Source organism: Arachis ipaensis, chromosome B2, assembly GCF_059453495.1.
Source record: "Arachis ipaensis isolate K30076 ecotype BB chromosome B2, ASM5945349v1, whole genome shotgun sequence".
In the NCBI taxonomy this organism is placed as follows: domain Eukaryota; kingdom Viridiplantae; phylum Streptophyta; class Magnoliopsida; order Fabales; family Fabaceae; genus Arachis; species Arachis ipaensis.
Genome location: NC_142437.1, coordinates 38,055,770 through 38,127,858, shown reverse-complemented (window position 1 = coordinate 38,127,858; position 72,089 = coordinate 38,055,770). Strand labels below are relative to the sequence as shown.

Here is a 72,089-nt window from a genome sequence, read left to right as displayed (position 1 = left end):
TCAAAAACAGCAGAAGAAAATCACACCCTGGAGGAGCATCTGTCTGGCATTCAGCGCCAGAACAGAGCATGGTTCTGGCGCTGAACGCCCAAAATGGGCAGCTTCTGGGCGCTGAACGCCAGAACAGGCATGGTTCTGGCGTTCAACGCCAGAAATGGCACACATATGGGCGCTGAACGCCCAAAATGGCCACCAACCTGGCGCTGAACGCCCAGAGTTGGGTACAAAGGCATTTTTACATGCCTAATGGGTGCAGGGATGTAAATCCTTGAACAACTCAGGATCTGTGGACCCCACAGGATCCACTCAGGATCTGTGGACCCCACAGGATCCCCACCTACCTCCACTCACTTCTTCTCACCACTCTCTTTCACACAACCCAATAAACACTCTTCCCCAAAAACCCTTCACCAATCACCTCAATCTCTCTTCCCCATCACCTCTTCACCACTCACATCCATCCACTCTTCCCCATAAACCTACCTCATAAACTCCACCTACCTTCAAAATTCAAAACCAATTTCCCACCCAAACCCACCCATATGGCCGAACCTTAACCCCCCTCCCTTCCCTATATAAAGACCTCCATTCTTCATCAAATTCACACAACACACCCCTCTACACTCCTCTTGGCCGAAACCACATCTCCCTCTCCCTCTCCATATTTCTTCTTCTTCTTCTTCTATTCTTTTGTTTATTGCTCGAGGGCGAGCAATATTCTAAGTTTGGTGTGGTAAAAGCATAGCTTTTTTGTTTTTCCATTACCATTGATGGCATCTAAGACCGGAGAATCCTCTAGAAGAGGAAAAGGGAAGACAAAAGCTTCCACATCCGAGTCATGGGAGATGGAAAGGTTCATCTCCAAAGCCCATCAAGACCACTTCTATGATGTTGTGGCCAAGAAGAAGGTGATCCCTGAGGTCCCTTTTAAACTCAAAAGAAATGAGTATCCGGAGATCCGACATGAAATTCAAAGAAGAGGTTGGAAAGTTCTAACAAATCCCATCCAACAAGTCGGCATCCTAATGGTTCAAGAATTCTATGCCAATGCATGGATCACCAAGAACCATGATCAAAGTAAGAACCCGGATCCAAAGAACTATGTTACAATGGTTCGGGGGAAATACTTAGATTTTAGTCCGGAAAATGTGAGGTTGGCGTTCAACTTGCCATACATGGAAGAGAACGCACGCCCCTACACAAGGAGAGTCAACTTTGATCAAAGGTTGGACCAAGTCCTTATGGACATATGTGTAGAAGGAGCTCAATGGAAGATTGACTCCAAAGGCAAGCCGGTTCAACTAAGAAGATTGGACCTCAAGCCTGTGGCTAGAGGATGGTTGGAGTTTATTCAATGCTCAATCATTCCCACTAGCAACCGGTCTGAAGTTACTATAGACCGGGCCATCATGATCCATAGCATTATGATTGGAGAAGAGGTGGAAGTTCATGAGATTATACCTCAAGAACTCTACAAGGTGGCTGACAAGTCCTCCACCATGGCAAGATTAGCCTTTCCTCACCTCATTTGCCACCTATGCAATTCAGCTGGGATTGACATAGAGGGAGATATCCTCATTAAAGAGGTCAAGCCCATCATTAAGAAAAAGATGGAGCAAGCAAGAGAGCCCAATCATGGAGCTCAAGAGGCGCAAGAAGCTCATTTCCATGAGATCCCGGAGATGCCTCAAATGCACTTTCCTCCACAAAATTATTGGGAGCAAATCAACACCTCCCTAGGAGAATTGAGTTCCAATATGGGACAACTAAGGGTGGAACATCAAGAACACTCCATCATGCTTCATGAAATAAGAGAAGATCAAAAAGCAATGAGGAAGGAGCAACAAAGACAAGGAAGAGACATAGAAGAGCTCAAGGACATCATGGGTTCCTCAAGAAGGAAACGCCACCATCACTAAGGTGGATTCATTCCTTGTTCTTCTTTCTTCTGTTTTTCGTTTTCTATGTTATGTGCCTATCTATGTTTGTGTCTTCACTACATGATCATTAGTAGTTAGTAACTTTGTCTTAAAGATATGAATGTCCTATGAATCCATCACCTCTCTTAAATGAAAAATGTTTTAATTCAAAAGAACAAGAAGTACATGAGTTTCGAATTTATCCTTGAACTTAGCTTAATTATATTGATGTGGTGACAATGCTTCTTGTTTTCTGAATGTATGCTTGAACAGTGCATATGTCTTTTGAAGTTGTTGTTTAAGAATGTTAAATATGTTGGCTCTTGAAAGAATGATGACTAGGAGACATGTTATTTGATAATCTGAAAAATCATAAAAATGATTTTTGAAGCAAGAAAAAGCAGCAAAAAAAAAAAAAACAAAGCTTGCAGAAAAAAAAAGAGAGAGAAAAAAAATAGGCGAAAAAAAATTTAGAAAGAAAAAGAAAAAGCAAGCAGAAAAAGCCAATAACCCTTAAAACCAAAAGGCAAGGGCAAATAAAAAGGATCCCAAGGCTTTGAGCATTAGTGGATAGGAGGGCCTAAAGGAATAAAATCCTGGTCTAAGCGGCTAAACCAAGCTGTCCCTAACCATGTGCTTGTGGCGTGTAGGTGTCAAGTGAAAACTTGAGACTGAGTGGTTAAAGTCAAGGTCCAAAAGCAAAAAAAGAGTGTGCTTAAGAACCCTGGACACCTCTAATTGGGGACTTTAGCAAAGCTGAGTCACAATCTGAAAAGGTTCACCCAATTATGTGTCTATGGCATTTATGTATCCGGTGGTAATACTGGAAAACAAAGTGCTGAGGGCCACGGCCAAGACTCATAAAGAAGCTGTGTTCAAGAATCATCATACTGAACTAGGAGAGTCAATAACACTATTCAAAATCTGAAGTTCCTATAGATGCCAATCATTCTGAACCTCAATGGATAAAGTGAGATGCCAAAACTATTCAAGAGGCAAAAAGCTATAAGTCCCGCTCATTTGATTGGAGCTATGTTTCATTGATAGTTTGGAATTTATAGTATATTCTCTTCTTTTTATCCTATTTGATTTTTAGTTGCTTGGGGACAAGCAACAATTTAAGTTTGGTGTTGTAATGAGCGGATAATTTATACGCTTTTTGGCATTGTTTTTAGTATGTTTTTAGTAGGATCTAGTTACTTTTAGGGATGTTTTCATTAGTTTTTATGTTAAATTCACATTTCTGGACTTTACTATGAGTTTCTGTGTTTTTCTGTGATTTCAGGTATTTTCTGGCTGAAATTGAGGGACTTGAGCAGAAATCATATTCAGAGGTTGAAAAAGGACTGCTGATGCTGTTGGATTCTGACCTCCCTGCACTCAAAGTGGATTTTCTGGAGCTACAGAACTCGAAATGGCGCGCTTCCAATTGCTTTGGAAAGTAGACATCCAGGGCTTTCCAGAAATATATAATAGTCCATACTTTGGCCAAGAATAGACGACGTAAACTGGCATTCAACGCCAGCTTTCTACCCAAATCTGGCGTCCAGCGCCAGAAAAGGAGCCAAAACCAGAGTTGAACGCCCAAACTGGCATAAAAGCTGGCGTTCAACTCCACAAATGGCCTCTGCACGTGCAACACTTAAGCTCAGCCCAAACACACACCAAGTGGGCCCCGGAAGTGGATTTATGCATCAATTACTTACTCATGTAAACCCTAGTGACTAGTTTATTATAAATAGGACCTTTTACTAGTCTTTTTGACCATCTTTGGTCTCAGTTTTAATCCATTGTTCATCTTAGGAGACTATTGATCACATTTTAGGGGGCTGGCCATCTCGGCCATGCCTGGCCCTTCACTTATGTATTTTCAACGGTAGAGTTTCTACACTCCATAGATTAAGGTGTGGAGCTCTGCTGTTCCTCAAAGATTAATGCAAGTACTACTGTTTTCTATTCAATTCATCTTATTTCGCTTCTAAGATATCCATTCGCACCCAAGAACGTGATGAAGGTGATGATTATGTGTGACGCTCATCACCATCTCCCCTATGAACACGTGCCTGACAAACACTTCCGTTCTACATGAAATAAGCTAGAATGAATATCTCTTAGATCTCTTAACCAGAATCTTCGTGGCGTAAGCTAGAATGATGGCGGCATTCAAGAGAATCCGAAAAGTCTAAACCTTGTCTGTGGTATTCCGAGTAGGATTCAATGATTGAATGACTGTGACGAGCTCCTAACTCGCGATTGCAGGGCGTTAGTGACAGACGCAAAAGGATAGTAAATCCTATTCCAGCATGATCGAGAACCGACAGATGAATAGCCGTGCCGTGACAGGGTGCGTGAGCATATTATTCACTGAGAGGATAAGATGAAGCCATTGGCAAGGGTGATGCCTCCAGACGATTAGCCATGCCGTGACAGGGCATTGGATCATTTTCCCGAGAGATGACCGAAAGTAGCCATTGACAGTGGTGATGTATCACATAAAGCCAGCCATGGAAAGGAGTGAGACTGATTGGATGAAGATAGCAGGAAAGCAGAGGTTCAGAGGAACGAAAAGCATCTCCATTCGCTTATCTGAAATTCCTACCAATGATTTACATAAGTATCTCTATCCCTATTTTATTATATAATATTCGAAAACACCATTATCACTTTATATCTGCCTGACTGAGATTTACAAGGTGACCATAGCTTGCTTCATACCAACAATCTCCGTGGGATTCGACCCTTACTCACGTAAGGTATTACTTGGACGACCCAGTGCACTTGCTGGTTAGTTGTATCGAAGTTGTGACAAATTATGAATGTGACATCACAATTTCGTGCACCAGTCGTCCAAGTAATAAACCTTACGTGAGTAAGGGTCGATCCCACGGAGATTGTCGGCTTGAAGCAAGCTATGGTCATCTTGTAAATCTCAGTCAGGCAGATTCAGATGGTGATGAAGAATTGATAATTAAAAGATGAATAAAACATAAAATAAAGATAGAGATACTTATGTAATTCATTGGTGGATTTCAGATAAGCATATGAAGATGCTTTGTTCCCCTTGAACCTCTGCTTTCCTATTGCCTTCTTCCAATCATTCATACTCCTTTCCATGGCAAGCTTTATGTTGGGCATCACCGTTGTCAATGGCTACATCCCGTCCTCTCAATGAAAATGGTCCTGATGCTCTGTCACAACATCGGATAATCAGCTGTCGGTTCTCGATCATGTCGGAATAGGATCCATTGATCCTTTTGCGTCTGTCACACGCCCCACAATCGCGAGTTTGAAGCTCGTTACAGTCATCCCTTCCCAGATCCTACTCGGAATACCACAGACAAGGTTTAGACTTTCCGGATCTCAGGAATGGCTGCCAATAATTCTAGCCTATACCACGAAGGTTCCAATCTTAGATTAGAAACCCAAGAGATACACATTCAAGCCATTGCTAGTAGAACAGAGGTGGTTGTCAGTCACATGTTCATAGGTGAGAATGATGATGAGTGTCACGGATCATCACATTCATCAAGTTGAAGAACGAATGAATATCTTGGAGAAGAAATAGACTTGAGTTGAATAGAAAAACAATAGTACTTCGTATTAATTCATGAAGAACAGCAGAGCTCCACACCGTAATCTATGGTGTGTAGAAACTCCACCGTTGAAAATACATAAGAACAAGGTTCAGGCATGGCCATGAGGCCAGCCCCCAAACGTGAAAAGATCTATGAAAGTATATGAAAAGTGTGTAAAAGTGATCTCAAAATACAATAGCAAAAGGTCCTATTTATAGAAAACTAGTAGCTTAGGGTTACAGAAATAGGTAATTAATGCAGAAATCTTCTTTCGGGCCCACTTGGTGTGTGCTTGGGCTGAGCATTGAAGCATTTTCGTGTAGAGACTTTTCTTGGAGTTAAACGCCAGCTTTTGTGCCAGTTTGGGCGTTTAACTCCAGCTTTTGTGCCAGTTTCGAAGTTAAACGCCAGAATTCTTGAGCTGACTTGGAACGCCTGTTTGGGCCATCAAATCTCGCGCAAAGTATAGACTATTATATATTGCTGGAAAGCCCAGGATGTCTACTTTCCAACGCAATTGAGAGAGCGCCAATTGGGCTTCTGTAGCTCCATAAAATCCACTTTGAGTGCAGAGAGGTCAGAATCCAACAGCATCTGCAGTCCTTTTTCAGCCTCTGAATCAGATTTTTGCTCAGGTCCCTCAATTTCAGCCAGAAAATACCTGAAATCACAGAAAAATACACAAACTCATAGTAAAGTCCAGAAGAGTGATTTTTATTTAAAAACTAATAAAAATATAATAAAAACTAATTAAAATATACTAAAAACATACTAAAAATAATGCCAAAAAGCGTATAAATTATCCGCTCATCACAACACCAAACTTAAATTGTTGCTTGTCCCCAAGCAACTGAAAATCAAATAGGATAAAAAAGAAGAGAATGTACAATGAATTCCAAAAACATCTATGAAGATCAGCATTAATTAGATGAGCGGGGCTTTTAGCTTTTTGCTTCTGAACAGTTTTGGCATCTCACTTTATCCCTTGAAGTTCAGAATGACTTTATCTTTGTTCCTGCTCATATGAAAGAGAAGAGAACAAGAAAGTAGGGAATCCTCTATGTCACAGTATAGAGATTCCTTGAGGTGTCAGAGGAAAAGAAGAATAGAAGGAGGAGGTGGAGAAGAGGGAATTCGAACTTATCAAGAGGGACAGAGTTCGAATTGCACCAAGGAGTCTTAGTCCTTTAAATAGAAGGATGTAAAAAGAGGGGAAGAATTTTCGAAAATAAATTAAAATATTTTTAAAAAAATTTGAAAATTTGATTGAGATTTTTGAAAACTAAGATTGGGAAAGAAATAAAGTGATTTTTGAAAAAGATTTTGAAATTAGAAAAAAGATATGATTGAAAAAAATTAATTTTGAAAAAGATGTGATTGAAAAGATATGTTTGAAAAGATATGATTGAAAATCAATTTAGAAAAAGAAAATTTTTAAAATTAAAGTTGATTACTTGACTATCAAGAAATTAAAAGATATGATTTTAAAATTTAAAGTTTGATCCTTTCTTAATAGGCAAGTAACAACTTGAAAATTTTGAAGTAAATCTTTAATTGAAGCAAGGATTTTTGAAAATAGCAAAAATAAATATAACATGGGAAGAAATTGATTTTGAAAGAGATATGATTGAAAAGATATGATTTGAAAAAGATTTGATTTTGAAAAAAAATGAAAACTTGAAAAAATGTGAATTAAAAACAAAATCTTCCCTCTAGTGTCATCCTGGCGTTAAACGCCCAGAATGGTGCCCATTCTGGCGTTTAACGCCCAAAACTCTACCTTTTTGGGCGTTAAACACCCAGCCAAGTACCCTGGCTGGCGTTTAAATGCCAGTTTTCCTTCTTCACTGGGCGTTTTGAACGCCCAGCTTTTTCTGTTTGATTCCTCTGCTGAATGTTCTGAATCTTCAATTCTCTGTATTATTGACTTGAAAAGACACAATTTTGAAAATATTTTTGAATTTTTAATGATGAGAAACAATAAGAATGCAACTAAGATAAAATAAACAATGCATGCAGGACACCAAACTTAAAAATTTTCATATAAAAGATACTAACAAATTGAGAATGCATATGAGAAACAACAAAACACACAAAACAAGAGAATTTAAAGATCAGAGCAATGAAATCATCAAGAACAACTTGAAGATCAATGAAGAACATGCATGAATTCGAAAAATACAAGAAGAATAGAAACATGTAATTGACACCAAACTTAAAAGTAGACAATAGACTCAAACAAGAAACATAAAATATTTTTTATTTTTATGGTTTTATAATTTTTTTTTTGTGATTTTCGAAACTTATATGGAAAAGAAAATAAAGAGAATCAAAACTTTTAATAAGAATTCCAGGAATCATTGCAATGCTAGTCTAAGACTCTGGTCCAGGAATTAGACATGGCTTACTAGCCAGCCAAGCTTTCAATGAAAGCTCCGGTTCAAAACACTAGACATGGCCAATGGTCAGCCAAGCTTTAGCAGATCATTGCTTTCGACAGCAAAATTGATAGAAATCAACAAGCTCTTGTGATGATAAGTTGAAACCTCGGTCCAAAAGATTAGACATGGCTTCTCAGCCAGCCAGACTTCAACAAATCATCATGAAACTCTAGAATTCATTCTTAAAAACTCTGAAGAACAAAATAGAAAATATTTTTGTATTTTTGAAAAAAAATTTCAAAAATTAAAGAGGAAAAGTACCTAATCTAAGCAACAAGATGAACCGTCAGTTGTCCAAACTCGAACAATCCCCGGCAACGGCGCCAAAAACTTGGTGCACGAAATTGTGATCATCAACAACGGCGCCAAAGACTTGGTGCTCTCAAATGTGAATCACACTTTGTCACAATTCCGCACAACTAAGCAGCAAGTGCACTGGGTCGTCCAAGTAATAAACCTTACGTGAGTAAGGGTCGATCCCACGGAGATTGTCGGCTTGAAGCAAGCTATGGTCATCTTGTAAATATCAGTCAGGCAGATTCAGATGGTGATGAAGAATTGATAATTAAAAGATGAATAAAACATAAAATAAAGATAGAGATACTTATGTAATTCATTGGTGGATTTCAGATAAGCGTATGAAGATGCTTTGTTCCCCTTGAATCTCTGCTTTCCTATTGCCTTCTTCCAATCATTCATACTCCTTTCCATGGCAAACTTTATGTTGGGCATCACCGTTGTCAATGGCTACATCCCGTCCTCTCAGTGAAAATGGTCCTGATGCTCTGTCACAACATCGGCTAATCAGCTGTCTGTTCTCGATCATGTCGGAATAGGATCCATTGATCCTTTTGCATCTGTCACACGCCCCACAATCGCGAGTTTGAAGCTCGTCACAGTCATCCCTTCCCAGATCCTACTCGGAATACCACAGACAAGGTTTAGACTTTGCGAATCTCAGGAATGGCCGCCAATAATTCTAGCCTATACCACGAAGGTTCCAATCTTAGATTAGAAACCCAAGAGATACGCATTCAAGCCATTGCTAGTAGAACAAAGGTGGTTGTCAGTCACATGTTCATAGGTGAGAATGATGATGAGTGTCACGGATCATCACATTCATCAAGTTGAAGAACGAATGAATATCTTGGAAAAGAAATAGATTTGAGTTGAATTGAAAAACAATAGTACTTTGTATTAATTCATGAAGAACAGCAGAGCTCCACACCTTAATCTATGGTGTGTAGAAACTCCACCATTGAAAATAGATAAGAACAAGGTTCAGGCATGGCCGTGAGGCCAGCCCCCAAACGTGAAAAGATCTATGAAAGTATATGAAAAGTGTGTAAAAGTGATCTCAAAATACAATAGCAAAAGGTCCTATTTATAGAAAACTAGTAGCTTAGGGTTACAGAAATAGGTAATTAATGCAGAAATCTTCTTCCGGGCCCACTTGGTGTGTGCTTGGACTGAGCATTGAAGCATTTTCGTGTAGAGACTTTTCTTGGAGTTAAACGCCAGCTTTTGTGCCAGTTTGGGCGTTTAACTCCAGCTTTTGTGCCAGTTTCGGAGTTAAACGCCAGAATTCTTGAGCTGACTTGGAACGCCTGTTTGGGCCATCAAATCTTGGGCAAAGTATGGACTATTATATATTGCTGGAAATCCCAGGATGTCTACTTTCCAACGCAATTAAGAGCGTGCCAATTGGACTTCTTTAGCTCCAGAAAATCTACTTTGAGTGCAGGGAGGTCAGAATCCAACAACATCTGCAGTCCTTTTTCAGCATTCATATCTATTTTTCACATCTTAATATTTTCAAGATTAAATGCCTTGGTGTCAACCATCAGCGGCTTGACTTTAGGATTATACATCCTGCATTCCACATGCATCTCATCATAGTAACAGGTACTATTGTCAGCAAGAACTTCTTCCACTCCTCCATCTTCATTCCAGAAAATCAACTTTTGATGTAGAGTAGATGGAATAACACCCATTCCATGAATCTAATCACGTCCCAAAAGCAAGTTAAAACCAGCTTTAGATGAAACAACAACAAACAGAGTTGGCCTATTGACAGAACCAACCTCAATTGATAGCAGAACCACACCTTTAACAAAAGAAGTCCTTCCATTAAAATCTGTCACCCTAATGCTACTTTTGATCAAATATTTTTCATTCTTTCCAAGTCTTTCCATCATTCTTTCAGGCATGAGATTGACAGCAACTCCCCTATCAACTAAAATCTCATGACTATCCTTCCATCAACACGAGCATTGATATGCAGTGAACGCAAATGCTCCTTGTCATTTTCAGTAGGTTTCTTAAACAATCCTCTACCACACATATTGTCATCTAGCAATAAGCATTCTCTTTCAGGAAAGACATCATAACAATCATCTTTTAATGATTATACTCTTTGGACTTGACTATACTCCTCAGGTAGTATTGACACTACAACTATAGGTTACTTAAGCTTCTAAGCTGTCATCAAAACCAGTGTCAAAATTATCAGTAATTAAATCTTCATATTTTTCTCCCTTGTGTTCAATTATTACCTTCTTTCTAGCTAGACTCTTCTTTACATTTTTATTACATTTAGGGTGACTAGAAGAATTGCCTGTTTTTGCAGATTTAGCCATGGTTGACAAAGGAGAAAAATCTTCATCATGCCCCTTGTATGGATCTAAAGGAACATACTTAGGTATATTCTCTTTTTGCTCAAAAGTCGTAAAAGGAGAATAGTTTGGAATATTTTGACAATTTGGCCAAGGAGAATAATTAGAAATCTGCTGCATATTAGGATTATGACAAGAATAAATTGGCTTTGAGGGAATAGGTATATTTTTTGGAATATATACACTACCTCAATCTTGTGCATGATTCAGGTTCCATAACTAGGACTCGTAGTACCTGGGCTTAAAAGGTATAGGCCTCACCCATTTGTTTTTTTCTCTTGAAAAAGCAGTAGGTTGATTCTGTACCTTTTTTACATTTTGGATCCATTTATTGTTTGAAATTTTGGTGGTAGGAACTCTTGTCTTTTGAGAAAAACCATCAAGTTTTCCATTAATCATGACCACAGTCTTCATCTTCTAGTTGACGGGTTGTATCCCAGTGTTATTGACACACTTGTTCAACTCAGTCTTTTCCTTCTCTTCAACTCTGTACTTTTCAAATTCTTTTGCAGCTTTCTTGTCAAAAATAGCACTGCACCTTGGGCACATAGCGATGGTACGGTGCTGTCAGATTCTTTAATTCTCAGCAAAAAATCTAACATATCCTCACCAGGACGAGGATAAACTGGCTTCTGGTCTTGCTTAAAAGCCCTCAGGTCTTTATTTTCATCATGAGCACTAGCCATTGTGGCATCAATTTCTATCATGTTAACTGACAAATTGAATGGCTCAACATAATTTGAATCAGCAGCAAATAGTTTAGTGTCCACCTTCAAAGTAGTTTTATCCTTAAACTTCAACCTTCCCTCCTCAATGGCTTTTTGTAATAAATTCCTGAAACGGATGCAATTATTAGTGGTGTGTGAAAATACCTAATGAAACTTACAAAATTTTTCATTCTTTATTTCATCAACTGAAGGCATCTTTTTTCCTTCTAGAAAAATAAGCTGCTTATCTTTTAATAAAACCTCAAATATTTGACCTCCCTTAGAAATATCAAAAGAATAAGTCTTATTTTCAATTTTGGAATATGAAAAAACTTTTTCTTTTCCTTTAACATGCTTCAAATATTTGCATACATAAGGAGGACTTGATAAACTACTATTTTATGGTTTATCTTGTGCTCAATTGAGTGGTTTTAATCAAGTCTTTGCATACTTATTCATACAATTGCATGATTTTACAATTCCTTTCTAATTTTGTTCTATAATTGAAAACTTGCTTTCCAAGCCTTTAAATTGTATATTTTTAATCCTCCTTTATACCATTCGATGACGTGATCTGTGTGTTAAGTGTTTTCAGGCTTTATAGGGCAGGAATGACTTAAAGGATGGAAAGGAAGCTTGCAAAAATGGAAGGAGCACAAGAAATAAAGGAGACAACCAGCGAGGAGTGACGCACACGCATGGCTCACGCGTGCGCGTGCCTGACGCATACGCGTGACAAGGAAAATCTCCAAACGACGCGTACACGTGACTGACGTGTACGCGTGACATGCGCTACCTGCAGAAATCGCAGAAAATGCTGGGGGCAATTTTGGGCCGAGTTTGGACCCAGTTTTCGGCCCAGAAACACAGACTAGAGCCAGGGGACGAGCAGAGACTCAACACACATTCTCATTCGCATAGTTTTAGATTTTAGATTAGAATCTTAGAAAGAAATCACTCTCCCTCTAGGTTTCTTCACATTCATAGTTTTAGAGTTTTATGCTTTTGCTTTGGATATTGAGAAGAGATACTACCTCCGTTGAAGTTGCTATTATTCTAGTTTGCTTTCTTATTCCTTTACTCTTTTGATTACTTATTAACCCTGTTCAGATACGTATGTTGCAATTTGGGATTTATTAATGCATAAAATTATTTTTACCATTAATTAATTTTCAGTTCCTATTTTATTTAATTTATAACGTCTTCTTCTTATATTTCTGTGAACGTTATATTCATGTCAATAGAGTAGACTCCCAACTTGACTTGGGGGTTGATTAAAAGGAGACCCTTGAGTTGGAATACTCAAGTGATTAGTTAAATTGGAAGTTGTTAGCTAATTCTCTATTAACTAACGCTAATCCTTCCCAAGGGAGAGGATTAGGACTTGCAAATAAGAGTTAGCTCAATCACTTGACTTTCCTTTATTTAGTAAGGGTTAACTAAGTGAAAATAACAACCTCTTGATACTATACTTGGGAAAATCTAACAAGGATAGAACTTCCAATTAATCTTCCCCGGTCAAGGCTTTTTATTTGATTATATAAATCTCTTTTAATTTACATTGCTTTAATTCACAATCCTTTATTTTTTTTGTTCTCGAACTCTCAAATTTCTCAGAAAATTCCTGACTGATAAAATAGCACCCTTTTGTCAACTCGTTGGGAGACGACCTGCGATTTCTACTCCTAGTATTTTTATTCTAAATTTGTGACAACCCTTCTAAATTGATAAGCGGATTTTTTGTCGATTAAGAACTGTACTTGCAACGCTGTTCTTATTATAAATTCTTAATTGGCTAATTTCCGCTCGCATCAATTTTTGGCGCCGTTGCCGGGGAGTTGCAATTGTGTGCTAAATTATTAGTTAGTGTACATATTTTTAATTTTTGCATATTTTATTTTATTTTATTAACATGAACTGTATGTTTCTTTCATTGAATGACGCGTTCACCGCCTGACCCGAGCTTAGCCGCGTTTGCTCCTGAAATTGAAAGAACTATTTCACGTATTAGGCAAGCTCGGCGTAGGTTAGCCTCTGAGGGTGGTGAAGTGGTTCTTACCAATTCACCAGTCTTATCTGAGGGCGAATATGAAGCGCCATCTGAGGAAGAAACAAGCTCCTCTTCTACTGATACTGTTGATTTACGTGCAGGTAATGTGGCGGAGCCCAGAAGGATTACTCTCCAGGAAGAGAGAGCTCCAGACTTTACATTACAATCGTATCTAGCACGTCACCCAAATCTGGCTGCAGAGTTTGAACTGAAGACTGCGCTAATCAATCTAATACCTAAGTTTCATGGCTTACCTACTTAGGAGCCTATCAAGCACCTCAGGGATTTTCAGACAGCCTGCTCAACTGCTAGGCCTCACGGTGCAGATAAAACTACTATTTTGCTATCTGCCTTCCCGTTTTCCTCTTGAGGAAAAGGCAAAGGAGTGGTTATACACTTAGCCTGAAGTAGTCGTTACCAACAGGGATCTGCTCAGAAGGAGTTCCTGAAAAAATACTTTCCAGCTGAAGTTACAGATAGACTGAGGAAGGAGATTTCCTGCATTATCCAAGGCAAGTCAGAGACCCTTTACGAATATTGGGAATGTGATGAGCGGATAATTTATACGCTTTTTGGCATTGTTTTTAGTATGTTTTTAGTAGAATCTAGTTACTTTTAGGGATGTTTTCATTAGTTTTTATGTTAAATTCACATTTCTGGACTTTACTATGAGTTTGTGTGTTTTTCTGTGATTTCAGGTATTTTCTGGTTGAAATTGAGGGACTTGAGCAAAAATCAGATTCAGAGGTTGAAGAAGGACTGCTGATGTTGTTGGATTCTGACCTCCCTACACTCAAAGTGGATTTTCTGGAGCTACAGAACTCGAAATGGCGCGCTTCTAATTGCGTTAGAAAGTAGACATCCAGGGCTTTCCAGCAATGTATAATAGTCCATACTTTGCCCAAATTTAGATGACGCAAACTGGCGTTCAACGCCAGCTCTCTGCCCAATTCTGGAGTTCAGCGCCAGAAAGGGATCAAAAACCAGAGTTGAACGCCAGAAATGGATCAAAACCTGGCGTTCAACTCCACAAATAGCCTCTGCATGTGAAAAGTTAAAGCTCAGCCCAAGCACACACCAAGTGGGCCCCGGAAGTGGATTTATGCATCAATTACTTACTTCTGTAAACCCTAGTAGCTAGTTTATTATAAATAGGACATTTCACTATTGTATTTGACATCTTTTGATCATTTTTAGATCTTTAGACCTCCATGGGAGGCTGGCCATTCGGCCATGCTTACCCTCTATTCACTTATGTATTTTCAACGGTAGAGTTTCTACACTCCATAGATTAAGGTGTGGAGCTCTGCTATTCCTCAAAGATTAATGCAAAGTACTACTGTTCTCTATTCAACTCATCTTATTTCGCTTCTAAGATATTCATTCGCACTTCAACCTGAATGTGATGAACGTGACAATCATCATCATTCCCTATGAACGCGTGCCTGACAACCACTTCCGTTCTACATTAGATTGAATGAGTATCTCTTAGATCTCTTAATCAGAATCTTCGTGGTGTAAGCTAGAATGATGGCGACATTCAAGAGAATCCGGAAAGTCTAAACCTTGTCTATGGTATTCCGAGTAGGATTCAATGATTGAATGACTGTGACGAGCTTCAAACTCGCAATTTCCGGGCGTGGTGACAGACGCAAAAGGATAGTAAATCCTTTTCCAGCAAGATCGAGAACCGACAGATGAATAGCCGTGCCGTGACAGGGTGCGTTGACCATTTTCACTGAGAGGATAAGATGAAACCATTGACAAGGGTGATGCCTCCAGACGATTAGCCGTGCCGTGACAGGGCATTTGGATCATTTTCCCGAGAGAAGACCGAAAGTAGCCATTGACAATGGTGATGTATCACATAAAGCCAGCCATAGAAAGGAGTAAGACTGATTGGATGAGGATAGCAGGAAAGCAGAGGTTCAGAGGAACGAAAGCATCTCTATTTGCTTATCTGAAATTCTCCCCAATAAATTACATAAGTATTTCTATCCCTATTTTATTAATTAATTTTCGAAAAATCCATTACTATTTTATATCCGCCTGACTGAGATTTACAAGGTGACCATAGCTTGCTTCATACCAACAATCTCCGTGGGATTCGACCCTTACTCACGTAAGGTATTACTTGGACGACCCAGTGCACTTGCTGGTTAGTTGTGCGAAGTTGTGAACCATGGTATTGGCATCATATTTTTGGCGCCATCACCAGGGAAAGAAAGAGCAATGAATTTCACATAATCAAAGTGTAATCACAATTTCTGCGCACCAAGTTTTTGGCGCCGTTGCCGGGAATTGTTCGAGTTTGAACAACTGACGGTTCATCTTGTTGCTCAGATTAGGTAATTTTCTTTTTATTTTCTTTTCAAAAATTTTTCAAAAATCTTTCAAAATTTTCTCCTTTGTTTTCGAAAAAATTTTAAAAATGAAAAATGTTTTCAAAAATTTTATAATTTTATTCAAAATTTTTAAGAATGAATTCTAGTGTTTCACAAAGCATGTGAAGCCTGGCTGGCTGTAAAGCCATGTCTAAATTCCTTTGGACTGAGGCTTCCAATTTGTTATCAAGAGCAAGCTAGTTGGTGCTAATCCACCTACTACTGTTCATGATCTACCTGTTACATGCTAAAGCTTGGCTGGCTATTATGCCATGCCTGACCCTTTGATTGGAGCTTTAAACTAAAAGAGCATAAGATTCCTGGAATTCATATTAAAAATTTTGAAATCCTTATTTTTTTTGTTTTTCAAATAATTTTCGAAAAAAAAAATACAAAAAATTTAGAAAATCATAAAAATCAAAAATATTTTTTGTGTTTCTTGTTTAAGTCTTGAGTCATGTTATAAGTTTGGTGTCAATTGCATACCCATCTTGCATTTTTCGAAAATTTTCATGCATTCATAGTGTTCTTCATGATCTTCAAGTTGTTCTTGGTAAGTCTTCTTGTTTGATCTTTGCATTTGCATGTTTTGTGTCTTTTCTTGTTTTTCATATGCATTCTTGAATTCTTAGTGTCTAAGCATTAAAGAATTCTAAGTTTGGTGTCTTGCATGTTTTCCTTGCATTAAAAATTTTTCAAAAATATGTTCTTGGTGTTCATCTTGACATTCAAAGTGTTCTTGGTGTTCATCTTGACATTCATAGCATTCTTGCATGCATCACATGTTTTGATCCATAACTTTCATGCACTGCATCATTTTTCTTGTTTTTCTCTCTCATCATAAAAATTCAAAAATCAAAAAAATATCTTTCCCTTTTTCTCTCTTAAAATTTCAAAAATTAGATTTGACTTTTTCAAAATTTTTAAAATCTAGTTGTTTTTATGAGTCAAATCAAATTTTCAATTTAAAAATCTTATCTTTTTCAAAATCTTTTTCAAAAATCAAATCTTTTTCATTTTTCTTAGTTATTTTCGAAATTTTTAAAAATATTTTTCAAAAATCTTTTTTTTATTTTTATATCAAATTTTCGAAAATAACAATAACAACTAATGTTTTGATTCAAAAAATTTCAAGTTTGTTACTTACTTGTTAAGAAAGATTCAAACTTTAAGTTCTAGAATCATATCTTATGATTTCTTGTGAATCAAGTCATTAATTGTGATTTTAAAATTCAAATCTTTTTCAAAAACTAATTTCTATCATATCTTTTCAAAAATATCTTCTTATCTTATCTTTTTTAAAAATTTGATTTCAAAATATCTTTTCTAACTTCCTAACTTCTTATCTTTTCAAAATTTGTTTCAACTAACTAACTAACTTTTTGTTTGTTTCTTATCTTTTTCAAAACTACCTAACTAACTCTCTCTCTCTCCAATTTTCGAAAATATCTCCCTCTTTTTCAAAATTTCTTTTTAATTAACTAATTATTTCAATTTTTAAATCTTAATTTTCGAAAACTACTAACCTTTTTCAAAAACTATTTTCAAAAATCACTAACTCTTTTTCAAAAATTATTTTCGAAATTTTCCCTCTCTCATCTTATTCTATTTATTTATTCATCTACTAACATCTCTCCCTCACCCACCAAAAATCCGAACTCTCTCCCTCTCTCTTTCTAAGTTCAGATTTTTCTCTTCTTCTTTTCTTCTACTAACAATAAGGAACCTCTTTACTGTGACATAGAGGATTCCTCTTCTTTTCTTGATTTCTTCTCTTTCTTATGAGCAGGAACAAGGAAAAAGGCATTCTTGTTGAAGCTGATCCAGAACCTGAAAGGACTCTGAAGAGGAAACTAAGAGAAGCTAAATTACAACAATCCAGAGACAACTTGATTGAAAATTTCGAACAAGTAAAGGAGATGGCAGCCGAACCCAACAACAATGCAAGGAGAATGCTTGGTGACTTTACTGCACCAAATTCCAATTTACATGGAAGAAGCATCTCCACTCCTGCCATTGGAGCAAACAATTTTGAGCTGAAACCTCAGCTAGTTTCTCTGATGCAGCAGAACTACAAGTTTCATGGACTTCCATATGAAGATCCTTTTCAGTTCTTAACTGAATTCTTGCAGATCTGTGATACTGTTAAGACTAATGGAGTAGATCCTGAAGTCTACAAGCTCATGCTTTTCCCTTTTGCTGTAAGAGACAGAGCTAGAATATGGTTGGACTCTCAACCCAAAGACAGCCTGAACTCTTGGGATAAGCTGGTCACGGATTTCTTAGCCAAGTTCTTTCCTCCTCAAAAGTTGAGCAAGCTTAGAGTGGATGTTCAAACCTTCAAACAAAAAGATGGTGAATCCCTCTATGAAGCTTGGGAAAGATACAAACAGTTGACCAAAAAGTGTCCTTCTGACGTGCTTTCAGAATGGACCATCCTGGATATATTCTATGATGGTTTATCTGAGTTATCAAAGATGTCATTGGATACTTCTGCAGGTGGATCCATTCACCTAAAGAAAACACCTGCAGAAGCTCAAGAACTCATTGACATGGTTGCTAATAACCAGTTCATGTACACTTCTGAGAGGAATCCTGTGAGTAATGGGATGCCTATGAAGAAGGGAGTTCTTGAAGTTGATACTCTGAATGCCATATTGGCTCAGAACAAAATATTGACTCAGCAAGTCAATATGATTTCTCAGAGTCTGAATGGAATGCAAGCTGCATCCAACAGTACTCAAGAGGCTTCTTATGTAGAAGAAGCTTATGATCCTGAAAACCCTGCAATAGCAGAGGTGAATTACTTAGGTGAACCTTATGGAAATACCTATAACCCATCATGGAGAAATCATCCAAATTTCTCATGGAAGGATCAAAAGCCTCAACAAGGCTTTAATAATGGTGGAAGAAATAGGTTTAGCAATAGCAAGCCTTTTCCATCATCCACTCAGCAACAGACAGAGAATTCTGAGCAGAATCTATCTTGCTTAACAAATTTAGTCTCTGATCTATCTAAGGCCACTGTGAGTTTCATGAATGAAACAAGGTCTTCCATTAGAAATTTGGAAGCACAAGTGGGCCAGCTGAGTAAAAGGATCACTGAAATCCCTTCTAGTACTCTCCCAAGCAATACAGAAGAGAATCCAAAAGGAGAGTGCAAGGCCATTGACATAAGTACCATGGCCGAACCTGTAAGGGAAGGAGAGGACGTGAATCCCAAGGGGGAAGACCTCCTGGGACGCCCAGTGATCAATAAGGAGTTTCCCTCTGAGGAACCAAAGGACTCTGAGGCTCATATAGAGACCATAGAGATTCCATTGAACCTCCTTATGCCATTCATGAGCTCTGATGAGTATTCCTCTTCTGAAGAGAATGAGGATGTTACTGAAGAGCAAGCTGCCAAGTTCCTTGGTGCAATCATGAAGCTGAATGCCAAATTATTTGGTATTGATACTTGGGAAGATGAACCTCCCTTGTTCATCAATGAACTAAGTGATCTGGATCAACTGACATTGCCTCAGAAGAGACAGGATCCTGGAAAGTTCATAATACCTTGTACCATAGGCACCATGATCTTTAAGGCTCTGTGTGACCTTGGTTCAGGGATAAACCTCATGCCCCTCTCTGTAATAGAGAAACTGGGAATCTATGGGGTGCAAGCTGCTAAAATCTCATTAGAGATAGCAGATAATTCAAGAAAACAGGCTTATGGACAAGTAGAGGACGTGTTAGTAAAGGTTGAAGGCCTTTACATCCCTGCTGATTTCATAGTCTTAGATACTGGAAAGGAAGAGGATGAATCCATCATCCTAGGAAGACCTTTCCTAGCCACAGCAAGAGCTGTGATTGATGTGGACAGAGGAGAATTGAGCCTTCAATTGAATAAGGACAACCTTGTGTTTACAACTCAAGGATCTCTCTGCATCCATGGAGAGGAAGCAGAAAAAGCTTCTCTCAAAACAGAGTCAACCAGAGCCCCCATAGTCAAACTCTAAGTTTGGTGTTGGGAGGCCACAACCAAACTCTAAGTTTGGTGTTGAACTCCCATATCAAAACTCTAAGTTTGGTGTTAGAGAGTCTCAACAATGCTCTGAACATCTGTGAGGCTCCATGAGAGCCCACTGTCAAGCTATTGACATTAAAGAAGCGCTTGTTGGGAGGCAACCCAATTTTTATTTATCTAACTATATTTTTCTTAGTTATATGTCTTTATAGGTTCAGGATCATGTGGAGTCACAAAATAAATATAAAAATTGAAAACGGAATCAAAAACAGCAGAAGAAAAATCACACCCTGGAGGAAGCATCTGCCTGGCGTTCAACACCAGAACAGAGCATGGTTCTGGCGCTGAACGTCCAAAATGGGCAGTGTCTGGGCGTTGAACACCCAAAATGGGCATCATCTAGACGCTGAACGCCAGAATGGCACCCTGGAGAGGGGCTGGCGCTGAACGCCCAGAACAAGCATGATTCTGGCGTTCAACGCCAGAAATGGGCAGCATATGGGCGTTGAACGCCCAAAATGGGCAGCATATGGGCGTTGAACGCCCAAAATGGGCACCAACCTGGCGATGAACGCCCAGAGTTGTGTGCAAGAGCATTTTACATGCCTAATTTGGTGCAAGGTTGTAATTCCTTGAACACCTCAGGATCTGTGGACCCCACAGGATCATCTCAGGATCTGTGGACCCCACAGGATCCCCACCTACCTCATCATCTCTCTTTCCATTCATGATCATCCCTTCTGTTTTCCATTCACCACTCATATCCATACACCCACCTACCTTCAAAATTCAACATCTCTCTCCCACCCAATCCCACCCATATGGCCGAATACACACATCCCTCCATCTCCTCCATATCTTCTTCTTCTTCTTCTTCTTCTATTCTTTCTTCTTTTGCTCGAGGGCGAGCAACATTCTAAGTTTGGTGTGGTAAAAGCATAGCTTTTTTCTTTTTCCATAACCATTAATGGCACCTAAGGCCAGAGAAACCTCAAGAAAGAGAAAAGGGAAGACAATTGCTTCCACCTCTGAGCCATGGGAGATGGAAAGATCCATCTCACAAGCCCATCACTAAGAAAAGGGTGGAGCAAACAAGAGAGCACATTCATGGATCTCAACAGGCACGTGAAGAAGCTCATCATCAAGAAATCCCTGAGATACCTCAGGGGATACAGTTTCCTCCACAGAATTTTTGGGAGCAAATCAACACCTCCCAAGGAGAATTAAGTTCCAACATGGGACAACTAAGGGTGGAACATCAAGAGCACTCCATCATCCTTCATGAAATTAGAGAAGATCAAAAAGCAATGAGGGAGGAGCAACAAAGACAAGGAAGAGACATAGAAGAGCTCAAGGACATCATTGGTTTCTCAAGAAGGAAACGCCACCATCACTAAGGTGGATTCATTCCTTGTTCTTATTTCTTCTGTTTTTTGTTTTCTCTATGTTAAGTGCTTATCTATGTTTGTGTCTTCATTACATGATCATTAGTAGTTAGTAACTTTGTCTTAAAGTTATGAATGTCCTATGAATCCATCACCTCTCTTAAATGAAAAATGTTTTAATTTAAAAGAATAAGAAGTACATGAGTTTTGAATTTATCCTTGAACTTAGTTTAATTAAATTGATGTGGTGACAATGCTTCTTGTTTTCTGAATGTATGCTTGAACAGTGCATATGTCTTTTGAAGTTATTGTTTAAAAATGTTAAATATGTTGGCTCTTGAAAGAATGATGACTAGGAGACATGTTATTTGATAATCTGAAAAATCATAAAAATGATTCTTGAAGCAAGAAAAAGCAGCAAAGAACAAAGCTTGCAGAAAAAAAAAATAATAATAGGCGAAAAAAAAATAGAAAAAGCAAGCAGAAAAAGCCAAAAGCTCTTAAAACCAAGAGGCAAGAGCAAAAAGCCAATAACCCTTAAAACCAAAAGGCAAGGGCAAATAAAAAGGATCCCAAGGCTTTGAGCATCAGTGGATAGGAGGGCCTAAAGGAATAAAATCCTGGCCTAAGCGGCTAAACCAAGCTGTCCCTAACCATGTGCTTGTGGCGTGTAGGTGTCAAGTGAAAACTTGAGACTGAGCGGTTAAAGTCAAGGTCCAAAGCAAAAAAAGAGTGTGCTTATGAACCCTGGACACCTCTAATTGGGGACTTTAGCAAAGCTGAGTCACAATCTGAAAAGGTTCACCCAATTATGTGTCTGTGGCATTTATGTATCCGGTGGTAATACTAGAAAACAAAGTGCTTAGGGCCACGGCCAAGACTCATAAAATAGCTGTGTTCAAGAATCATCATACTGAACTAGGAGAATCAATAACACTATCTGAACTCTGAGTTCCTATAGATGCCAATCATTCTGAACCTCAATGGATAAAGTGAGATGCCAAAACTATTCAAGAGGCAAAAAGCTATAAGTCCCGCTCATATGATTGAAGCTATGTTTCATTGATAGTTTGGAATTTATAGTATATTCTCTTCTTTTTATCCTATTTGATTTTCAGTTGCTTGGGGACAAGCAACAATTTAAGTTTGGTGTTGTAATGAGCGGATAATTTATACGCTTTTTGGCATTGTTTTTAGTATGTTTTTAGTAGAATCTAGTTACTTTTAGGGATGTTTTCATTAGTTTTTATGTTAAATTCACATTTCTGGACTTTACTATGAGTTTGTGTGTTTTTCTGTGATTTCAGGTATTTTCTGGTTGAAATTGAGGGACTTGAGCAAAAATCAGATTCAGAGGTTGAAGAAGGACTGCTGATGCTGTTGGATTCTGACCTCCCTGCACTCAAAGTGGATTTTCTAGAGCTACCGAACTCGAAATGGCGCGCTTCCAATTGAGTTGGAAAGTAGACATCCAGGGCTTTCCAGCAATATATAATAGTCTATACTTTGCCCAATTTTAGACGACGCAAACTGGCGTTCAACGCCAGCTCTCTGCCCAATTCTGGAGTTCAGCGCCAGAAAGGGATCAAAAACCAGAGTTGAACGCCAGAAATGGATCAAAACCTGGCGTTCAACTCCACAAATAGCCTCTGCACATGGAAAGTTAAAGCTCAGCCCAAGCACACACCAAGTGGGCCCCGGAAGTGGATTTATGCATCAATTACTTACTTCTGTAAACCCTAGTAGCTAGTTTATTATAAATAGGACATTTCACTATTGTATTTGACATCTTTTGATCATTTTTAGATCTCTAGACCTCCATGGGAGGCTGGCCATTCGGCCATGCTTACCCTCTATTCACTTATGTATTTTCAACGGTAGAGTTTCTACACTCCATAGATTAAGGTGTGGAGCTCTGCTGTTCCTCAAAGATTAATGCAAAGTACTATTGTTCTCTATTCAACTCATCTTATTTCGCTTCTAAGATATTCATTCGCACTTCAACCTGAATGTGATGAACGTGACAATCATCATCATTCCCTATGAACGCGTGCCTGACAACCACTTCCGTTCTACATTAGATTGAATGAGTATCTCTTAGATCTCTTAATCAGAATCTTCGTGGTGTAAGCTAGAATGATGGCGGCATTCAAGAGAATCCGGAAAGTCTAAACCTTGTCTGTGGTATTCTGAGTAGGATTCAATGATTGAATGACTGTGACGAGCTTCAAACTCGCGATTGCCGGGCGTGGTGACAGACGCAAAAGGATAGTAAATCCTTTTCCAGCAAGATCGAGAACCGACAGATGAATAGCCATGCCGTGACAGGGTGCGTTGACCATTTTCACTGAGAGGATAAGATGAAACCATTGACAAGGGTGATGCCTCCAGACGATTAGCCGTGCCGTGACAGGGCATTTGGATCATTTTCCCGAGAGAAGACCGAAAGTAGCCATTGACAATGGTGATGTATCACATAAAGCCAGCCATGGAAAGGAGTAAGACTGATTGGATGAAGATAGCAGGAAAGCAGAGGTTCAGAGGAACGAAAGCATCTCTATTCGCTTATCTGAAATTCTCCCCAATAAATTACATAAGTATTTCTATCCCTATTTTATTAATTAATTTTCGAAAAATCCATTACTATTTTATATCCGCCTGACTGAGATTTACAAGGTGACCATAGCTTGCTTCATACCAACAATCTCTGTGGGATTCGACCCTTACTCACGTAAGGTATTACTTGGACGACCCAGTGCACTTGCTGGTTAGTTGTGCGAAGTTGTGAACCATGGTATTGGCATCATATTTTTGGCGCCATCACCAGGGAAAGAAAGAGCAATGAATTTCACATAATCAAAGTGTAATCACAATTCCTGCGCACCAGAACGCTTCAGGAATCTCCTAGACTCGTTCCCCCACCACAAGATTGACCAAATGGTGTTGATCAGCTACTTTACACAAGGCTTGAAGCCTCAGGATAAGACTACATTAGATGCTGCAAGTAATGGCTCTATGAAGAAGTATAAGATGGCGACAGAAGCATGGCAACTGATCATCGATCTAGGTGAATCTACCCGAAATGTCTGGCACAGGAAAAACCATCCCAAGGCTGTTACGGAGGTTTCCTCTAGCAGTGAGACTACTGCTCTCACTCAGACTCTGGGAGAGATGACCAACATACTGAAGCAGCTATAGCTGAATCAACAACAACCTCAACTTCCCCCATTACAACACAGTCAATAGTTGGTTCCTCAGAGAGTATGTGGAATATGTGCTGATTATACTCATTACACTGATGAGTGTCCGCAACTCCAACAAGAAGACAACACCTTGGCAGCCACTCATAACTTCTATGACCGCCCGAATCAAGGATACTATCAACAAGGCGGCAATTATAACCAAGGTGGGAACCATAACCAAGGTTGGCAAGACAACTCCAACCAGGGGTGGAAGTAGCAGGCCCCTCAAATCACTTACCCCCTTCTTCTTCTAATGATGAGATGCTTCGCACTATGACGCAAGGACACCAAGACATTCATAATACACTTACCTCTACCATGAACGGTCTAAATGATACTTTACAAGCTCTCGTCTCCTGGATGGATTCACTAATTTCCTCTAACAATCAACCTTCAAGCTCCGGTGCCATTCCTTCTCAACCTTTACCCAACCCCAAGGGTGGCATCAATGCCATCACTTTGAGGTCCGGAACCATACTGCAAGAGAGAAATCATGAGGAGCCAAGCTCAAAGGAGAACATTCAAGTTGAAGATGTTGTTGAGGTAGAAGATGCTGAAGAAGAGGATGAAGTACAAGACATGGCTGAAGAAGAAGCAGCTCAACCAGAGAATAGCGCACCAATGGAAGCTGAAGCTACAAGAGACGCCATCTGTATCCCCTTCTCACACCGTGCTAGGAAGTCTAGAAAGCAGATGGAGCTCGACCCAAAGATAGTAGAAATCTTCAAAAAGGTTGAGGTAACCATTCCCCTTTTTTATTCCATTAGCCAGGTATCTAAATATGCGAAATTTTTAAAGGATTTATGCATGTATAAGGATAGAATACAGGATTTAGAGACTATTCCCTTAGGTAGCTCAATATCTGCTTTAATGGGTGCCATACTAGAAAAATGTGGGGATCCAGGGCCATGTATGGTTACGTGTACCATTGGGGGTGTAACATTTTCTGACTGCATGTGTGACTTAGGTGCATGTGTTAGCATTATGCCATTATCTGTATATGATGCTTTGAGGCTCCCTCCCTTAAAAAGGTCGGCAGCTCGTTTTGTTTTGGCAAATAAAAGCATAATCACAGTGGTTGGGATTGCTGAGGACGTGCTGGTGAGCATTAAGGGGCTCACATTTCCTATTGACTTCTATATTTTGGAGATGACCCCTAAGGACTCAAGAAGACCATCATCCATCTTGCTTGGAAGGCCATTCCTAAAGACTTCAAAGTTCAAGTTGGATGCATTCTCAGGAACTTATTCCTTTGAGATAGATGGCAGAGCAGTGAGCTTCAACCTGGATGAAGCTATGAAGCACCCCCTGGAAGATCATTCTATCTTCCAGTGCGACATCATTGATGAGACTGTAGCTACATTTCACCAAGAAGAAGTAGAAGAGATGCACATGGAGCAAGATACAAGTGTGGGGAAACCCTCTGAACACAATGCGGACACTTTGCCATTATCGCTAGCTCCAGATGATCAAGTGCCCAGCCATGAGCAGAAAATGGAGTTAAAGCCCCTTCCACCCCACCTCAAGTATGCTTACCTTGAGAACAACCAGAAGCTCCCAGGTATCATTGCAAGGGAACTCACTTCCCAGCAGGAGGAGCAGTTGCTTAATGTGCTGAGAAGACACAAGAAAGCAATTGGGTGGAGCTTGGTGGATATAGTAGGCATCAGCCCTTAAGTTTGTGAGCACAGGATATTTTTAGAAAAGGGAGCAAGGCCTGTCCGTCAACCTCAAAGGAGATTGAATCCCACCATCTTGGAAGTTGTCAAGAAAGAAGTGACCAGACTGCTTGAAGCTGATATTATTTACCCCATCTCAAATAGTGAATGGGTCAGCCCAGTACAAGTGGTACCCAAGAAGTCTGGAGTCACAACAGTAAAGAATGAGCATGGAGAGCTCATAGCAACTAGAGTGCAGAATTCATGAAAAGTTTGCATTGATTACAGGCGCCCCAACCAAGCTACTTGCAAGGATCATTACCCCTTGCCATTTATTGATCAGATGCTTGATCACCTGTCAGGTAAATCACATTACTGCTTCTTAGATGGTTATACAGGCTATTTTCAAATTCATATAGCTCCTGAAGATCAGGAGAAGACTACTTTTACATGTTCCTTTAGAACGTATGCATACAAAAGGATGCCTTTTGGCTTGTGTAATGCACCAGCTACTTTCCAAAGGTGCATGATGAGTATTTTCTCAGATCTTATTGAGAGCTGTATGGAAGTTTTCATGGATGATTTTAGTGTATATGGTGATTCATTTAACCTTTTCTTGGATAGTTTAGCTAGAGTATTAGACAGGTGTGTTAGTTCAAACCTTGTATTAAATTTTTAAAAATGTCATTTTATGGTAAAACAATGTATTGTTCTAGGACACGTTGTTTCTAATACTGGTATTTCTGTAGATCCAGCAAAGGTAGATGTAATTTCTAGTTTGCTTTACCCCTCCTCCGTGAGGGAAGTCCGTTCGTTCTTTGGCCATGCAGGTTTCTACCGGAGATTTATCAAGGACTTCAATAAGGTAGCATTGCTTTTATCCAGACTGCTGCAGAAGGATGTTGAGTTCGAGCTGAGTGAGGACTGCATGAATGCGTTTGATAAGCTGAAGATCGCCTTGACTCAAGCTCTGATTATGCGAGGACCAGACTGGAGCTAGCCTTTTGAGATTATGTGTGATGCCTCCAACCATGCAGTAGGAGCGGCGCTGGCTCAGTGTGAAGGTAAGGATCCTTTTGTAATTGCTTATGCTTCTAAGACCTTAGATGCTGCTCAGTCTAATTACACTACCACTGAAAAAGAGCTGCTGGCTATTGTTTTTGCTCTGGATAAATTCCGAGCCTATTTACTTGGTACTAAGGTGGTAGTGTACTCAGACCATGCAAGCAACCAATATTTATACTCATCTAACAGGAATTCTGTGAACTCTGAGACCCCTCAGAAGAGAGGCGTGTTGGAAGTGGAAGCTGTTAATGCTCTTATTACTCAGAACAAGCTTATGTCTCAGCAGATAAATCTACTTACTCAACAGATGGGTGGCATGCAAGTCTCAGCTATCAACACTCAAAATCCACCCCCAAGAAATCTCCTATGACATGGCAGGTAATTTTATGCAAAATGATAATTATGATTATGCTCAACCCTCTTCTGAACAGGTGAATTACATGGGGAGTGGTCCTAGAAATCCCAACAATGATCTATATTCTAAGACATACAACCAAGGATGGAGGAATCACCCAAAGTTTGGGTGGAGAGATCAACCTCAAAGACCTCAGAACTTCAACAATAGTTCTCAGGGCAGTTTTCAACAGAACAACTATAATAATCGCCAATTTCAGTCTCAGCAACAACAACCACCTCAGCAGGCAAATTCTAAATCCCAAGAAGATTCTAAATGGGAGATGATAATGAGTTTCATACAAGAAACCAGAGCCTCCATTAGAAACTTGGAGGTGCAAATGGGTCAAATGAGCAAGCAATTACCTGAAAGGTCTTCAAATACATTCCCTGGTGATACAATGGTGAACCCAAGAGAAGATTGCAAGGCCATTCAATTGAGAAGTGGTAAGGTAGCTGGTTTTGAGACTAAGGTCAATGAAGATCTAGTTGAAAAAGAAGCTCTAGAGGAGAAGAAGGAAGAAGTAGAGCACGCCCCTCCTAAACGTACAGACAACCCATTTCCTGACTCTTTTGACACTTATCCCACCTTACCAAAGGCCCCTGAATACAAGCCAAAAATGCCATATCCTCAAAGGCTTCAGAAGGCATCCAAAGAAAAGCAATTCTCTAAATTTTTAGATGTCTTCAAGAAGCTGCAGATCAACATCCCTTTTGCAGAGGCTCTGGAGCAAATACCTCTCTATGCTAAATTTATGAAAGAGTTGTTGACCCACAAGGGAAATTGGAAGGAGCAAGAAACCGTGGTGTTAACCAAGGAATGCAGTGCTATTATTCAACACACCCTTCCTGAGAAGATGCCAGACCCAGGGAGCTTTGTCATTCCTTGCACCATTGGAGAAGTCGGCATTCAGAGAGCTTTATGTGATCTTGGAGCTAGCATCAACCTCATGCCACTTTCAGTGATTAAAAAGCTTCAAATTGAGGAGGTAAAACCCACTCGTATTTCTCTTCAACTTGCTGATCTTTCTATTAAATTACCTATGGGTGTAGTTGAAGATTTACTTGTTAAAGTAGGACCATTTATTTTTCCTGTTGATTTTGTTATATTAGACATGGAAGAGGAGGTAAAACCCTCTATTATACTTGGTAGACCATTTTTAGCTACAGGTAGAGCTCTGATTGATGTGCAAAAGGGTGAAGTAACCCTGAGGGTCAATGAAGAACAGGTGGTCCTAAATGTTTTTGAAGCCCTCAAGCACCCCAATGATTCTGAGGGGTGTATGAAAATAGATGTTATTCAACCACTTGTTCAAGAAGTACTGGAAACTGAGGTACTTGATGATGTTCTGGATCCTATTTCTGAGTGTGAATTAGTTGAAGTTGACGATTCACCACCCCAAAAGGAGCTGATGAACACGCCAATCAAGGAGGAGGAAGCCCCCAAGCTTGAGCTTAAACCCTTACCCCCTTCTCTGAAATATGTGTTCTTGGGTGGAAATGATTCATATCCAGTGATTATTAGCTCTTCTCTGAAGTCTGAAGAAGATGATGCACTTATTTCAGTGCTCAGGAGCCATAAAACAGCTCTTGGATGGACCATTAGTAACTTGAAGGGGATTAGTCCAACCAAGTGTATGCACAAAATTCTTCTTGAAGATGATGCTAAACCAGTTGTGCAACTACAAAGGAGACTCAATCCAACTATGAAAGAAGTGGTCCAAAAAGAGGTAATAAAATTATGGGATATTTCTAACAGTCCTTGGGTAAGTCCTGTGCAGGTAGTTCCCAAGAAAGGAGGGATGACAGTGATCAAGAATGAAAAAAATGAGCTTATTCCTACAAGAACAGTCACAGGATGGAGAATGTGCATAGATTACAGAAGGCTCAACACTGCTACAAGGAAGGATCATTTCCCCCTCCCTTTCATTGATTAGATGCTTGAGAGATTAGATGGTCATGCTTTTTATTGTTTTCTAGATGGATATTCTGGATATAATCAAATAGCAGTGGACCCTCAAGATCAAGAGAAGACAGCATTCACATGCCCCTTTGGAGTATTTGCCTACAGGAGAATGCCATTTGGATTTTGCAATGCTCCAGCAACTTTTCAGAGGTGTATGCTTTCAATTTTTTCTGATATGGTTGAAAAGTTTATTGAGATATTTATGGATGACTTTTCTGTTTTTGGTAATTCTTTTGAATCCTACCTTAAACATTTATCTCTTGTCTTGAAATGGTATCAAGAATCAAACCTTGTTTTAAATTGGGAAAAATGCCATTTTATGGTTACAGAAGGCATTGTTCTTGGACACCAGATTTCAAGTAAGGGAATTGAGGTTGACAGAGCAAAGGTGGAGGTAATTGAAAAATTACCACCACCAACTAATGTTAAGGCAATTAGGAGTTTCTTGGGTCATGCAGGATTTTATAGAAGATTTATAAAGGATTTTTCTAAAATTGCTAAACCATTGAGCAACCTGTTGGTTGTTGATGTTCCTTTTGTCTTTGATTCTGATTGTCTGCATGCTTTTGAAACTCTAAAAGCAAACCTTACCTCTGCTCCCATTATAGCTCCCCCTGACTGGGATTTACCATTTGAATTAATGTGTGATGCTAGTGATTTTGCTATAGGAGCTGTTTTAGGACAGAGGCATGGTAAGCTTGTACATGTCATTTATTATGCCAGTCGTGTGTTAAATAATGCTCAAAAGAATTACACAACTACAAAAAAGGAATTATTAGCTGTTGTGTATGTTGTTGATAAGTTTAGGTCCTATTTACTTGGTTCTAAGGTTATTGTTTATACTGACCATGCTGCTTGGAAGTACCTTCTAACCAAGCAGGATTCTAAACCAAGATTAATCAGATGGGTGTTGCTCCTTCAGGAGTTTGATATTGAGATAAAAGACCGGAAAGGGTCAGAAAATCAAGTAGCTGACCATCTCTCCAGAATTAAGCCTGAAGCAGAAGTACAACCACCCACAGCTGTAACTGAGACATTTTTGGATGAGCAATTGTTCCTCATTCAGCAGGCTCCATGGTTTACAGACATTGCAAATTATAAGGCCATGAATTTTATCCCAAGGGAGTACAGTAGGCAACAAGTGAAGAAGCTATTGACTGATGCAAAGTACTACATTTGGGAGGAATCATACCTTTTTAAAAGGTGTTCAGATAGAATTATCCAGAGGTGTGTTCCAGATGAAGAAAAACAACAGATTCTTTGGCACTGTCATGGTTCTGAGTATGGAGGCCACTTTGGTGGTGAAAGGACAGCTACAAAGGTCCTTCAGAGCGAGTTTTACTGGCCGACTCTCTTCAGAGACTCAAGAGCATTTGTAAAGCACTGTGACAGATGTGAAAAAGCCACGAATCTTCCTGCCAACCATGAAATGCCACAGCAGGGGATTCTTGAGGTTGAGTTATTTGATGTGTGGGGTATTGATTTCATGGGACCTTTCCCACCCTCACATTCAAACAACTATATTCTAGTGGCAGACGACTATGTGTCCAAGTGGGTGGAAGCTGTGGCTTTGCCCACCAATGACGCCAAAGTGGTAATGAGCTTTCTTCAAAGATATATCTTCAGCCGGTTTGGTGTCCCAAGGACATTCATTAGTGATGGAGGAAGTCACTTCTGTAACAGACAGTTGGACTCTCTTCTGCATAGATATGGAGTCCGTCATAAAGTGGCAACCCCCTATCACCCTTAGACAAGTGGATAGGTTGAAGTTTCCAACAGGGAACTTAAGAGAATTTTAGAGAAGACTATCAGTATTTCAAGAAAGGACTGGTCTAGGAAGCTTGATGATGCTCTCTGGGCATACCGGACAGCGTACAAGACTCCTATTGGCATGTCCCCTTATCAGTTGGTCTATGGCAAAGCCTGTCACTTGCCAGTCGAACTGGAGCATAATGCTTACTGGGCAATCAGGTAGTTGAACCTTAATTCAGAAGCTGCAGGAATTAAGCGAATGCTTCAGTTGAATGAGCTTGATGAATTCAGATACTCAGCCTATGAGAATGCCAAGCTCTATAAGGAGAGAACTAATCTATTTCATGACAAGAAGATAGCCATCAGAGTCTTTGAGCCAGGACAGAGAGTGCTTCTATACAATTCAAGGCTTAAATTCTTTCCCGGAAAGCTGAAATCCCGGTGGTCAGGACCATTTGTGGTTACCAGAGCTTCACCGTACGGTCATGTGGAAATACAGGAAGAGAATTCTGACAGGAAATTTACAGTGAATGACCAGAGGTTGAAGCACTATCTTGGAGGCAAGATTGATCGCCAGAGGTCCACTCATCTGCTAAACTAGCAGAGCTGACCGTCAAGCTAGTGACGTTAAAGAAGCGCTTGTCGGGAGGCAACCCGATAATTTCGTATCCTTAGTTATTTTTCGTAGTAATAGTTTTCTTACTTATTTAATTTTTATTAAGTTCTCACTAATTTTCTGATCATGCAGCTATGTTATTCCAGGAACCGAACACCTCAAGCTATATTTCAAAAAAAAAAGCGAGGGAGGCACACGACGCGCAAGCGTCATTGACGCGAACGCGACAATCATGTGTGCGTAAAAAATAAAAATTGACAGAGAGTTGCGCGGGAGTGGCGCTGGACTCATGCCTTTCGCACAAACGATCCCACGCGAACGCGTACCCCACGCGTTCGCCTCGTTTGTGATTTTTCGCCATTCACACGGGCGCGTCACCGATATGAACGTGTGACCTGCAAATTCGACATAAAAGAGCGTTTGGACAGAGAGTTGTGCCGGCTTGGGGCAAGAAGTGTGCTAAAAGCACAAATTTGGTCACGCGGACGCGTGACTGACGCGTTCGCGTCAGTTGCACATATGGCCATCCACGCAAGCGCGTGCACGATGCGAACGCGTCGTATGAAAATTTGGCTCCCAAGCCATGCGAACAAAAAGTCACGCGGGCGCAAGACTGGCTTCGCGCGAATCGCACAAAATCCAGGGCACGCGGACGCGTGCCTGACGCTAACGCGTCATTATGAAGAATGCGCGACATACGCGATCGCGTGCCGTACGCGAACGCGTCATTTGCGCTGCCCAGTTTTCTTTCTCTCTCTCTCTCCCAATCCCTATTCTCGCTTATTCTTTTATCCTCTTATTTTTTTTCTTTCATAATAATATTTGTTTCTTTCTATTTTCAGTTCTTCTTTGCTTGAGGATAAGCAAACCTTTAAGTTTGGTGTTGACGCTTCGCTTAAGGGTTTTCTGTTTATTCCTATGGCACCAAAAGGGAGGCAAATCATCTTCACAAAGGAGCACAACCTGAAGAATAAAATGACCGCTCAGATAACTAAGGTGGTTGAGTTCCTTTCATTTTTTTCCTTCTCGCTTTTATTATGAATGTTCCGATTTCTGCTAGTTTGCTTTGTTTGCTGCATGATCCTTTACTATTAGATTCATAGGTTATAGTTTAATTTTTCTGTTAAGTGCTTTAATTCTGAAAGATGTCGCATGTATTGCCCACTAAGCTTGAAATCAAAAAGAAAGAAGAACAGATGTAGTGCATGAGAATTTGAATTTAATTTTTAGAGTAGTCTCATTTACTTAGATGTGGTGGTATTTTCTGTGATTCTGAATGAATGCTTGAACAATTCATATTTTTTATAGTGAAGTTTATGAATGTTAAAATCATAAAATTGATTCTTGAAGCAAGAAAAAGCAGTAAAAAACACAAAGCTTGCGAAAAAAAAGAATAATAATAAAATAAAGAAAAAGAAAAAGAAAAAGCAAGCAGAAAAAGCCAATAACCCTTTTAACTAAAAGGCAAGGGTTAAAAGGATCTAAGGCTTTGAGCATTAATGGATAGGAGGGCCCAAAGGAATAAAATCCTGGCCTAAGCGGCTAAATCAAGCTGTCCCTAACCATGTGCTTGTGGCATGAAGGTGTCAAGTGAAAAGCTTGAGACTGAGCGGTTAAAGTCATGATCCAAAGCAAAAAGAGTGTGCTTAAGAACTCTGGGCACCTCTAACTGGGGACTCCAGCAAAGCTGAGTCACAATCTGGAAAGGTTCACCCAGTTATGTGTCTGTGGCATTTATGTATCCAGTGGTAATACTGGAAAACAAAGTGCTTAGGGTCATGGCCAAGACTCATAAAGTAGCTGTGTTCAAGAATCAACATACTGAACAAGGAGAATCAATAACACTATCTGAATTCTGAGTTCCTATGGATGCCAATCATTCTGAACTTCAAAGGATAAAGTGAGATACCAAAACTGTTCAGGATTGCAGTTGTAAACCCCATTATAAGAAGAGACATGAGCTTAATCGAACTCTCATTCTCATGCAAATTCACATCCTAAGCTTATATTAGTTTTTGGTTGCTTGAGGACAAGTAACAGTTTAAGTTTGGTGTTGTGATGCGTGAGCATCTTTCCTATCTTTTCCTAGTAAATTTGCATCTAACTTGTTGAGTTTAATTAAGAATTAATTATATTTTAGCCACTATGGATGCTATTTTGAATTTTGTGCAATTTTATTCATTTTAGGTAGCATTCGGATGGATTTGATGAAGTTTCTGCAGAGAAAGAGAAGAAACCAAGGAGATGACCAGCGAATACCGACGCAGACACATGGCTCACGCGACCGCGCGGAATGGAGGAAATCGCAATGACGCAATCGCGTGCCTGACGCGAACGCGTGGACTGGAATCTGCACAAATGACGCGAACGCGTGACCGACGCGTCCGCGTGACTCGCGAAAAAGGACCATCGACCCGTGCGCGTGACCGACGCGTACGCGTAACATGCGCCACGTGCAGAAAATGCAGAAAAATGCTGGGGGCGATTTCTGGGCTGTTTTGACCCAGTTCTTAGCCCAGAAATCACAGATTAGAAGCTGCAGAAGGGACAAATCAAGTGGTCCCCACCCATCAGCTGAAGACTTGTTAATTAATTAGAATTTAAATTCAAATCTTATTTTAGGAAAAGATATTATTTTAATTTTAATTTTAGAAATTTGATTTTGAAATTATTAGGATTAGTTATAAAAGGGATCCCAATAGGGTGGTTCCAGAAGAACATTCCACAACATTATTCCATACAAAATTTACATTCCATATTCCATGAGCAACTAATCCTCCATTGTTAAGGTTAAGAGCTCTGTCTACTGTATGGATTAATAATATTATTTTTCTATTTTAATTCATGTTTTAATTTATATTTCAATAATTGTTTTCCTTCTTTTGGGTGGAACGGAAGTATGACCCATATTCTAATTGAGTTCTTGTATAACTTGGAAAAGCTCTTTACTTGAACAATAGCTTGAAACATATTATCCTGAATTTCTAATTGTTTGTATTTAACAAGATACGTGACATATAATCCCTTTATTTTTGGATAATTAGGATTCTTGTGGCATATAAACTGGAATTTGATCATCACATTCTAATTGGAATTAATTGACCAAGGAATTGGTGTTGATGAATTTTAGAGGAGACTAGGAAGATCTAAGGAATTAGGGTCTAGTCACAAATAGTTTGCCATGAATTAAATCTTACATGATTAAAATTAGTTAATAAGAAAAGTCAATCCAAAAAATAGATAACTCTGAAGCCTTAACTGCTTTCTCAATATTTTATTCCTTACCTATTCGCCTGCCTGTCTTCAAACTCTTCTTTATTGTTTAATGCTTTTGAACTCTCAATTACTCTTTTCTGTTTGTCTAACTAAGCCTATCAAATACTATTGTTGCTTAATCCATCAATTCTCGTGGGATCGACCCTTACTCACGTAAGGTATTACTTGGTATGACCCGGTGCACTTGCCGGTAAGTTAGTGGGTTACAAATACCGCACTCAAAGAGCTTATTTACTTTTAACCAGGTAGACAAGAATCATATAGTTGCATTCATATATATAGGTTGCATTGCATTGCATGAGTTTTACATGTTCCTACTCATTTATTTTATCTCTTTCAACTAAGCATGAGGACATGCTAATATCTAAGTGTGGGGAGATTGATAAACCACTATTTTATGGTTTATATTGTGTTTAATTGTGTGGTTTTATCAAATCTTTACCCACTTATTCATTAAATAAGCATGCATTTATAATTCCTTCCTAAAAATACTTTATGGTTGAAAACTTACTTCCTAGAGACTTTTAATTTTGTATTTTAATTCTCCTTTACTCCATTCGATGCCGTGATCTGTGTGTTAAGTGCTTCAGGCTTTATAGGGCATGAATGACTTGGAGATTAGAAAGGAAGTTTGCAAAAATGGAAGGAACACAAGAAATTAAGGAGATGACCAGCGAGAAGTGACGCGGGCGCATGGCTCACGCGACCGCGCGATATAGAGGAAATTGCAGTGACGCGGACGCATGGCTCACGCGACCGCGCGGATTGGAAACTGCACCAGTGACGCGAAGGCGTGGACAACGCGCACGCGTGGTAAGGCAAAACGCTGGATGACGCGAACACCTGGATGACGCGATCACGTGACATGCGCGATCTGCAGAATCTGCAGAATTCGCTGAGGGCAATTTTGGGCCCTGTTTTGACCCAATTTTCGGCCCAGAAAAGCATATTAGAGCCAGGGAACATGCAAAGACAGAACACAACGTTCATTCCACATAATTTTAGTTTTAGATCTGATTTTACTCCTCCTCTAGGTTTTCTCTCTACACATTCATAGTTCTTAGGATTTTGATTTATTGCTTTTTGGATTGGGATATTGAGAAGAGTTATTACCTCCGCCAAGATTTCGTCATTCTAGTTTGTTTCCTTACTTGTCTCTTTCTCTTCCATGTCTTCAATTTATTCAGAATTACTATTGGATTATTTTTAGAATACATTAATACAGGAACTATTTTTATTTTTAATTGATCTTTTAATTATTATTTATCATGTCTTTCTTTATTTTCCTTTCTTATGTTATGAAGTTTACATTCATAATGAGCGAGTAGTTCCATAACATGATTGAGAGATGATTAAAAGGAAACCTTGAGTTCGATTACTCAAGAGAAAAATTGTAATTGGGTTTATTGTTGGATCGCCCTCTAGTCATTGACACTAGTCCTTCCCAAGGGAGAGGATTAGGACTTGTAACTAGAAATAGCTTTCCAACTTGCTTGACTTTCCTCTACCTAGTAAGGGATAACTAAGCAGAACAACCTTCAATCATTAATTAATCTTGAGAGTACTCCAGCAAGAATAGGGCTTCCAACTAATCTACTCCCAGTCAAGGTTTTTATTTAAATTACATAAATTCTCTAATTTAATTTCTCGTTTGTCAACTCAAACCATTTTAGAAAACATCTGATTAATAAAATAGCACACATTTCTGCAACTCGTTGGGAGACGACCTGGGATTCATACTCCCAGTATTTTAATTCTAATTTTTGTGACAACCCCTTCTAAATTGATAAACGGAATTTCGGTTGGTTAAGAACTGTACTTGCAACGTATCTTTTATAATAATTTCTTAACTCGCCAATTTCTACCATGTCATCCACCATCATGCGTTGATCTCCCAGGTCCCCGACATTGGTGCCAATGTTACGTAGGTAACCTGAGATGGGTAAATTGGGCTGGAAAGATTAGCCCAGACGCCAATGGAAAGGGGATCTCCGACTTGTTCACGTTCGGGAGCCTCCATCCGAGTTGTATGTTTTGAGGAATGGGGGTGGTACCTGCAAAGACACCCCAATGCCTAAGTTAGCAAAGAGGGTAAGCAGGTTTAGGAGAGTATTAGAACTTAGAGATACCTGAGGGGTGTCAGTGTATTTATAATGCTGATCCAATAACCACCGTTGAAGTAGTTCTACTTCTGAAGGTGGATAATTGTCCTTTTATCTTAGGACTGTTGAGATATTGCTTCTGGAAGTGGATGCGAGATTTTAGGAGGCAGTAACTTATTTAAATAAGTGTTATCTGCCGGCTCATCTCAAACCCGACCTCTTTCATGAGAGGTTAGTTAGGTGTTAAGGTCAACCTTTAGATTGAGCCTTTTTGACTTACTTGGATCTTTTTGGCTTACTTGAACCTGGACCACAGTGTTAAGTCAGAATATGAACAAATTATAAAATAAAGACACTAAAATTACACTAAATAAATTTTAAAAATATTTGTGCCACATATAAAATCATATTTAAAATTATTAATCTGTGCACATCACAAATACTCAAGATGAATGTACTTATTAAATACAGACCATTTTTCATTAGTTAGAAATTAACGAAAAGAGAAAAAAATCGCAAACAATTTTAAAACCAAAATTACTGTTGTAAAATAAATAAAAGATATATTAAATATAAAAAAAGATGTATAAATAGAAGACTCTAGCATTAATATAATTAGCTCAATAATGATTTATATATATATATATATATAAAATAATAATAATAATAATAATAATAATAATAATAATAATAATAATAATAATATATGTTGTAATGTGTATATATATAAAGATAGAAAGAAGTATTAAAAGTAAAGAGAGAGAGAGAATTACATTTGTTTATTGTTACTGTGTATAAAGCCTAAGATCGTTCCTCTATTTATACAAGTTCAAGGTTCACTTTTTCAAAGGTTGGAAAGCATGCACCACACATTCTTTAATGCTTGTACTTTCCGATAGTACTTGAATACAGGAAAGAATAATGCTAAATAGACATTGAATGGATATGGACATCCATATCATAACACTCCCCCTTGGATGTCCATTTAGGATTATGCCTCATTAAAATCTTACTAAAGAAAAACTCAATGGAAAAAAACCTTAGTGAAGGAAAAAGAGTACAATATCCTTTGTGATGAGAACTGCCTCATTAAAAACCTTGTCAAGAAAAACCCAATGAGAAAAAACCTGACCAAGGGAAAAAGAGTACAGTCTCCCCCTCATGCCGACATCATTTAATGTCTCGAAATCGGCACATCCCAATCTCATGTACCAATCTTTCAAAGGAGGATTTTGGGAGTGACTTTGTAAATAAATCTGCCAGATTGTCACTTGAGCGGATCTGTTGGACATCAATTGTCCCTTGATTTTGGAGATCATGAGTGAAGAAGAATTTGGGAGAAATATGCTTTGTTCTATCACCTTTGATGTATCCACCCTTAAGTTGAGCAATGCATGCTGTATTATCTTCAAACAGAACAATTGGAGCTATTTTATGATCAATCAGTCCACATGATGACAGAATATATTGAATCAGACTTCTGAGCCAAAAACACTCGCGACTAGTTTCATGAATCGCTAGTATTTCGGCATGATTAGAAGATGTTGCAACAATCGTCTGTTTTGTGGACCTCCATGATATAGCTGTACCTCCATATGTGAACAGATATCCTGTTTGAGATCTCCCTTTATGTGGATCAGACAAGTATCCAGCATTTGCATAGCCAACTAATTGTGACTTGGATCCATATGGATAAAACAATCCCATATCAACCGTCCCATGAAGATATCGAAAGATTTGCTTGATTCCACTCCAGTGTCTTCTGGTTGGAGAGGAACTATACCTTGCTAGTAAATTCACAGCAAATGATATATCGGGTCGTGTATTATTAGCAAGATACATTAGCGCTCCAATGGCACTAAGATATGGTACTTCTGGACCAAGGATATCTTCATTTTCTTCTTTAGGACGGAATTGATCATTTTCCACATTCAAAGATCTTACGATCATTGGGGTACTTAATGGATGTGACTTATCCATATAAAATCTCTTCAAGATCTTTCTTGTGTATGTTGTTTGATGAATAAATCAGATACATCATAATGAGTGGTGGAATTTTCAGCATCATTTGAAACGAAATTTGATTCTTTTCCCTTGTCATCCTTTTTCAAAGATGCCGGGTAAAGATCGACAAGGTGCCTTGGGGTACGGCAGGTACGTGACCAATGGCCCTTTCCACCACAACGAAAACACTTATCCTCTGTTGATTTATTCTGCTCGATATTTCTTTCTTTATCCCACTTCTGGTGAGATCCTCTCTTTTGAATATAATTTCTTTTTCTTCCATAATTTTTCTTGTTATTAAAAGCTTGCCATTTACCTCTTCTGGGGTAATTTGCCGCATTTACTTCAGGAAATGGGGCGGCGCGCTTCATGATTTTTCAATAGCAACTCATTGTTGCGTTCAGCAACAAGAAGGCAAGAAATTAACTCAGAATATTTTTTAAACCCTTTTCTCGATACTGCTACTGTAGGAGCACATTCGAGGCATGGAAGGTTGAGAAAGTTTTCTCCAACATATCATGATCAGTGATTTTTTCCCCACATAATTTCATTCGTGAGGTGATTCGAAACATTGCAGAATTATATTCATTTATGGATTTAAAATCTTGTAGACGCAAGTGCATCCATTCATATCGAGCTTGAGGAAGTATCACCGTTTTCTGATGATTATACCTTTCTTCAAGGTCTTTCCAAAGATCTGCAAGATCTTTTAATGTAAGATATTCATTTTTCAATCCTTCGTCAATATGACGACGAAGAAAAATCATGGCTTTGGCTTTATCCTTCTGGGATGCATTATTTTCAGCCTTAATGGTATCTCCAAGATCCATTGAATCAAGATGAATTTCAGCATCTAATATCCATGATAAATAATTGTTTCTAGATATATCAAGAGCATTGAATTCAAGATGAGAGAATTTCGACATAATGAAAATTTGTTACCTGAGTCTTCCTAAAATTTTGATCAAAGTCTCGTGCTGATAACGTGTTGTAAAATAAATAAAAGATATATTAAATATAAAATAAAGATGTATAAATAGAAGACTCTAGCAATAATATAATTAGCTCAATAATAATTTATATATATATATATATATATAATAATATTATATGTTGTAATGTGTATATATATATATAAAGATAGAAAGAAGTATTAAAAGTAAAGAGAGAGAGAATTGCATTTGTTTATTGTTACTGTGTATAAAGCCTAAGATCATTCTTTTATTTATACAAGTTCAAGGTTTACTTTTTTAAAGGTTAAAAAACATGCACCGCATATTCTTTAATGCTTGTACTTTCCAATAGTGCTTGAATACAGAAAAGAATAATGCTAAATAGACAGTAGACATTCAATGGATATAGACATCCATATCGTAACAATTACAATGACCCGAAGAGCTAGTATATTATTTTACTTTTGCAAGTACTCCGAATTTACTATCCTATTCTAAATTTCTATTACCCCGAGGCATGTTGCAACTTGGAGATTTGTCAAATGGCGTTGGTCCAAAAAGTAAATGGAAATATACTTTCCATCTACCCGAACTACTAAAAGCACCACGCCACCGCAAAACAGTATCACAGCACGTTCACGATTCCTCGCTTCTCTTGCAAGCGACCGAACCCACTCCAAGCTAGTCCCACACTTTTCATTTTATCTTTGAAGAATCCAATCAACTTGTCCCTTTCCCGTTTAATCCCAGTTTCTAATATTTCAACGATTTTCCTTTTCACTCTCACTTCTGCCAAAATGATGCTTCTGTCAACACACCTGTCGTTCTAATCTAACACACTTCCCTGTTTTCCTTACCGCTAATTTTCGTTAATTGCAATTTTACAACCTCATTCTCGTCCAGCTCTTGACTGTTTGTTTGTTCTTTTTTTCTTGTTTTCCCACTTCTATGATGGGAAACTGTTTAAGGAGGTCGGAAAAATTAACGGCGGAGATCGTACCCCACGAAGGCTCAACATCGTACCATGCGGTTCGATTACGCGGCTCGCCGGAGAGCATTCTCAACGCATATGTTCGGTTGGCATCCGTTTCAACAAATTCCATCCCCTCCGACAGAAGGTTCTTGCCTCCGGCATCGACGACGTCGACGGCGGCGCGTAGCAGAGTACCTGACTGCACAGACAACGAGATCACGACGACGGTCCAGGTGAGATCGGAAGGCGTGACGGGCTCCCGCGACGCACTACTGAGGTTTATAGACTCGCGGTTCCCTGGGCTGTCATCAGCGCCGCCACAGGCATATGCGCCAACAGCAATGGCGGCAGTGGTAAGCAAGGGTGAGGTGGAAACGACGTCGTTGATGGTGAGGATGACGAAGATGCAGCACAAGAGCATGACGTGGCATCTGGAGAGGATGGTGAGGTGGGCGGAGGATCTGGCGAGACGTGGAGGGAGGAGAGCCGTTGATCCGAAGGTCGGGAGTTGGAGGATGGAGGTGAGGAAGTTTTCGAAGAGCTACTGTCAGTTGTTGGAGGTGATGATGGAGCATGCCCAGATGGAGGAGAGGGTCCTTTTTCCCATCTTTGATAGTGCCGATCGAGGTATAGTATTAAATAACTAAATATATTATACGCTCTTTTACCTTTCGTGTACGGTGATTGGTGGGTTTTTTTTTTAGATAAAATAAAAAAAATTAATATTATTATATTCCCCTAAACCAAATTTTAAAGGGTAAATCTTCAAAGTTTTTGATAGTATATAAATCACCACATCTTAAAAACATTTATGCATTAAATTTATTTTAAAAATATACATAAATCATTCCAGAATTTTGAACTTTTTAAAATGAATATAATTTATCTCTGAATAGTATAATTTATAATGTTTTTCACTTAAAATATTATGGTGTAGCATGTTTTATATGCAAAAAAATAACTCACATTATCCTAATACGATTTACGTATAAAATTTTAAATAAATATTAAATTTTATATTATTTTATAATTTTATTTAAAATATTTAAATAAATTTTAATACTTTTTAATATTCTTAATACTCTTTAATATTTTAATAGAATTAATAGAATCATAATATAAAATAAAAAAAATTATTCCATAAAAATAAAATAACAATAACGGTCAAAAAAATTTATATAAACAAAAAAAGTAAAGAATTTTATAAAAATAATAATATGTATAAAAGAATATTAAAAAAAATATTGTATTAATTAAAAAAAATAACCAAAAAAAATAAAACTAAATTTTAATATTTACGTAATTTTTTTAATAAAAAAAATTATATTGATTCAGATGCAAGAAAAATAGTTAGCCTCTGTACATACACACATATTTTTATAATAAGTGTCTTATATTAGAAGAAAATGTATTTTAATATTTTTTTTGTGTTAAAAAGATTTAATAACAAATATTTGACATATTTAAAAATAAATGCTACATGTCTAATTATTTGTATAAATATTATTTAATCTAACTAAAATAAAATGTAACATAAAATGGCCAAAAATTAATATTATTAGTTCTAAATGAATAATTTTTTTTAAACCAAATTTTTAATTAAGTATTTATTTTTCAACTTTTAAAAACTAGTACTTTTTGATAAATAAGTCTTTCAATTTTTCTTCTATCAATAGTGTAGTGTCTTTGTTTAGTTATAATTTATATTATATTTTTTAAAATTTTATGTATATGTTATTTTTGCAAAATTTTTGTGTTATTTTAAAAATTTGTGTTCTTTTTACAAATTTTTAATGAATTAGCTTAAAATTTAATAAAAAATAGGTGACGAAAAAAAAGAAAGAAACTTTGTATCAAATTTAATTAAAAAATATAATAATTTTTTCATCAAATTAAAGAAATTATACTTATCTAATTTAAGTCTACTTTACATTATTCGCAGTCTCTTTTCTGTTTACAAATTTTTGTTTAAAATGAATTAGTTTAAAGTTTAACCTAAAAAAAATAGGTGAAAAAAAAATTATAAACGCTGTAAATTTTGCTAATGTATTGTGTGTTATGCCATTTGCATATAAATCGTGCTAGGGTACTATGAGTTACCTTTTTGCACGTAAATCATACTACTCCATGGTGTTTTAGGTGAAAAACACTATAAACCATGTTACTCTTTAACTAAAACGAGTTATATTCAATTTGAAAAGTTCAAAATCTTGGGATATTTATGGTCTTGGAGTATAGTAATTTACATATTATCAAAAGTACAAAACCCTAGAATGATTTATATATTAATAGAAATAGGAGATTCATGTTTTGAAATTTAGAAAAATTTGGTAATATTGATTTTGTTTTTATTTTGTTTAAATAAAAAAGCCTGAATGGTGGGCTCAGCTACTCATTCTTTCCTTGTTTATTTATGGGATAAGTATTATTTTGGTCCATAAAGTTTAGGGTTGGAATCGAAAGCATCCCTCACATAATTTTTGATTTAGAATTATCCTAAACGTTTTATTTCGTATTAAAATCGTTCTTTTAATTTTTTATGGACAAAAATAGCCTCCACCACCATCAGCACCTTTACCACCACCATGAGCATTTTTATTACCACCACCAAATACACCAAATTAGATTCAAGAACACCAAATTAGATTAAACAACATCAAATTCAAAAACAGAATCAACACACAACAACAATAAAATAAAAAAAATAACAAATCAAAATTAGAATTGGAAGCAAAGACAGAAGCAGAAGCAGAAGCAGAAGAAGCAGAAGAAGACACAGAAGTCGAAGAAGCAGAAGTAGAAGCTCAAGCAGAAGCAGAAAAGAGAGGGACAAGAAGGGATGATGGCGAGCCAATGACCAAGGGGGGAGGAGTCACCGCCGTCACACGCGTGGCTGTTGCCATCATGTCGCACCCAAGGGAGAGGGAGATAGGGACGCGAGCCAGTGACCAAGGGGGAGGAGTCGTCACCGTTACATGCGTCATCGTCGAGGTGAGGAATGCGTCGCGCCCAGCTGCCGCTCAGCCTCGTCCCACCGCGAGGTGGAGGTCGTCGCATCGCGCCGAAGAGAGAGGGAGCCCGCGAAGATGGAGAAGACGCGACGGTGGTGGTGAGTGGTCATTGTGTTGCCGCCGCTTCCGTCTCCCCTCCCCTCTTCCCCTTCCCCTTCCCCCTTCCCTCTCTTCCTTCCCCTTTTCCCCTTCCCCCCTCCCCCTCCTCCCCTTCGCGTACCCTTTTCCTTTCCCCCTCCAACGCGTTCTTTTCTTTTATTTTTTTAAAATTTTATAATTTTTTATTAAAATAGGGATAATTTAGTAACAAAATTAAAAATTTTATTAAAAAGAACAATTTTAATATGAAATAAAACATTTAAAGTGATTCTAAATTAAAAATTACATGAGAGACGATTTTCATTCCGACCCTAAACTTTAGGAACTAAAACAATACTTATCCCTTTATTTATTTATCTTTACGATCTTTATGATAAATGCTGGTCTTTAATTTATATTATTTATAAATGGGATAAACCACAAAAAAATATTCTGATAAAATCTCTCTTTAATTAGTTAGCGATATTTTAGATTATGATAAAAAGAAACAATAAAAATACAATTTTTTTTAGAAATAACAAATGACTTATTTGACAAATTATTTATGTGTTTGTTTCGATATTTTTTGAGGATATTTAAATAATTATTTAAAAAATATATAAAAAAATCAAAATTCAATCTTTTTTGAAAAATTTTTATTTTTAAAATTATTTTTGTTTATTTACAAAAGAATTCACAAAAGCTATTCATTAAATTTTAGGAATAAAAATATTTTATTTTTATAATTATGTTTTATGAAAAATTGTATTAAAATTACTTTTTAATTTTTATTTAAAATATATATTTAATAATTGAATACTTTTGTTATATTTTAAAAATAAATTTTTATTTTTAACTAATTTAGATAACACTTTTGTTAGCAATTTGAAAAATCAAGGCCATTTCTAGTGATTTATTCTAATGAACTTAAATTAAATTAGTGCCTTTTTTTGTGAAGTTTGTGAAAAATAGTTATATCACACCTATATTTATAGGTACCTAAGTAACACTAAATTGTTCTAATATTTTGATTATGCCTCCTATAACATCCACTTCATTATCTAATGTTAAATTATCGGCACTGCCATCTAATTAATTCTCATTGATTTGATTCATAAAAAAGTATGACTTTAATATAGTGGGCTAATGTTTTTTTATATGGATAAAACGTGTGTAGTGTGATGATATTCGAAGCATGGATATTTCTTATTTGTTGGAGTAATTTTTTTTGAAATTGATATTAAATAAACTGGACCATCCAATTTGTTATTGAAAAGAGACCATTTAAAATCAGATCGTCTGATTTTAATATTATGGATTTGAAAAAAAAATTATTTCATAAAAAATAAATTTAGAGAGTATGTTTTTAATTTAAAAATTTTGAAAAACATAAAATAAAAAAAATTTGATTTTTGATTATTTTAAAAAAATATATTAAGTAACACAAATGGTTGTGTTCGATTTGTATTAAAAACATTTACTAAGTAAAAAATTGGTGCCTCCAATTTTTAAAGTTCATAACAGAATAAAGAATTTCTAAGTTCTAATCATCCTGTTGAGAGGATATACTCGGACACCATCATCGTAGATAAAATTTTTTCATATGGATAAAAGTGAATTAAGATGAATCGAGTTAAACCTAACTAACTGGAGTTTAACTCCAAAATCTAAATTCAACTTACGACTTGACCAATCATTAATAGAGTCTAATTATAAAACCGAGGCTTGGATAATGGGCTTATTACATGTATTTCTACTAATTTCTTAATTATTTCTCTTACTTTTTCATTCTAATTTTTCTGTCTAATGAGTTACAAATGAGTATCATAGCTACACGAGTACCATTTATTTTGGGTTGAGTATTGATTAAGATGATAGCTATAATATTCATTTTGGAATTATAAGGTGGGAGAAGAAAATTACAATGGAGGAGAGAAATTAAAGAAAGTGGATTTTTTAATTATTTGATAAAATATAATTTTATATTATTTAATATTTTTTATATATTTTTTTTTGTCTTATTTAAAAAATATAAAATAAAAAATTACATTTTACTAAATGATTAAAAAAACAAATTAAGAGAATCTATTTTCGAAATTAAGGCAACTCCTTTACGTAGGCCATTTTCAAGCTGAAAACGTTTTCGTGTTCTAGGCTTTTAGAATGTAAGCGTCACACATTTAGGTGTTTTTTTTTTTTTTGTGAATATAGGGGGCCTAAGCCCAAAAGAAAAAAAAAATTACAGGTTTATCAAACTACAAGAAGTTTGTATCTCTACAGCATTTATTTGCAGCAAGTGCTCTATATCAGCCGGTGGATTATCAATGAAATTGAATCCATATTGATGGTTAGTACTGATCTTTCCAAGCCAATCTGCACACTGGTTAGCTTCCCTATTTGCATATTGGAATTTAATTTTCCAAGAGCGTTCTTTGTACTTTTCTATTCCCCTTAGAATTAGACCTATTGTTTTAGTTGACCGATATGTGTTGATTTCTTTTAGAACTTCTATGGCATCCATCTCCACAATCACCCTTTTCATTCCTAAATTCTACGCCATTTGTAATCCATATAGAACTGCCTACATTTCTGCTTGTGTTATCTGACAATACCCCAAGTTTGCAGTGAAACCTCCAATCCACTCGCCCTTGTGCGTTCTCAAAAGCCCCCTGCAACCCGATTTCTTTGCTTTTTCTTTGACTGATCCGTCGGTATTTAATATCACCCAACCCCTGGGTGGTAGTTCCTAGGCTTGTTGACGGTTCTGGAGATTCTCAGGTTCCCCTCTAATTAGCTTCTTTTTAACCGCTTCTTTGTAATTGTTGTTGTGAGAAGAGGTCTTGATTTTTCTACTTTCATATTCTCTAACACGCTACAAAGAACTGATCTACCCAGTTATAATTTGATGATTTTCCAATCTGATTTGAGAGGTTAAAATCTATCCATTCTGCGAGATTCATTCCAAAGAAAACTACAATTGCACTAGGTTGAACCAACTCGATCCAAATTGATGCTGCATACGGACAATCTCTTAGAGCATGTAACTCAATCTCAGGTATTCGATGACATCTATGACAGTTTAGGTCTGTTCTCATCATGCGGCCTCTTCTATTGGCTATTAGGAGTCTTCTATGTGCTGCTTACCACATAAACACTCTGATTCTCTCGGGTCTTTTTCACCTCCATATGACTTTCCATATTCTTTTAGTCTCCATGGGTGAGTGATTTGTTAATATTCTGCAGGCCGAAGCTACCGTGAAATCCCCATTTGCCGTGTGGTTCCATCTTATTCTATCTTCACCTTGACTGTCCTTTGGTGGAGGTATTGATCTAATTTTGTCTATGACCTCTATGAGAAGCAGAGCCATGAGCGTCTCTAAATCTCATTCACCTCTTTCATTTGTATATTTGACTATCTTCCGATTCTTTTAATCATCTGCAATGGATATGAGAGCTTTGCTATTGAGGCAGCCTTCATTTTGTACTCAGACATCATCCCAGAAGGAGGTAGTAGAGCTATCTTCAATAGCAATTGAACAATATTCTTTCAAAGTATGTCATAGTTTTGTAATGTCTTTCTAAAGAGGAGAATCAGTGGGTTTGCTTTGTAAGCAAGGACCCTCCTTACACTTGTGTATAGGCACTTGTGACCACAGCGTTTCAGGCTCTTTCATAAATCTCCAAATTGTTTTCAACAAGAAAGCATCATTCATAGTTCGGATATTCCTCATTCCTAAACCTCCCTGTAGCTTTGGTTGGCATAAGGTGTGCCAACTGAGATGATGAATCCTTTTCTAGTCTGGCCTTACACCCCAGATAAAGCTTCTCTACATTCTCTCTAATTCATTACAAATACCTTTTGGCAGTTTTGAATGTTGCATTTCAAAATCGGCCATCGGACTAAGAACTGATTTTGTTAGTGTAATCCTGCCCACCAATGACAAACAATTCATTTCCAGTCCTTCAACTTACTCTGCATCCTGTCTACAATATTTTTGAATTTTTCCTTACATCTCCTATGATTTGTAAGCATTGCTCCCAAGTATCGACCTAGATATGATTTTTCCTGATAGTTGCATTTTCCACAAATTGCTGCTTTTTCTTCCTTTTTGACATTTTATAAAAACACCACTGACATTTTTGAAATACTAATCTTTAAGCCTGTTGTTTCACAAAAGGTCTTCATGCACTTCATGACAACCTGTATCTGTTCTTCATTTGCTTCTGCAAACACTAGTAAGTCATCTGCGAAGAGCAAGTGGGAGATCTTAGGTCCTTTTCTTCCAATACTTATAGGTTTCCAAGACTCGCTAGCCACAAGTTCCTCAATCAAGTGGGAGAGCCTGTCCATGACAATAACAAAGAGGTAAGGCGAGATGGGGTCTCTTTGCCTAATTCCTCTTGTCGGTTTGAAACTCTCAGTCTTCCTACCATTCCACAGCAAGTTGTAAGAGACTGACAAGACACATTCCATAATGAGATTAGTTAATTGAGCTCCCATATCAAAATCGTCTAGACATTCCTTCAAAAACCTCCAACGGACTCTATTATAGACCTTATCGAAATCGAATTTTATAGCCATGAATCCTCTTTTTTCCTTCATCTTTTTCATAATGTGTGTCATCTCTTTAGCAATCAATATGTTATTATGGATTTTTCTACTTAAGACAAAGCTTGACTGATACGGATAAATTCTATCCTTCAAGGTCGGTTTGAGTCTTTCTACTATTATCTTTGACATGCACTTATAAGTCACATTGCACAACGAAATAGGGCGAAAAAAGATGATCGAGTCCGGCTGTTTCACTTTCAGGATAAGGGTTATGAGGGTTGCATTGTTGCCTCTTATTGTGTCTGAGCCCGACCATACTATTTGGATATAATCAAATACATTTTGCTTAACAATATCCCAGTTTTCTTTGAAGAAGAGGGCTGGATATCCGTTCGGTCCTGGCGCTTTCAGCGAACCAATGTTAAAAATTGCATCTTTCACTTTATTCTCCCCTGGTTTTCTATAGATCCGCTCTTTGATGCTAGGTTCCAAAGGTAGGTAATGGCTTCGGGTCACAAGGCCACTGCTAGTTTCATTCTCTTCCTCATATAAGCATTTAAAGAACTCAATGGCATGTCTTTTCAAATCTTCATCTTTTTCGATCCAATTTCCTTGTTGGTCTTTCAATTTCAAGATCTTATTCCTTCTTCATCTAATTACTGTTCTAGTGTGGTAGTATCGGGTATTGCGGTCTCCATCCACCACCCAAAGATCTCTAGACTTCTGCATCCACAAAACTTCCTCCTTGTCTAAAATGCCTTTTAGTTCTTCATTTAACTTCACCTCTAGTTTTTCTAAGAATAGATTTTTCCCATAGCTGGAAGCTCTTTGTATGTCTTCAATCCTGCGAATAATTCTTCTCTTCTGCCTTTCAACATGTCCAAACACACCTTTGTTCCACTTCATCAGTTGCCTCGTTGTCCCATTAAGTGCTGTTGTCAAAGGTTGGTTGCTGTCCTAAACCTGTTTTATGAATTCTTTATGTCCAGGGTGCATACTCCACATGGCTTCATAATGAAAAAGTTTTTCTATTCTTGTATTAGCTTGCAGCTTTGTATTGATCAGCAACAGGTGATGATCAGAGTTTCTCCTGACTAACACATTAACTCTGCTTCTGGGAACATCAAACCCCAATCTGTATTAGAAAGTACTCGATCAAGTCTTTTGAAAACTCTGTCGAGGTTCTCCCACTGGAGACCTCTCCAAGTGAATCTGGCTCCTACTGCCCCTAAATCAATGATCAAGCAACCTTCTATCCAACTCCTAAATCTCTTACACGTACCCAGGTCAACTCTACTACCTCCTTATTTCTCTGTTGGGTGAGCAATGTCATTAAAGTCTCCCATTACCAGCCACCCTCCAGTTAGGGTAACACTTATCCTCTTCAACTCTACCCATAACTCCCCTCTCCTTGATTCTTGGGGACTAGCATACACATCTGTTAGAGCCCAAGATTCGTTAGAGCCATTTTTCATAATCATATGAACAAATTGCACTCTATATTGGACAACTCTTATGTCTAAATCTGGGTCTTTCCACATTATCCAAATATCTCTGCTATATTCCTGAGCCTCTTCTATATGGTAAAAATCAAACACAAAACTTCTAATAGCCTTTTTTGCATTATCACCACTGCATCTAGTCTCCATAAGTTCTACATCAGGTTTATACACTTTGGTTAATTCTCTAAGTGTGCGACTAGAAGCCTTACTAGCCTTACCCCAGATTAAACCTGGGGCTTCGTCATCCCCTCCTCTCCGGAGAATCCTACTTCCACATTCTCTCCACAGACATGCTCTCCTTCTAATTGCATTATGCCGTCTTCTCTAGGACTTCCTTCTCGGAAACCTTCTTCATACTTCCTAACTACCTCCATCATAAGCTCTGGTTCTAAGGAGCTGAAATCTGGTGGCTCTGGCTTAGGATTCTCCACAGCCTCCACATTCTCATCCATTGATAAGGTTTCAGGTATAACTATTTCTTGGGAGCAGATGTTGAGGGTCATGTTGTTCATGGTACGAGAGGGGTCAGTAGGAGATGGAGGTTGTAAGATGAAGTTGCTGTTTTGGTTGTTGGGAACATGGGGTAATCTATTTTTGTTGGTAATAATGGGGTTCATTGAGTTGGGTTCGCAACTTTGGTTAATAGTTGAGGGAACATTAGAGGGCTTAGCTGATATTCCTTTATTCTTATCCTTATTGGTCTTTTGTGGCTTACTAGAAGATGGGCCAGATGTGATCTCTTGTTGGGGAGGGGGGGGGAGGATAGAGTTGGGCCTTTAGTGTTATTATCCAAAGTGTGCCTTGGGTTGGACTGTTTGTTTTTCGGGTTAGGTGTCTCTAATGGAGGTTGGGTAATTGTCTTATTAGGCATGTGGTTCCCTTTACCGTGATGATTGCTAGATATTCTCTCATCATATGAATTAACCTCTTCTATCATTTGCAGAGCATCAAACCTCATACTCCCACTAACTTGTACATTCTGATTGTCTCTCGCTCCATTTCCTCCACTACTTGCTGCCTCTGCATTTTTGCCAGTTTTCTTTCCATGCGTTGTCCTTTGAACGACCATCCACGGGCCGTAGGCTCCATCCTCATTTCCTTCTAAGAATTTTTTGCCCTTGTCCACACAGTTATTTCCAACTTTTCCCCTTTCTCCCTCATCATTTCGACTTCCTTGATTTTTCTTAATTCCACCATTATTGCTTTCTGGAGCTTTCTGGGTTTGGACATTCTTGGGACAATTGGCCTTCTCGTGCCCTACCATTCCACAAGAGAAGCAAATATTATGTATGCCTTTATACTCCACAACATACTTCACCCAATTAATAGAATAATGTGAAACCAGAGGGGCTGTGAGACCTAATTCCACACATAGTCTGGCAAATTTTTCTTTACATATATCAGCAGTGTTGGAATCTACTTTTATAGTTCTTTCTACAATGTTACCGAGTTTCTCTAGCATACTCTTCTCGTAATATTCAATTGCTAATCTTAGAAGCCTCACCCATGCTGCTATGTACTCGACAGAGGCTTCCATTGGATTGAAATTTGGCTTCCAAAAACTAATCGTGAGGTAGTGATCAAAGATTCTCCATGGGCCTCACGTTAGCGCAAAATCGAGATCTTTTCGAGAGTAAAACTTCACAATCAAAAAGTCATTTCCAAGATCAATAACTTGTATACTGCCTTGTTTTTCCCACATAACCTCCAGCCACCTGGTTACCACTGCCAAAGAGATTCTTTGACCCAGCAATTTCACTATCAATGTATCCCACCATGGATGTCTTAACTATTTTAAGGTAGCTTCATTGATCACTACATTGCAGATTCCATCAACTTTCTCTACTCTTATCTTAGGAGCATCTTTCTCAGCGTTCTTAGAACTCTGGTCTTATGTCTTGCTGCTTTCAGAGTGCTCCTTTTCTGAACTCATCTCCTCATCATCAGATTACTAGGTTGGGTCCTCTGCTTCCATTGCTGCCGATGGCCTTCTACCTCCTATGACTGCATCGACAAACAAGCGCTGAGGGTGGTTGGTTGCTGGTGCTTCCTCCTACTCTCCCACCATCCAATCTTTCTCCCTGGGAGCCAACAGCTCTTCCCTTGTGAACTTATATCCGTCACTCCCTGTTCTGACTTTTTTAAAGTTTCATTGCACTTATTCATTTTCTTTTCGAGTAAACTTCCTAAGTTCATGGGACCGTGAATGTCCTCCACGGACAAAGCCGCCCCTCATGACGATGGTTGAGGTCAGGTGTTTCACAAAGAAAGAAGAGAAAGCAGAGGGAGAAATATTGTTAATTAATAATTAAACGTTAGGCATTTTTATTCTAAGGCTTTTCGGTTAGGTATCTCCAGTCAACACACCCAAAAAAAAAAAGATAAAGTACCACTATGGTAAAACACAAACACATTCGTAAATATTTAAAAAGTGCCATTTTTGTAATAAATTTTTGAAATAGTGATATAGTAAAAACAAAGCCCATGAACGAAAAAGGACAATATATAGCATTCATGAACAACTTCAATTTTTCTCAAGTCGTCTAGGGATTGTAAAAATTGGAAGTGCAGTTGCTGGGTTCCCAAAATAGACGAAATGACAATTATAAGTGAATATTTCAGTAAACTTATTTTAATATTAAAGTCCGGTTTGATAAAAATACTTTTTAGTCATGTTTAAGTACATCACTTTGTGTTAAATAAAAATATTACGTACTTATGTTTTCAGGTTTGAAAAACTAAAAGTGATGTTGAAAGTATTTATAAAAAGGGCAATTTACGTTAGTAAATTGTTTGATCCCCAATATTACGCAAATGCATTGTTTCCAAATTCAATATGCAAATGCGTTGTTTCACTAATTTATGTAAACCGCTACTGCCACAGGAGTGCATAAACCGTTACAACCAGCCGCGGTTTATGTGTGTGAGTGTAAACCGCTGCTGCCAGCAGCGGTTTACGTGCGTGTGTGCGAGTGTAAACCGCTACTGGCAGTAGCGGTTTACGTGCATGTGTGTGTGAGTGTAAACCGCTACTGGCAGTAGCGGTTTACGTGTGTGTGTGTGTGTGTAAACCACTACTGCCAGTAGCGGTTTACGTGTATGTGTGTGTGTGTGTGTAAACCGCTACTGCCAGTAGCGGTTTACGTGTGTTGCGTTGCCTATATAAACTGTGGTTGTAGCCGCGGATTATGCATTTAGATGGTTTTGGAGTTTTTTAGAGAGAGAAAATTCTAAAGAGAGGTGAGAGCAAGTTGTGAGCGGGTCCGAGGTATCTCAGCGACGACATCTGGCCAGTTATCATGGCAGGCAGGGCTCTGTACCGACTGAACGGTGTTGCGCATATTTCCGGATCTATTGGTGACGAGGTTAGTTAACATTGATTTTTTTTCTAGGCTTTGCATATGTTAGTCAGAAAAATGGTAGGTTAGGTGGACGAACTAGAATTTATAGATTATTCCCTCTAGTTTGAAATTAGACTTCGCATGCTAGGATGTTACTTCACTGGTTAGGGAAAGGGATAGCTGACGTTAGTGAATTATTTTAGTTTGGTTAGGGTATTTGTATAATATGAAGTTTTAAATTTTAAAGCTTTATAGTATTTTAATATTTCTGGCTGTTATTTATTAAAGTATGGATGTTGTTATTTTTCCTATCGTGACTAGGGAATTTTTTTTATTTTTTACCTAGGAGAATCTGTTGATGGTTTAATATATTTGTATCCAGTTAGTTATGGCAAATTTTTTAAGGATAGGAGAATTTAATTGGACTCTGTATATCTTTCGTGTTCTGTGCAGCCCACTAGGTGTATATACAGTGTGAGACGGCAACAGAATATGCCCTTGCATGATAGGATCATCCCGTATTTAGAGAGGGCTGGATTGTACCATTTGGCCAGGCTAAACAGCGAATGGTTCTGGTTGGATGAGCCATTGGTTAGTGCGTTCGTTGAGAGGTGGCGTCCTGAGACGCATACGTTCCACCTGTCTTTCGGAGAATGCACAGTGACATTGCAGGATGTGGCATTCCAGCTAGGGCTGCCTGTGGATGGTGAGGCTGTGAGTGGTTGCCTTGGTGAGTTTGAGACATACATGGAGGGTGGCCGACCAGCTTGGGAGTGGTTTGAGGACCTATTTGGTGAGCGCCCTCCACCGAATAAGGTCAAGCAGATGACAGTACACTTTACATGGTTTCGCGATAGGTTTAGGGTGCTACCAGCAGATGCGAGCGAGGAGACTGTCCGCATCTACGCACGGGCCTACATCATGATGCTGTTATCGACTCAGTTATTTGGGGACAAGAGTGCGAACCGGGTACATATACGGTGGTTGCCATTTGTGGCAAACCTTGATGACATGGGGAGGTATAGCTGGGGGTCGGCCGCTCTGGCATGGCTATACCGATGCATGTGTCGGGTAGCGAACAAAAATGTGACTAATCTTGCGGGCCTGCTCCAGTTGCTACAGAGTTGGATATTCTGGCGGTTTCCGTCTTTGAGGCCGGAAGGGTTTGAGGCTTTCTCTTTCCCGCTGGCATCCAGGTATGTGTTATGTTTTGTTACTGTTAACAAATTTCTTTGGAATTTTTATGGTAGTTTGTGTCTCATATGACTTAAATTTAGGTGGTCTGCCTACTTACCTCCTAACGATGGAAAGGAGCAGAGAGTCATAAGGTATCGGCTTGCATTGGATCGGTTGACCGCTCGTGATGTAAGTTTTATAGCAGTTAGAGTTTTTATTTTTGCTTCGCTATCTAAATGTGACTAGATATATACTTGTTCTTGTAATGTATGATGAGTTTTGAAATTTCAGATTGTATGGGAGCCCTACTCCGCACTTGATGTACTTGCCGTTGTCCATCCAGAGATACTTATAGAGGAGCATAGTCGCCTATGGCGAGCGGTGACCAGTTTGATATACTTTGCGGTCATCGAGTGGCATCAGGTTGACAGGGTTGTTCCACAGCTGGGTGGAGTACAGCATATCCCCGAGGACGCTTTGAACGTAGACTGGCTGCATGCTAAGGACGGGAGGGGAGGGGATAGGTGGTTCTCCTATTACTATCAGGTTTGGCATTTGCACTGGGGGAACCGAGTTGATGCAGTCATTTCCATTGATCGAGTGGCACATCCTGGCCCATCTGCTGATTACCTAGATTGGTGGTTCCGCGAGGCTCAGCGGTTCCTTAGTCCGGGGGCTGCATTCACGGATCCCAGAGGCACCCAGATACCTCCAGAGGCGTTTCAGAGAGGATCCTCCCAGGTCCCACGCAGATTACAGCTACCTGATATGCCGGATAACCGTTGTGTGGAGAGACGCCGTCGTGTTGGTACTAGGGACACTGGGAGAGAGTGGCGATGGTTACATGATGCGATGCAGGAGGATGATGCAGGCGGAGAGGCTAGGGATGAGGTCGATCACCGTGTTCATAGGTCTAGTGCCAGACGCGGGAGAACAGTGGATCCTACACAGTTTGGTGGTGGAGTTAGTGGGACCGCAGCGACTCAGGCTGGAGGGGGGACATTCACCAGCAGATCTTACTCTCCGATGCCAGAGCCAGCTCTCACATGTATGCGCCGCCTGAGACGCCTACGATGACTATGGATTTAGATGATCAGCTGGTGAGTCCACGATTTTACGCAGATTTTGCTGATTTGATTAGGGATGATGCTGGCACGTCCAACGTGCAGTTTGGTGGCCAGTCTTACCAGCCGCAGATGCCCGAGGTGCATTTGGATACCGCAGCTTACCAGCCACACATGACGGATATGCATTCCCAGCCAGCTGATTATCAGGGTGAGTATGTGGTAGATTTGAACGTGCCTGCAGGTAGCCCGTTGGATACGTGGTTCACCATGGGGGGAACCCCCCAGTCAGCGATTGGTCTAGACCATATCTTCAAGACAGAGTTCACACACTCAGAAATGTTGGTGGTCATGTGACCATATCTTCTCCCCCCATCCTTGTGTTGTGTCCACCTCTCATACTCCATTCTGTTTGCCCAGTTGCACATGGCCGGGTTCTCCGTCCTCATTATATCAAACCAATAGTCGAATTCTGCTTCTGTCTTCGCATACGCGGCATTCACCAGCCACCTCCTCTCATCCTGTCCCTTGAAAGTGAGGGCAAAATTTGCAGCAACATGCCGAATACAAAATGCCCGATAAGCATGTGGAGGTTGCCAACCACTATCGGGAGACTCTAGTGCAGCCTTGATGCCGTTGTGTCTATCAGATATCACGAGAATACCTTCCTGTGGAGTGACATGCCTTCTAAGGTTCGAAAGAAAGTACGACCAAGACTCTGCATTCTCCCCCTCCACGAGTGCAAACGCAACAGGCAAAATATTCGAGTTACCATCCTGAGCGATCGCCAACAACAATGTCCCGCCATACTTGCCATAGAGGTGTGTTCCATCGATGCTAACGAGCGGCTTACAGTGGCGGAATGCCTCAATACACGGAGGGAATGTCCAAAACATCCGATGAAAGTAGACTCTATCTTCATCAACTTGGCCACCCACCCTAACCGGGGACGTCTTGAGTAGAGCAACGGAACCTTCCATCGTGCATGAGACCCCAAGGATCCACCGAGGCAGATCAGCATATGACTCCTCCCAATCGCCATATATTTGCGCTACTGCCTTCTGTTTCGCCAACCACACCTTCCGATAACTAGGCCGGAATCCATAAGTCGCCTCCGTTGCCTCTTGCAACACCTTGATCGACACCGACGCATCAGCTCGAACCAACGGATAGATTCTCGCACAAATCACATGATAATCAAGCTGCTTGTGGTCGCTTGATATCGATGTGGCCATACACGTGTGCGGACCGTTGTACCTCCTAACTTCCCATGTGCTCTTCCTTTTCCGCATGACTATCCGAATCAACCACGTGCACCCATTACCAAACTCTTTGCATCTCCCTTGGTATTTCAGATTGTCGGACTCCATAACCTTGTACTCAACTCCACGCCGAATACTGTAATCTTTTACACTCAACACGGCTTCCTCTTTACTCTGGAAAAATTGGCCAATCTGAAATTCAGTCATAGGTGTCCCATCATGCATGCCCTGCCCATCGAATGTTGCATCTACATTCTGCTGTTCGCCGACGACTTCCAAGTTCAAAGAAGAGAGGTGGGGAGGGTACTCTTGTGTTGCAGAACCGGAACCTCCATGGGCTGAAGGTCCACCTCTTGGAATATCATCATCACTATCCCTACCAATATCGACAGGCTCCGCATCTAAATCATCGTCAAACAGTGCATTCTCAACTCGATCCGGTCCGGCATCGCATTCAAAATCAGGAACAACATGACCAATATATGCATGAACAGCCCCAGCACGTTCGGGCTCCGCATTCGGAACGGCCACTGCTACCACAGGCATCGATGTTGATGCACCACCAGCTGGGGTCGACTGAGGATTAGGTGTCGATGCTCCCGAGCTATCCACACCATCTTCCAACTTCGCAAACAGCTCAGTTATCCTCACCTCCGGAAAACTGCGCCTGCAGTGAAACAAGACCTGCAAGTCTTCATCCGACCCAATCACGAAGGTCTCATATCGCACACCAGTTGAGACAACGTCAATAGGAATCTTGTAAAATAATTTTTTTACCCACTTCGTCCCACACGTACCGAGCTTTCGTAATATGCTTTGCTTAATCTCGGCCAACGTATTCGACGATCGGATAAAAACACTAAGCGGTTCTCTATCTGTGAATTTTACACCGTGCCTTTTGCTCTTTTGAATTTTTCCAGAGCAGTGAACCAGAGCCACAAAACTATCCTCCCCCTCCATTTGTGAATAACACTCTACCTCTCCACATTTGGCCCCTCTATGGTTTATATAGGCAGCCCCATTCAGCCCATCACACGTAAACCGCTACTGGCAGTAGCGGTTTACACACACACACACACACACACACGTAAACCGCTACTGCCAGTAGCGGTTTACACACACACACATGCACGTAAACCGCTACTGTCAGTAGCGGTTTACACTCACACATACACACGCACGTAAACCGCTGCTGGCAGCAGCAGTTTACACTCACACACTCACACACGTAAACCGCTACTGCCAGTAGCGGTTTACATAAAATATTGAAAACAATACATTTGCGTATTGAATTTGAAAACAATGTATTTGCGTAATATTGGGGGTCAAACAATTTAGATGCGTAAATTGCCCTTATAAAAATATTTTTGTAAACTAGCTAAATATAAAAGTCTAATATAACGTAATGTATTAATAAATGTCTATATTTATTTTTATTTTTTTTATTATATTTATGTTTGTTAAAGTCATTTTAAATGTTAAAAGTGATTTTATCAAATATAATTTTTAGTGTTTATACGTATTGAAAGTTATTTTTATTTTGATTTATTAACATAATTTTTATAATTTTTGAAAAACTATTTTTAAAAAATAATTTTAATAAATTATTTTTAAAAAGTGAAAATTTTATCAAAGCTAGAATTTACAAGAAAGATTTGTGTTGGAGTTATACAAAATCGGGGAGACATAAGAACCACCAATTTCCCTCAAAATGAATCAAATCTTAACAGTTCTGAGTTCATCTATGAACATGGAGTATGAGAGCTTCTAAGTTGTAGCACACGTAGTAGACATCACGGAAAAAAGGAGTTTTCTTTATTTTGAAGCAATTCACCAAGTGAACGTGGTAATTTGAATCTGGAGATTTATGCAGGACTATCTAAACATGCGAAGGAAGAACATGCAAGGGACCTCCCTATCATGAATGGCATAAGAGAAATCATCAAATCTGTTGAGGTTTTAGATTCAGGAAGCCCAAATTACAGAGAGACACTGCATACCCTTTCTTCTCGGCTCAGATCACTGCAGGTAAAAGCTTACTTTTAAGCATATTCATATTCATATTTCTCGTTATCATTTGGGTTTCACTTCATCCTTAATCCTGATAAATGTTATGTCCAATGTTGCTGCTAGGCACATTTGGTTTCCCTTTTTGTGTTGCTTTGTTTTATTTTGTTTCTTTTTTTTTTTTAATGATGATTTTGAGTAGAAGAGCACATGAGGTTGGGTGAAGTCAGGTTCGTCTTGATCCAGATCCGTCCCTAAATAATGATTGAGTCTATTTTTTATTTTTTTACTTGACTCTAGACCCAAAAAAAATCACGCTACTTTCGGATTATATTAAAATCGGGTTTAGATCGGGTGAAATTCGGATCTTGATAAATTTTATGTCAAAAAATTATGATGCACTTATTTATAAAGAAGAAAAAAACATACTTACTACTGAGAAGTTGATATCCATACTCAGGGACGGATCCACTCTTTAGGGTGTGGGGACAAGAGCCCCCACTACAATTTGAAATTTTATTGAGTAGTATATAATAATAATATTTATTTGCCTCACTAAATTATTAAATTTGACTCTACAATAATTTTTTATTCAACTTTCGATACTTGATAGCCAATTTAAGAACTTCATATTAGATGTCCATTATAATGATCAAGTTTCAAATTTAAATAAGATTGATGTTCTTTCTTAGAAATCGACTCGAAAGAATATTATCTATCCATTTGTATTTCTTCTTTTAAAATTAGCTTTAGTTTTTTTCATAATAACTACACTAATTAAATGAACTTTTTCAACTATGAATAATATCATCAAGAACTAATTGTATGAAAGTTGAGTTTTAAATGATTGTTTAACCACATATACAAAAAAAAGACATTTTAATTATATTGTCAAGATTTTAAAATATGAAATATAAAAAATTAAATTTTAAATTATATGTTATTATTTAAATTACTATTTTAGTATTTTAATTTGTAATTAGATATTTTGAAACCTAATCATATTTTACAATAACAAAATATAATTATAACAACAATTATGCTATATATACATAAAATAATCACTTGTGCAGAATAAATTTTAAAATACAAATTTTGAAATACAAAATACACATTAAAGATAAGTTAAATAATATATGTAGTTATACACAAATTTATAGTAGATAATTTGATAGCTAATTTTTTATATAAACGTAATATTTTTATTATAAAAATTATTATAATGTTATATATATTTCGCCCCACTATCAACATTATCTGGATCCGTCACTGTCCATACTTGAATTTGAATTTGTCTATAAATTTTAATTTCATTCTTTTTTGATCTATTTTATAATTCAACAAATATGATTAAAAACAAAATAATAAATTTATAATTAATATAATATAATATTGGAATTAATTTAAAATAGATCTACCTTTTTTAATCTCTTAGGATACACATGAATTGGGTGAATTCGAATTTGCCTTGATCTAGACTCGACCTTAAAAAATAACAAGATCTATTTTTGAGATCCTTACTTGATCCGAAATTCGATAAAATCACATAAAATTAGTCCCAAAATATTCGGATTCAAGACGAATCTTCAAGCTGATCTAGATCATATATACCCCTAATTTTGAGGATTGAATTGGACGTTTGATCCGTAATTTTCTTGTTGATTTACATCTTAGGGACAATGCAACCAACACTTTCAGAGTGAGGACGTTGAATTGCTTCCAATGATGGAGGCAGTGGAATTGAGTGATGAGCAGGATAGGATTGCACTAGAGCATTGCTTTGATGTGATGCAAGGAACGCATCGCCCCTTATTGAAGTTCTTTCTTGAAGGGCTCGCACCTCATGATGCTATGAAGTACCTGGATTTGATCAGCATGTGTAGGGACAAAGAGAAAATGGAACGCATGCTACAAGTAATTCTTGAGTAAAATGTCCTCTTTCCCTGAGTTGTTTTAGAAAAGGAAAAAAATAAAATTTAATTATTCTGTTGATCTCTATAATTTTATTAAATTTATAATTAAGTTATTTTCATATAAAAATATTAAAATTAACAGAATATTTTTTCTAAAAAATATATAAAGATCTAATTAGATTCTTAATTACGGATACTTTTAATTTGTGAAGAAATTCAGTTAATTTTAACATTTTTTACATTAGAAAAGATCTAATTATAAAATTAAAAGTAGTATAAAGATCCAATTAAAAAGAAAAAAATCTAAAAATTTTTAATTACATAGTAAAACTATAAAGACCAATAAAATAATTAAAAAAAAAATGCACTCTTTAGCTATGATGTTAATACAAATCGTACAACATAATTCGTTTGTTAGTTAGTTACCTAGCACATGTATAGTCTCTTTCTGCTCTTTCTTTCTCTTTTTCATTTTCTTTCTCTCATTTTATCCTTTTTATTTTGAAATCTATAAAGGTATAAGAGAAGGGGTTGAATTGTGTTTTAAATCATTTTCACAATCTGAAACAAGAACATAAGACATTTTTAAGTCTTTGGACTTGTATATAGTGAAAATGTATTAGCATATTCGATCAAAATGCTTTTGCTTTTTAACGGATGTTGACGCAATGTAATTTCTGCATAGTATTTTGAATATCAAAGTAAAAAAATTGATGCAGATTTTACAATCCACAAAATACCGACAAGTGTATTGGATTGTATCAAGTAATAACTCGCGGTGAGATGAGTGTCGATCCCACAAAAATTAACGGATTAAGCAAGCAAAATCAACCGATTAATCTAGTCAGGCGATCAATTTAGGATTTTGAACACTTTAAAACATAAACAGCAATGAAATAAAGCAAGGCAGTGAGTAACGTAAAGATAATATGATTAAAAAAGTTAAGGTTTCGGAGATATTAAGACTTCCGGATTAATATTTTTCACTTTCTACCTTAATCATACAAAGATACTTTTATGGCAAATAATTAGTAATCAAATCCTAATCCTTTAGTGATTTAATTTCTCTTTAACCTAATTAATCGCTAATCCCTTATCCAATTATTTGAGAAAAGAGTTGAAGAACGTCCACTGATTTATAAAACCACACAATTCATAAGAATCTTCCTTGGTTGATTTTATGTCACTTATCAATGTAGTTTCAAAACTTAAGAATTATGAGAATCAGTTTTCAAGGATAATTCAATTAATTAATTTTTCTAAGTTAAAAGAATTCAAATTAGAGAAGAATTATTTTCCAACACATTCAAACCCTTTAAGATGAAGAAAGAAAACATTTTCTTGAAAAGATATCAATGCATAAATCAAAGGTAGAAAAGTTTAAAATATTAATCTATGGAATCACAGAGCTCCTAACCTTAACCGAGGAGAATTAGAAACTCATATTCTTCAGAAAATCCTTAAAAAAATTAAAGCGACCGAAGAAGAAGAAGAAGAAGAAGAAGAAGAAGAAGAAGTCCTAAACAAATTGTCTGACTTCTCCTTAAATACTAACTCTAATTTAAATTCAAATTCAAATTAAAACAAAATCAAAATCGAAATAGAATCAAATCTATCTAATTAATCATTACTTCTAGCATAACTTCCAATCTTTATCTCCTTTCAATCCTCAATTGATGCTGTGATTGGTGGACTTTGAGTTGAGCCTTGAATTGATGAAGAATTGAACAATTAGGTTGCTTGAATTGAGGCCCTAGGAGTATTAATTAACCTCACGTGGTACGTGGGGTCTTCAATGTTGTACGTGAAGCTCTGAGACAGCCCAAATTGCTCTTTGTATGCCCACGTCACACGTGGGCTTTGACTTCTCAAATTGATGCCTCTGTTGGTTTCTGGCGTTGTATGTAGAGAATTCTACATACAACATGAAAAATGCATTTGTGCATATCCACACACCCGTGCGTATGCACACTACCCAAAATCTGCTTCTTGTGTGTATGCACACTGGCCAAGTCTTACTTGAAGTTACCCATGTACTATATGAAATGGTGAATGATATGTGCTTGTGCGTACGCACACATCCCTCACGTAGTACATGATGGAGTTTACGTTGTACGCTCTTCACCTTCTCTATCCAGTGATCTTTCTGTCCTTCATAGAAAGAATTCTACTTGTCATTGTTTGTCACAGAGAGCTTTCTGTTTGTTGCTCTCCCTCATTCTTTCTGTTCTATTTCTTTTTTTTTTCCTTCTAAAACTTCCTGTAATCAATGAATTTTAATTAATCAAAGTAATATTCATTCTAACCTTAAATTCATTGCTTATAATTCAAAATCTAATGTATTGAATCTAGCATAACTTAATCAACCTAAATACGCTAATATTAAAAAACTAAACCAAACTAACTTTAAAACTGATTTAAAATTAAAATTCTAATTCTACTCAAATATAAACTAAATCAAACTAAAATTAAAAAACTTATCTAACAATCTCAACAACAATGCCTTAGCAAAACAGTCATCAACACAGTAATTAGCGGAATTTACAATTCCAAACACTCCAATAATTCAAAACCTAATGTATTCTAGCCTGACTTAATCAACCTAAATTCACTAAGATTCGAAAACTAAACTAAACTAACTTAGAAACTGATTCAAAAATAAAATGTTAATTCTACTCAAACCTAAACTAAAATAAACTAAAATAAAAAAAAATTATCTAACAGTCTCAGCAACAATTTCTTCACAAAACAGTCATCAATACAGCAATTTAATTAGGCAATTTCAAACACTTCAAGCATTTAAAATCTAATGTATTGAATCAAACATAACATAATAAACCTAAATATACTAATATTAGAAAACTATACTGAACTAACTCTGAAGCTGATTTAAAATTAAAATTCTAATTCTACTCAAACCTAAACTAAATTAAACTAAAATTAAAAAATTATCTAACAATCTCAACAATAATTTCTTATCAAAACAGTCAACAACGCAGTAATTAACACAATTAGATAATTTCAAATACGTCAAGCATTCAAAATTTATTGTATTGAATCAAACATAACTTAATCAACCTAAATACACTAATATTAGAAAACTAAACTGAATTAACTCTGAAACTGATTTAAAATTAAAATTCTAACTCTACTCAAACTTAAACTAAAAAATTATCTAACAATATTAGTAATAATTTCTCAACAAAACAGTCATCAACACAGCAATTAACACCATTAGATAATTCCAAACACTTCGACTGTTCCAAACTTAATGTATTGAATCTAACCTAACTTAATCAACCTAAATCCACTAAAAGTAGAAAACTAAATTCAACTAACTTTGAAATTGATTCATAATTAATATTGAAATTCTACTCAAACCTAAACTACATTAAACTACAATCAAAATAATTGAAAAAGAGTTGTTCAAGAACTTGTAATGAAAAACAGAGCAAGAAATAAGAGAACACGTGGATGTTGCAGTGGTGGTCGCCAAAGTTGCTGTGGCGGTAGATGGTGGTTATGACGAAGGGGGGGGGGGAGAGAGAGAGGTAGGGGAAGAAGGAGAAGAAAGAGGGGTATCCGTAAAGGGATGACGACGACGGAGAGGGGGTGGCGACGGCGGTGCTCCCGGCGGCCACAGGAAACAAAGCACTGAGATGATGGTGGTGATGAGAGAGAGAGAGAGGGTGGAGATGAAGAGTGAGAGTGTGGAATTCAAAATGGGAGATACGATGTTCGCGCTTTCATTTAGGGCATTGTTACTGTCGGAATTATCGTCGGATGAATCCGACGGTAACATTTTCCGTGTCCCCAAACGTAGCGTTTCACTAAACATTATTATCGTCGGATTGTCCGGTCAGATTTACCGATGGTAATATTTTAGGGTGACGAATTTCATGCCAAATCCGATAATCAATTTGACAGAAAATTCGTTACTAATGTCCGATGCTAAATTCGACGATAAATTCGATGGTACTAAATGTTTTTCTCATAGTATGGACCGAGAAAATAAAGAATAGATAATATGTAATAATAACTTTAATCAAACTCCACATAAAAAAGGGGCAACACATAAAATAATTAGATTCAATAAAATAAAGTATTAATGATATATAAATAATTATAATAATATATATGATAGCCAAAAAAATAATTTTAAAAAATATATCTACCTTAAACTTTAATATTCTTAATTTTCTCTCTCTCTCTAAATAAATCACAAAAAGAGATCGGTGACACTGTGCATTATCGACTCATTGTCTCTCTTTTTTTTATTTCTTGAAAATTTGTTACATTAAAATTTATTGCGTGTATTATTTTTTAATTATACTAAAAATAATTTAACTGTATATTATAATTAGTTAAAATTAATATATATCTATAACAATATATAATGCAAATAATATGGGGGGAGTTCCCATCAGGCAACAACGGTTCTGCCTGACCCTACTTAAGCATGCATATTCTGTCAGCGAAGACTTGGTGTGAAGCCTTGGAGCTTACGTTATAAGAGCAAAAGACCCGGGACTAGGGTGAGCTGAGGGGGACAGCGTAAGTGAGCGAATGTGTGTAAGCCCAGTCAAACATGACTGTTCTAGGCGGGGGAGGGGGGCACCTTATTAAAAATGCTCCGATGGAGGAGATGGAATACTAGGTTCAGATGCTTCCGCCGGTGGATGACATTTGAGAACTTGAGATTACTCTTGCAAGAAAGTCCGTAGATACGAAGCTAGGGAAAGCCTTATATTAGTCTTAATATTGTCTGACTAGGTCTATATCTTCAGCGGGAGGAAGGAAAGTTGCTAGGGCCGTAGGGCCGGCACACTAACTTCATCTTGCAATACTAACCGAATTTTGCGATTAGAAGCATAGACGCAACCAATCCGCTTACATAAATTAAGTGTCTAAAATTCTTTTTCAATTTTGCCCTTTCTGCTAATCTATCCCATTCATTATATGTCAGTTATTCCATGTTAAAAAATTTTCACTACCTCATCTTCTCTCTTATCACATACATTTACATTCTCTCTTATCTCGTTAATTCACAATTACGGAACTTTTATAATTATCTATTTTCTCTCTTACTATCTATCATCCCAAATTACTGTTATCTATTTTCTCTCTTACTATCTATCATCCCAAATTACTGTTACTGCATAATAAAAAAACTTTTTATTTTCTTATTCATCTTCTCTTGCATCCTTCTCACTTCACTTAAATATAACATAAAACCTAATATAAGGATAATTGGTATCTAAATCTATAAAAAATTTTCTATCCATTTTTTCACAGTAATCTCATTAAGATTTTGGTATTAGATGTAAATTATTGTTGGAGATTCCTGTTCAGCCGCTTTTCTATTGGGTTAAAAAAATATCTTTATATTTTTATTTCTAAAATTATAAATTTAATATCAATAATTAAAAAATAAATTATAAAAAATAAATATTTTAAGTTATTCAATATATATATAAAAAGTATAAAATAAATAAATTTAAATTAAAAAATTAAAAAAAATTTATCTATAACAATATATAATGCGAGTACATGGAATTGGTGTCCAATTTTCTTTTCTATTTTAACCTTAACAACATAATTTAAAACTAACTTTGCAGATATGCATTTCACTAACCGTCACAAAAAAATTCACACATAACTTTTGGTAGAATCCTTCACTCAAATATTTTTTTTATATATATTTTTTCACTGTTTCTCTAATTTTATTTACTTCTCTTACTCGAATATAATATTTTTAGGCTTTGAATAACTTCTTAGATAGCTTCCTAAAATAGATGATCACTATGCCAAATCTTGGTTTTCGTGCCATATACAGAAAATTTTTGGTAGATCTTATTATATTTTGACATATTCATTTATATTATATTTTATTTAGTTGTATGTTAATTTTAGTTTGTACTGTTTTGTTATGAGTACATTGTACTCTGATCAGCATGGTTTCATTCTAATTATTCTATTAGAGTTTTTGTTATAATTTCTTAAAAAATTTACTATTTTTGTATTTCTATTATTGTCTCTCTTCTTCTTTCTTCAACACCCTCAATTAAATTGCCTCTATCCTCCTCCACTGCGGTTACAAATTTTCTTTTTCAGTTGTTTCTCTATCTTTTTAATTTATTTCCAATTTTTCATGTAGAAAAATAGCACTATGTCTTTTTCTCTCGTTAATTTGATTTTAGCAGTAAAACAATTTCTTTATATCTGATATGTATTTTTAATTTATTTTTTTTGACATGTCTGTATTTAACTATCTATCAATGATGGCACGAAAAAGTTTCATAAATATTTTTTTAATACTATTCTTTTTAAATTGCTTTGTATGGGATATAATTTTTTTTAATTTTTTAAATTATTGATTACGTAGAATATTGTATTTAAAATTTGAGTACATACGTTTTTATTTTTAAATTAAACTAAAATAAATAAATCATATTACAAAAAATTTTATTAATTTTGTCTTTTACAATATTATTTGTTTGGTATATTGACTAATTTAATTGGCATATAAAGCATACAAGAAAATTCACATCTATCAAATGTTCCTTACAATATTAGTACGCTAATTTTCTAAACTATTAATTATTTACTTGTTTAGAATATTGAATTTGATATTTAATTATGTAGAGCACTAGATTTATCATTTATAATTTTCTAAAGTATATTACAAAAATCTAAAAATTAATTAATTTAATATTATTCATTTGGCACATAGTAAAAGATTATTTAATTGACATACAAAGGACACAAAATATATGCACATACCAATAATAGAGTGAACAAACTCCATATAACATTAAAATATGATAAGATAAGAACTTTGTTAATAAATTTTGATTTTTTAAATAATCTGACTCTAAAAGTTAATTAAAAAAATATTTTTATTTTTAAATTTTTTATTCTTAATATTTACATTATTTTATTAAATTTATAATTTAAAAAAAATAAAAAAATTAATCTCTTAAAAATAATAGAAAAGCAGTTGAATATGCAGGACTAATTAAATATAAATGCAATAGTAAAAGTTTTTGTATTATATAAATTTAATCCATTTCAATTAAAAAAATATATCTATTCAAAGTAAAAACACAAATAATAATAATAATAATAATAATAATAATAATAATAATAATAATAATAATAATAATAATATATCCAAAGTCAAATCTTACTTTCCCTGTCCAGCTGATGACGTCTTCCATAGTAGTATTTAGGCTAATCACAAATTTCAACTCTCCTCCATCGAAAAAAATTACCTTTAACTTTGGCAACATGATGCTTGCCTAAATAAATAAATAAATCCATCTATAACGATTAAGAAAGGGAGAAAGATAAGTTATTCTCATGGTTAAAGAGAATAATTTTTTTTTAAAATATATGTTGAATTATTACACTTTATGTACTATGTACTCCTTATGTACTCCCACTAAAAAAATTATAACAAATAAGTCTACATCTACTATTGATAAAAAAATAGGCCATAGATTCTTTACTCCTACTTTTATGTAGGAGCATGATTAACCATCATAAAAATAATTACAAAATATACCCATATTTTTTTTTGGAAAAATTAATAATTAGATATTGATCCCTCTAATTTTTGTTTTTTACACTTTTTCCTTTTTCTTTTAATTTCAGATTCAAAGAAGAGAAGCATGTCTGCTAGGGTTTTTCATCCAATTTCAATCACTGCTATTCTCTCATCCTCTTCCTCTGTATCTCTTGTTCGCTTATCCTCGCCGTCGCAACCTGCTTCCGCCGTCGTCGCGCAAGACGCTGTCTCAACGCTTGGAGGTTAGTTAATCATTATGTCTTTTCAATTCATCATTTTGTATGTGTTCTTCTTTTTTAGGTGATAATAGTAATAATAATGCTGTGCTACTCAGTAGTTAGGAGGAATGTTAGTGTCATGAAAACGAAAAAAATTGAGTGTAAAGGCCAATCAAATCTTAGGTGGATATTTGAGAAAAATTACTAGCCATTTATAACATTATTTGTGTAAAAAGATCAGCATCTAATCTTACTCGTGTTTGTAAGATAAGACTCGTTAGGGTGTATTTTTGAGGTGATGAATTCATAGTTAGTAATCAAACTTGATCTAGATCATCTCATGTCTAAAATAATTATTAATGTCATTTTCAGTTTGAGCATGAGGGGAGCATGAGGGGATCAAATCCTTGTTGAACCATTCCCTTTTCAACGTCAAAATCTCAACTAGCAAAGTAGATGATTGAATCAAAGAATTTTACCTTTATAACAATAATGATTGCATGTCTATATCAATTTGTTTCAAGTAAAGTTATAATTAAATTCTTGTGCAGTTGTGTGAATTTGATTCCATATAGAATAATATTTTTTCTTTGTATAATTATGGCCTCATGCCCATTTTAACCCCCTTCTTGGCTTTTTGCACTTTGCTATTCCTTTTTTCTTGTCTTTACTGCAAGTCCATAACCATATGATATGATATGATATGAATGTCATTGGATGAATCAGTTTTGAAATTTTGAATGTCATTCAAATTAGTTGGAAAAGTCAGTCCTGGAAAAGGGACCATGTTGGGAATTTAATTTCTCAAGGTGTCCAATGATGATTTAATTAAATACGAACTTGATGTTCCAATTAACTTAGTTGTAGTATATCGTTCTATTCTTGATTAGGTTTCTGTTGCTATACTTCTTCTATTCGTGCTCTTTATTCTTAATATGCATCGATTATTTACCGGGTTCTTGCTGAAACAAGTTAAGAGCTGTATATAGAATTTGAAACAGAACAGGAACAATGAGATTAGAGCTACTATTGGTGGTAAAAATATGAATAACTCTTAAACAATGGTTTAGATTTGTGAAAATTTTAATATTAACAGTGAGTTCATAGAAAAGATTTAATAATGAAATTTCAAATTTTTGAAGATTTGTTTACTAGTATACTAAATCATTATGGACTTTGCAGTGTGCTCAGTTATTTAAATTACTTCTAAAAGTTGAGAGATATAAAGGTAAAAGCTGAGTGAAGAAGCACTTTAAGAAGACCAATAAGTGCGCATAAGACACTAATAGAGATAAAGGAATATTAATATAATAGGCAAGGAATTGATGAATCCCCTATATAATTGAATTGTATGCTATGTCTGCCAAGCGATTCTCACATTCAAATAGGCAAATCCAGTTTTTAACTACCTTAATCTTCCCCTTATTATTGCCATATCATTTTTTCTCATAGCATTTTTGCCAGATGCTGTCCATAGCTGCAAAAAGGTAGCTTTAGTTTTATTTGTTTCTTGCTTAATTTCTTATGAAAAAAAAATATACTGTAATTATTATTGTAACTTGTAAGTTTTAAGCTTTAATTATTTTAACATGTTGCATTTCACCAAAATATATATATATATATATATATATATATATATATATATATATATATATATATGTACAGTGCTACTGAGTGATTTTTATTGCAACCTTATATCTTGTCCTAACTGTTGACTGATGAACGGATTCTTATGTGGTTTAGAATTTCACAAATGAATTCTCGTTACAAGTATAGTTTCTAAACTGACAATAATTCTTTCATGCAAAAATTTGTTTGTCACTAGTACAAATCCCTAAATTTATAAACCGAAGTATTCTCGGGTCGTTCTCCCTAGGAATTGCAATAAGATGTCCTTGTTATTGGTTATGAAGTATCTTTGCGGGTTTTTTGAGATAGGAGACAAGTAATGTAAAATGCAATAAAAATAAACTAACAACTATGAAAAGCTCTTGGCAAGGTTATGAGAATTGGAAGTCCTATCCTCATTATTAGGGGTGTGCAAAAAAACTGGTTTCACTGAACTGAATTGAAACTGAACTGAAACTGTTTTAAATAAACCAGTTTTTTCAAATAAAACACTAAATTGAAACCATAGTTTTTATGAAAACCAGTTTATTAAAAAACCAGTTTTTATGGTTCAGTTTAGTTTTAAACCAAATTAAAACTAATTTTATTCAAACTCCAAAATTAGTTTTTTCATACTCTTTCTCTCTCTCCCCCTTCCTCTCTCTCTCTCTCTCTCCCCCTTCCTCTCTCTCTCTCTCTCTCTCTCTCTCTCTCTATCCCTCCCTTCTCTCTCTTCTTCTTCTTCTTCTTCTCTCTCTCTCTCTCTCTCCTTCTCTCCCTCTTCTCTCTCTCCTTTCCCTCTTTCTCCCCTCTCTCTCTCTCTCTTTCTTTCTCTCTCCTCTCTCCCTCATTTCTCTCTCCTTCCCCTCTTTCTCCCCCTTATCTCTCTCTTTCCTTTCCTCTCCCCCTTCTCTCTCTCCCTTTCCTTTCTTTCCTTCTCTCTCCTTTTTCCCTCTCTTTCTCTCCCATTTCCCTCTCTCTCCTTTCCTTCTCTCCCCTTCTCTCTCCTTCCCCCTCTCTTTCTCTCCCATCTCTCTCTCCCTCTCTCTCTATCTCCTCTCCCCTTTCTCTCTCTCCTTTCTATTTCTCTCTCTCTCTCTCTCTCTCTCTCTCTCTCTCTCTCTCTCTCTCTTTCTCTCTCCCCTTCTCTCTCTCACCTCTCCCACTCTCTCTCCCTCCCTTCCATCCGCTCTCTCTCTTCCATCCTCTCTCTCTCTCCCTCTCTCCCTCCCTTCCATCCTCTCTCTCCCTCTTCCTCCCTTCCATTCTCTCTCTCTCTCTCTCCCTCTCTCCCCCTCCTCTCTCTCTCTCTCTCTCTCAGTCCCATCCCTCCCCCTCTCTCTTTCTCTCTCTTCTTTTTTTCTTTTCTCTCTTTCTCTCTCCCGCTCCTCTCTCTCCCCCTTCCTTCTTTCTCTCTCTCCCTTCTCCTCTCTCTCCCTCTTCTCTTTCTCCATCTCTCTTTATCTCTCCTCCTTCCTTTCTCTCTCTTCATCTCTTCTTTTTTCACTCTCCCCTCGTCTATCTCCTCCTCCTTCTCTCTCTCTTTTTGCCTCTTCATTCTAAAGCGAGAGAAAGGAAGAGGAGAGAGAGAGGAAAGAAAGAGATGATGAGAGAGAGGAGGAAAGAGAGGGAAATGAGAGAGAGA

General features: G+C 37.1%; 1 protein-coding gene and 1 non-coding gene across 5 annotated transcripts; one reads left to right on the top strand and one right to left on the bottom strand.

Annotated features, from left to right (window-relative positions):
* Nucleotides 1-18,066: 18,066 nt before the first annotated feature.
* LOC148573641 (small nucleolar RNA R71) lies at nt 18,067-18,174 on the bottom strand. Its single transcript, XR_015905775.1, has one exon. It is a non-coding gene; the product is annotated as a small nucleolar RNA R71 (small nucleolar RNA).
* A 22,264-nt stretch (nt 18,175-40,438) lies between these two features.
* LOC107625241 (serine/threonine-protein phosphatase 7 long form homolog) lies at nt 40,439-69,460 on the top strand. 4 transcript variants are annotated; one of them, XM_088506396.1, is made up of 5 exons: nt 40,439-41,769; nt 59,002-59,156; nt 60,810-61,049; nt 68,705-68,860; nt 69,209-69,460. In XM_088506396.1, exons 1-5 carry the CDS (start codon nt 41,118-41,120, stop codon nt 69,248-69,250), a joined length of 1,245 nt encoding a protein of 414 aa, XP_088362522.1. In that variant the 5' UTR covers nt 40,439-41,117; the 3' UTR covers nt 69,251-69,460. The 4 variants fall into 4 exon arrangements, with proteins under 4 accessions (XP_088362522.1, XP_088362524.1, XP_016183311.1 ...); XM_088506398.1 differs by lacking the exon at nt 60,810-61,049; XM_016327825.3 differs by lacking the exons at nt 59,002-59,156; nt 60,810-61,049; nt 68,705-68,860; nt 69,209-69,460 and adding exons at nt 54,080-54,822; nt 54,904-54,991; nt 55,094-58,549.
* Nucleotides 69,461-72,089: the final 2,629 nt, after the last annotated feature.

Bases quoted from the DNA above. Each gene is read 5' to 3' on its own strand.
- LOC107625241 (XM_088506395.1), top strand. From the start codon at position 53,585: ATGGCAGGCAGGGCTCTGTACCGACTGAACGGTGTTGCGCATATTTCC. The intron at 53,651-54,079 runs GTTAGTTAACAT...TGTTCTGTGCAG, and splicing joins CCGGATCTATTGGTGACGAG to CCCACTAGGTGTATATACAG. The intron at 54,823-54,903 runs GTATGTGTTATG...ACTTAAATTTAG, and splicing joins TCTTTCCCGCTGGCATCCAG to GTGGTCTGCCTACTTACCTC.